Source organism: Populus nigra, chromosome 8, assembly GCF_951802175.1.
Source record: "Populus nigra chromosome 8, ddPopNigr1.1, whole genome shotgun sequence".
Taxonomy (NCBI): domain Eukaryota; kingdom Viridiplantae; phylum Streptophyta; class Magnoliopsida; order Malpighiales; family Salicaceae; genus Populus; species Populus nigra.
The window spans coordinates 15,119,328-15,188,827 of record NC_084859.1 but is presented as its reverse complement, the minus strand read 5'-3'; the positions used below and the strand labels follow the sequence as shown (position 1 = coordinate 15,188,827).

The window sequence follows — 69,500 nt, the reverse complement described above, 5'->3', positions numbered from 1 at the left end:
TGTATGCTTGTTGTCTTTTAGTTGATGGCATCGGCAAATGGGAGAGGGAATGGGGGCTGTTTTTTCTCGTGGGTCTCTGATCAATAAGATGTCGAATTAAAAAAATAAAAAAGGGGAGAAGGAAACGAGACAGAAACAGCGAGGAGTGAGAATGAATGATAAAAGCAGCATTTAATTTAATGGGAACAAGAAAGGAACTTGTTCTCTTTGTAATATTATAGGTGAAATGACACCCTCACGTTCACCCACAGATGAGACTGTGATTTTTATTTTTATTTTTTAAAATATGTTAGAGATTATTTTTTTTTAAGTGTTTTGATTCAGAAATATTTTAAAATAATATTTTTTATTTTTTTAATATTAACACATCAAAAAAAATATAAAAAAATAATTTAAAACTAAAAAAAATAAAAAATACAGTTATACTGCAACAAAAACGACAGCTAAATCCCTTCTGTTTATGTTTTGCTTGAACACTCCAAGTTGGATATAAATTTCCCTCATTTTCACCCTTTTTTTTTTGTAAACTCTTTTTTAGCCCCTTTATTAAGAAATCTTTCATTTTGACACCACGGTTTTTAAAATATTCCAATCTAAATCCCACAGCATCCTCCTCCTTCTTTTTTGCAAGGAATAAAAATGTTTGAATTAACGAAGAAAGCCAGACCATGAAATGATACCATACAAATAAATGCTCATAAAAAATCTACTTTGTTTCTTGGTTGTTAAATAGCCTTAAAGAAACTTGTCGATGATTTCATTTTCTTTCATTTTTCTCGTCTTTCTTTCTTCTTCTCCCTCCATGTTCTTTGTTTCTCGTCTTTCTAAAGGTGGGCTAGCCCCTGGCTCTTGCTAGCTATTCATCAGCCGAAGGTCCTGGATTGCAGCTTTTTGAGAAACCACTGAGTTTGCCCTCGGAACTTATAAACTACACAGATCAAAGTGAAACATCTCCAAATCTACAACGACTCATAAGATTTACCCTGCGGGGCGGGGAATGGAACGGGTCTCTTGTGATTTTTATACGGTGAGTCCGCCAGGTGAGTGGAACTTTGGAATTGCTGATTCAGGCAGTGTTTGTCCTGCTGTCAGAAAATATTTTTATTTTTATTTTAAATTAATATGTTTTTAGATTATTGTAATGTAATAATTTTTAAAAAATAAAAAAATTATTTTAAAAAACAATTACTATTACATAACCCCACAGTATATAAGATATTCTATAATAAGATGAGAGAGGGCCACACGGTCGCTGACAGTGTCTGTTCTTGTTTCATTCTTTATTGCTGATACCCACTGCTGCTTAAGTGCTTGCAGTGTTGTCTCTAGTGGGTTCATTGCTTGAAATTATGGGATTATGCCTGCTATGATTATTTTTATTTTGATTATTGGATTTGGGATTTCATTTTGGACCGGTTAATCATAGAGGATTGGTATTTATTATTTAAATATTTGTATTGTGTGACCATGACTTAATTGTGTGTTTGTAAACGTGTTCATGTAAAAGTGTTTTTCAATTAAAAACATTTTTAATTTATTTTTAATATCAATGTATAAATTATCAAAAAATAAAAAACATAAATTTATTTATTTTGTAATAAGAAAAACAATTTGAAAAGCTTTTTAGAAAACTAGTAGCATGCTGAGAAGGAAACAGGGGTCCATGTAAGTTACTCTTCTTTACTGGTATCTCATCTCATGCGCCGATGGATGATTCTTTGAAGGTCCGCGAATGGAGATGATAAGCTGGGGCCATTTTAAAGATTTACGGGTGTTTGGCCATTGTCATTTAACAAAATATTAAAAAAATTAATTTAATTTTTTAAAAAAATTTAACAAAAATTAGGTTGAAGTTCACACCTAGACACCTCCTAATAATTGACTCGAGGAATAAAAAAACATAAATCATTAAAGTAGTAGTATTTGATTATTATTTTGTGATAAAAAAACAAAAATAACAAAGATAAAAGACATAAATAAAATTGTAGTTGGTAGATATATACAAGATAAAATGATTGTTTCTGTAGTTTATCTTTAATATATATTATTGTTAAATTTATATATTTTTAAAGATAATTAGATATTATTATATTTAGAAAAATTTAATGATGTTTTGATGATTTTAACCCAAATATATTAGAAAAATATAAGAATGATATACAAGAGCATTGTGGCGGGACTTCTTTAAAATCTATTTTTATTTAATTGTATGATAGAAAAAAAACCTGCATGAAGGTCTACCTTTTGATTGGTAAGTAACTTCTTGGACAATTTTTTTTTAATTTTTGATAATTTTTAACTTAAAAGCACATAATAATTTAGAACATTAATCAAACCTTTAATGGAAAGGCATGCTCGTGACTCTAAATAAAGTTGTTTGTCATAGGACTCGCAGAACGATGAGCAAGTCCATATTCTTGTGTTTCTCTATTTGATGCAAGCCAATATACTACCGCATATCTCTATTACTCTATTAGAAAATCTGGTAAAGCTGTAAAGGTGTTGCGACAATACAGATCATGGACGGTACAAGCCACCCATTGGACTGGCTTGGTCATTACCCTTTGTTGAAAAAATAAAATGACAACTTAGACTTGGCGATTGAGGTTGGAATAGATGAAGAAAATAACAGAAACAGACAATTTAAATACAGAAATGAGGGAAGGCAAAAGGGTCTTTTGCTTCTCGTTCTCTTCGTTTTCTATACCCAGCCTATGGATGTCATGACTCGTGGCCTAGGTGCCCCGTGAATTTCTTCTCATGGATTCGCCCGAAATCTGAAGGACGCGTGGCTTTGAAAGGTTCATCCAAAGTATCTTATGGTGGAAACAGAGGACACATTGTCTTAAGTGGGCCAATTACAGTTATGGTCCGTGGCCCACTTTCGAAATTTCGGTCGAGTCCGACAACGGAAAGTAACGTTGCATCCTTTTGAAGGAAAATGATGGACAATATTAGACCGCAATCATCAGCCATGATGATCGAATTCGTCATCAAGAATTTCATTCTCTTTCACAAACGGTGGCACAATCAAACTGGTCTCCTTGTTCTTGCAGGTTATGAATATTTGTGTTTTATCAGACTAACACAGTTTTGGTAAAAATTGGTCTGCAGGCACTTATAGTCTTGCTGCGAATGTTTTTGATGGAATACCACTTTCGTTGCTTTTAAATGTGTGAGGAGGAAGAAGAGAAAATGAAGTTCCTCTTTTACCTTCTGGTTTCAACATGAAAACACAATCATCATCATCATTGGATTTTAATATAATAATCTCAAATGCCATGCCAAGCAGTGGTTCCAATATCCCAGGCTCGCATATTAATCTTCATAAACCAAGTAGACAGGAGAACACAGGCCAGTATTCATGTCACGAGCAAGGCCGAACATAAACCTGAATTAAGTAGGTCTTCAGCAGACGATGAGGGCTGCATTTATTCTTGCTGTGGATGTTTCTGATGGAATACTTCTTCCATTGCTTTATCCCCGTCGCTATAATGAGCAACAGCGTGGCAAGCATGTTGCCTCTCCTTGAGTTTTCTTAATTTTTGTTTGCTTTTGGCTGGTAGGTTTCGGTTCTGCCCTCCAGCCTGTTTGGACCAATGACTAACGGAAATCTTGGGGCATATATTTTTTATATTTTTAAATCCAAGCCAAAAGTCCAACAATATATATAAAGTTGGAGAACGCCTCTTAAAATTTTTATATTTTTACATGGTTTTTTTTTTAAATTTTAAACCATAAGCTATTAAGCTGGGTTTAGGGGCAAGCAAAGCATATGAAAATAGAAGGAAAAAGAAGATGAAATAGGGAAAAGAAAGGTATTCCTAGGATGCTACTAATCGTGGAAGAATGATGACTGGTTTGAAGAGGACCAAAATAATGCTTGAATTTGCAACGAACTTTACTTCCAAATACCTCAAGAATATCCTATAAACCTAAAAAAAACTCAATAAACACATTCTTAAGAGTAAAAAACCCATATAGCCACTTTAAAAAAATTATCAAACCCAATTAATTTTTTTTAACAAACTCTATCTATATTTTTTATCATGTTGTTGAAAGGGAGAAAATACTTCCATTAAAATCTACTCTTTAATATAAACTTAATGACATCAGAAATAATATTTTTTATGATTAAAATATGACTGATTAAATATTTTCTCTCTCAATTTTTTTTAATTTATCTCTGTTTTCTCTTTACTCATGACCAAAACACAAATAAAATAAAATTTAGAATCTAACTATAAAATTATAAAATAGCAGAGAGGAAATAATATAAATAATTAAAATTTCAAGGAACAAACTAAGTTTTTCGTGCCTCTTGATTAATAAAAATTGAAATCTCTATTTTTTTAAAAAAAATCCGGTTCTTTTTTTTTAAATTTTCCCATTAACAAATTAATTATTTTTTGTATAAAATTGATGTCTAACTTACAAACAAAATACTCATGTATACTTTGCATACATAATAGCATCCAAATAAAAACAAATCTTATCACATAAATTGATAATAACATTGATTGCGAGGATAAAATAGCAAATAAATAAAGTTCAAGAATCAAGATAAAAAAAAAAATCAAAGTGCCACATCCATAGTAAAGTTTTTTTTTTTTTTTGGTATTTGTAATTGTAATAAAAGAAGAACACTTCCCACCTTTCCTCATTTCTGTTTTGATCTCGAAGCTTCGATTTTCAAGATCAACTTAAATTAATTTTTTTTTTTTTAGGATTTAGGAGATTTAAAAAGAACCCTTCATTTTCTTTTCCTTCCCTGCACGAAAGAGTTGCGACGTCAAATTTGCAAGTCCATTCCCTTCCCTTTTTCCTCAAAATCCTCCCAGATAGTGTGCCATCACCAAATCCAAGACAGAATATCGAAGTTCCTGTCTTTTATGTCCCAAGAAAGTTTGTCCATATAATTTAAGCTATATTGTATAGTATAATGTCTGAGTACAAATGCGGGGATAGCTCAGTTGGGAGAGCGTCAGACTGAAGATCTGAAGGTCGCGTGTTCGATCCACGCTCACCGCAGAAAAGTTTTTTCGCCTTTTTGAATGTCAAGATGTATACTTGATGACTGGGCCTTACTTTCCTGGACCTCTGATTTCACATAGATAGAGAGACATGTAGGCGATATTTAGAAGTATAGTAGTTTTTTTAAAGTGTATTTTATTTTAAAATATATTAAAATAATATTTTTTTAATTTTTGGCTCCAGCATATTAAAATAATAAAAAAATTAATTTAAAAAAAATCTGAATTTTTACAAACCTCTACTTGGAGGATACTTCCAGACAGAGGCTTAATTTGTTTCAGGTAGTGTCAAAGAAAAAAGAAAAGAAAAGAAGAAAGCCCAACCACCAGCTACAAAGAAATAAAAGATATAAAAAACAATAAAGCCCAAATCGGTCAACAAAAAAAATAAATGCATAATTAATCAACAGGAGGCAAGAAAACTGGGAGGAGAAAGGCAAAACCGAAGAGGAGAGTCCAATAATAAGAAGAAACTAAGCCCAGCAGAGGAGCAGAGTCCAATAATACTAGCAAGCCCATCGAACCCTTTGCTTTTCGCCTGAAACGGCTACTTCCTTGTTTTTTTTTTTTTTGGTTAACAAACATGACATGCTCAATGATGTTTATACATAAACAACTGTCTAGCTGAATTCTCCGTCTTCTAAGTTATAAATACGACACCACTTGAATTCATTATTTTGCAAGTTATCACAATTTTACAAGATGAATGTCAATATGAAAAATCATCTTACAGTTGAGTGAGTGTTCATAATAAAACAAATATTCTTCATATTTTTTTATTAACATGGTTGTATACGTCAGTCAGTTTATACGTACATCGACTAATCTTACCGGTTGTAAAATTAACGATCATGTAAGCTTTCAACAGCTTTGAGGGGAGTTGAAATCGTGACTATTAAGAAATAAATTCAATGGTTAACATTCTCCATGATTATTTTTATTAGAAGGTGTGCTCGTCTTACTCTTCATGGTAGAAATTCATGAGACTCGAGGATATATACATATTCATGGACGATAACTGAACAGCAAATCACAGCACACTACTAAATAGAAATTTCTTCTGTGTTTTTCTATAGATTACATTTCTTTCCATGCTTTGCTTATTTAAACATTAAAAGACCCTGCGTTACGCAAAAAAGTATTCATTTTGCTGGATCAAGTGAATCAATACTCAAGTCCAACTTCTTTTTTTCTCCCTCAAAGCCCATCAAATAATCTTTAAAAAACCCATAAATATTGTTTGAAGTGTTTCCGAGTTTTACCTGCATCAATAAATAGGGTTAATTTGTAATGGGCTCGCTCTAGAAAATACGATCCATGAACTTGAGGGAAGATAGCTGGCCGTTGATGAAAAAAATGTTGGAGATGGTAGAAATGTGGTTATTATTATTTTTTAAAGTGTTTTTTATTTAGAAATATATTAAAATAATATTTTTTATTTTTTAAAAATTATTTTTGACATTATCATATAAAAAAATATAAAAACATAAAAAAATTAAATTTAAATATTTTTTTTTTAAAAAATTCCATGAAATATAATTTGCACTACATTTTCAAATAAACATGAAATAAAGCTTCCACATACTTACACCATATGGGTTCTCATATATAACCATATTTACCAGTTTTTTGTTTAAAAGTAGCACAATAATTGTTTTTAAATAATAGAATGAAAAAATTATTTGGAAAAATAATACTGATTTAAAATTTACTTGAAGAAGTTATTTAGTTGTGATAAGTATAATATTTTAATAAAATTACCTCTACCATATGTTTTTTAAAGCTGCAAAGGAGATGTGTGATTTTAGAATCACACATGACTCATAGGTTATTTTTAAAAATAAGGTTACAACTATACTTATTTTTTTAAAAAAATCTACTGTAATAATATTTTTTAAAAAAACTTCCAGATTTACATGCACTTTTTGGGTAGAGGGGGAGGGTTAGGTACAAAACCAACAACAGACATCCCACATGACAAGGTGGCCCACAATTCTGACTTATGTCCAGGCCGATGTCGTTTTAGTCTTGAAATCTGCCATCGATTACTTCGGCCTTTTCTCTTCAGGGGTCCCAGCCCAAAACATTGCTCTTGCAATAGATTTAATTTGGGAGACCGTACCTGGAGCAAGAGATTAGCGGCAAGGTTACGGCAACAAAATAGCTCGATGGTCTGCAGTCTAACCAACAAAAACAAGGCATCGGTCCGATCGAGGGTAATATTCTCGAGAATTGGATGGTGGCCTTGGGACTTAACCACCAAAAAAAAGCATGAACTCTTGGACTTAGGGTAATATTCCTGATCATACGATAAAGTATAAACATTTCGAAATTGTGTAATTCCTTCTTTGACATCTAAATCCCACAAGAGAAGAACATCTGAGCAAGCTGGGCAATGGCAACCGAGGTAGGGAATTGTAGCCAAAATAATGGCCGAAATTAATAAGAGTACAAACGGCCACTATGGTACGGATGGTGTCTCAGCATAAGTAGAGAGAGAGGGAACTAAAGAAAGAACACCGGGGGGGAAAGATAGAGAGATTAACAAAATGATTGTCACTTTATTAATCATTGCTGTTTAATTTTATCGCAAAAAGAGGTCCTTTCTCCAAAATATTCCACAATTCCTGCCACAAACAAAACGTGGGTGTACAGTAAGTGCAGCCAATTATAGCTAAGTTAACTCTGCAAAGCCAAGAGCATGTCTAGAAGTCACGTTGTTTTTCGAGACACTAAGGGAGACATCACAGACAGTAGATACTTGTATCGGTTGTTTCCTGTCATCAATTAGCTGTAAAACCCTTTTTAATTAATTATTCTCCTGTGTGCAGCTATATCTGCCAAGTACAGTAATTAATGACCATATACTTCGGCAAGTTGTTTAAAAAAGAGGATTACGCTAGCTCATCTCTGAGTAATTCTGCAACGCCAAGCTGTCCAATTCTGCATGCCTCGGTGCTTTATGTTTCTCTAGCCATGTTACTTTGGGAGCCCTAACCCCAACCCCTATGGTGGCCAAGTAAAACTATGCAAATCAAGGACGGTGGAGAGTCAGCTTGAAGAATAACCCATGGCCATTTCATTAGGAGAAATAAACTTTTTTCTTTCTTTCTTTTAGCCATTCCATAGATCAAGTTGTTCCGTAGACCATTCTATATGTAGGGATTCTTCTTCGTGTATGCAAGGCACGTATGAAGACAGCATATTCTACGAAAAACTTTGTGGCTTCCCTCTTTCTTTCTTTCCCTCTTTTTTTTTTTTTTTTGGTCTAGACAACTTTTTCATTATTTGATTTAAGGTTAAATGGTGTTTTGTCCGGGAAAAAAAGAGGAATTCCTTTAAAATCCTTGTTTTTTTCCCCATAAAAAGTAGAAGGTAAAGAAAAAATTCATGTATCTATTCCCTGCATCGTGTTGCAGATTGAAGATGTGGATGCTATATCCCATCTTCTATTCTATCTCCATTGCTATCATGTCCACAAGCAAAAGAAGATTAGCAATACTATAGACTAGATTGGTGATTCGGGCGGACCAAGCTTTTTTTACTTAAACAAAATAATACTCATATGATGATAATATTTAAAAAAAAAACAAGGAAAATCTAATACTCGGACCATTGACTAGACTAGATCCAATAAGTACAGTTCATTTAATAATATAATAAAAAAGCAACGACAATACTTAAATCAAATAAAAAATTATCCTAACCCGAAAGCAAATCCAAAAAAATCATGAAGTTAAATTGTTGATCAACAAAATCCCGATCAAAAAAATACCGAGAGATAAAATTAAAAAAGAAAATCTCAATAAAAAAGGATTCTACACAAAAAAATTACAACAAAAAAAAACAAGGATGAAATTTGACATAAAAATAAGATGAAATAAAATGCTAAGAGATGAAATCGAAAAGCAAATTCATTTAAGAAAAAAAAATTCAAAACATAACAAATAGCAATTAAAAAAACAAGAATCAAATTTGATATATCAATTTCATTGATTATTGAGGATATTCTTGATTTAGTGTTAGGGTTAATAAAAAAAAATGACCATATCAACATACTAAAGGTATTCCTAAACCAACATATCAAAACTTTCTTGTAAAGTCAAATATTTTATGAGTCATTATGTGTATAATTATTATTTATTAAAATCAAATATGTAATTATTTGTAAATCAATTATCTAATATATTTATTCCAAATAGTGTGCAAAAAAGCCTTAGCTAACTCAAGGTGAAAAGAAGCTATGAAGAAAGAGATCAAATCCTTGTAGAAAATAGAACGTGGGAACTCCCTAGTCCCTTATTAGGAAATAAACCAATTGAAAGCCAATGGATTTACTTGATAAGTTACAAGGTTGGTTGTATAATTAAATGTTTTAAAGCAAGACTAGTGGCAAGATATTACACTTAAACATATAAGATCATACATAGAGGCATTTGAATCTATAGCAAATTGATTCGGTTATATTATGATGATAAGATAACATGTGATATTATCTATAATCTAATTCAATATGATTGTATGAAACATGTAAAAGAAAATAAGTTCTTCACTAAAAAAAAGTTGGATAAAAAAAATATTATAGAGTTGTCTGATATCAAAATTTGGGGATCAATTCGTTGATATTTTTACTAAAATAATTTATAGTTAAGTGTTCTTAAAGTTTTTAAACAAGTTAGACACATAATATTTAAATTCTTCACTTATGATTTTATTTTTATTTTTTATATAGGGATTTAGAATTAATTTTATGATTATTAGATTCTTGGTTTTCTATATAATTAGTTTTCTAAATTAGCTTGTCCTATATCAAGAAACTAATGCACTTTATTGTGTGTGTGTATATATATATATATAATGTCAATTCAAAATTAATTTAGGGCAATATTTTTTCTTACGAACGAGAAGTTAGTTTAGGAAGACATTGTAGGACAGGCATGATTTGAACAGTGAGATATGCGCACCGTATTTAAACAACGGTTATTTATTCAATTTCCTAAAACGAAGGAAAAAGACAGAGAGGACAAAGAGCATGTGCTCGTCAGTCAATATCAACGAATGATCAGTTTATGCTCTCGCGGGTCAATTTAAGCATGGCCCATATGACCATCCAACATCAGCTTTACAATACAATTAAGTTGTTAATTAACATTCTGATTCTGTATATGTTACTTAATTAGAACTCTCGACGCCATTGTTTTTTAGCTGGCAATGACAGTTTCTAACAGGCTAAGCTGCATGGAATTTGATCTTTAGCTATGCTTGAGGACTGCAGCTAGCCGTGATTCTTACGCCTTAATGCAGGGCGCAATCTCTGATTAAGACTTGGAAATAATTGCGTACAAATCATGCTTTCTATTAATAAAGGTAGAGTATTACCCTAGAGAGTTAAGAACATGAACTTGCTGTTCGCTTTCTGCAAAGTGGGTGATCGATGCTTGATGGCATCTAATAGACAGCCATTTCTATAGCACCAGTCAACTTCAACCCATTTTCCTCTCCTATTTGAAAAAAAGAGAAAGAATACCATCATGCTGGACGACTAGCGGTCATTTTTTCTCATTAAATATGTGTAGGATTATTTTCTGATAATCATATGGTATCTGATTAATTAATGGGTACTGAGTAATTAGTAAACTGAACAGAAACGTTAATAAAAGATTTTAGTTATACAGTGTGCATGATGTGGGCTAGACAGCATGTCTATGATCGCACATAAACAAACAAGAGAAAAACAAGTGTGATTCAGACTGGGACTCCACGGCGTGAATATAAAACAAGAGATGAGACAAAGGTGGTGGTGACAAGTTATAGCTCCCTTTCCAAATGGTCTGGGAGGTGGGTGAGGTGGTGTAAATGGGATGGTTTTATTGGGTGGGTCCACAAGTGTCGTGGCTGTATTGGACATGTGTCAGAGCCAACTTAATTTGGCTAGAGTGCATGGTGGGCAGGAGCGCCTAGCTAGCTACCCACAAATGGCCATCCCTTAATTAACCCATCTTGCTTGGCTAGCTGGCCGGATCTCTCTTCCACAGTCCAACGCTCTCCGCCACCTCCCTCGCTCCGATCACCTCCTCTCGAGTCTCAATCCCTTCCTTGCTTTGCAGTTGAAAATCACTCATGTGAAAATGGGTATGGCAGTACTGATCTGTTGAGTAGTGGCTGTTCATTGTACGTTGCATTAATTTATGTACAGATAGAGCGGTCCATTAATTCATCTTAGCTAAAATTTATATATAAAAAACGGGGGCTGTGGTTTGGAAAGAGATTCAAGACTGAAATCTCAGGGCATGGAATCCGTCGCTGCCAATTATAAAAAATAAAAAAAAGGGGGGGCAAAGCCATGGAGATTCATTACCACATGGAGTGCCTAGAGTTCTTACCATCATTTATTAAGAGACAACTCATACGGTTCTCGGGTGGTTTTATTTTCCTGATTGTGAGCCCACAACTATCTAATTATATTAATTACTGGTGCAACTTAAGGTAATCATATATACTAACTTCCTTGTAATCATTGATGCGATGTTTTAATTAATTAATTAGTCCATCTTTACTTTTGGTTCACCAATTGATGTAGAAGATTTTGAATTACATAATATATATATATATATATCAGAGAGAGAGTGTTTTGAAATCCATCTTTTTTTTTTTTCTGAAATTCAAACTTGAATATTTCAAATAAAAATATCAAATCCGGCTGAGGGACAGGTGCCCTTTGAAAAGTTTTCCCTATAAATGCAAGCCATTAATTACGGCGAAATCTCATTAAATAAGGGGTTCTGCTGAAAAAGAAGGAGGTTATCTATACGCTTAAAAGTCGATCCACAATGCATTGAAATTATGGTTTTATTTTTTTATTTTTTTTAGTTTAACGCAGGTGTCCGGGCCAGCTTGCGCGCACCTCGACTAATTCCACGGGCCCTGAAGTTAATGACCATGTAAGCTTCCAGTGGTTATCATATAAACAACCATAGAACTCGAACCTGAGACCACAGAGAAAGCAAATCTCTTGATCTCAAACTCTTATCATTGGACCATCATCTAGATGGTTGTTTTACTTTTAGTGATGACAATAAAAGCTCTAGCTAGCTAGCTAGGATTCAACTTTTCTATCCAAGATGAAATTATTCTCCACTCATTAATATGTGGTTAACATGGAGGCCGTTAATATCTTATTTGAATGTCAAATATACTACTTTCAAGATGTTTTATTTGTTTCGTGTTAAAAGATATTTTTATTAAAAATTATTATTTTTTATTTGAAATTAATGTTTTTAAAATCTTTTAGATTGTTTTGATTTTCTAATATCAAAAATATATTTTAAAAATAAAAAATATTATTTTGATGCATTTCCAAGCAAAAAACACTTTGAAAAACAACCATTACCACAAAGTTAAACATACTCTAGTAAGTGGTTAAATGGAGTAATGTTTTGAAAGAGATTTAGAGCATGTTTACAGTGTGGTAAAAGTTGATTTTTAAATTAAATGATTTTTGCTTGGAAATGTATTAGAATAATATTTTTTTATTTTTTAAAATTTATTTTTAACATTAACACATCAAAACGATTGAAAAATACACAAAATTAATTTGAAAATAAAAAAAATTTAATTTTTTAAAATAAATACAGTTGAACAGTAATATCAACCCTACTCTTAATCTAAATAACAGTGGAGAAGAGGGATGAATATATCAAAAATTTGTGTCAAATCAGTCCAAACAAGGCCATCTAGTGTTAATAGTGGTGAACCCATCATCCATGAAGGGGACAATGACACCATGATGCGTTTAGGGCACCAAATATGACCCCCACAAGGCGCCATGACTACTTGATATTTCCATTTGATTTGGTGTTCCTTTAATGCATATCTAGTTTGTTTTGTGGGCGATTGGTGGAGCCATTGCCCACTTCATGTCTAGGACATTTCATCAATGTGTGCCTCACTCCTCCCGTTTTGGCCCATTACTTGATTATTGAAGATTCCTGATGAATTTTCGTCCCCCCTAATCTATCCAAGAGTTGAATTAGTTAATCTTATCAAGGTGAAATGTAATTGTCAACGAAGGTTCATGTTTAGACATTGGATAGAGCCATTAATTAGCCATTACTTCCCAACAATTTCAAATGTGGGTCCTAAATTTGTTGGTGAAATGCTTATTTATTCAAATTACAAGTTTCTTAGTGCGTTTTTGGATTATGATGACAATCATCGTGGGAGTATATATATATATATAAATGATCCTAATCACCACGTCATGCATATCCTTGTATATAACTAGATTAATTACCCTAAATTCCATACGGTCATTAATTAACTTAATACTCCCAAATCAAAACCATTCCATGTGACATAATAATATATAGTGTACCAAACTAGAATAACTAGGTTTCATATACTTGACTGTTTAAAATAACTAGCTATATACGTATATATAGCAAATTAATACGTCAATTGATAAATTGTAAACTTAATGTCACGTATATTGGAGTTTTCTTTCATCAAGGTTTATGGAGGAAATCTTCTGAGTTTAATATTTGCTCTTATTTTTTTCAAAAAAAAAAAACTGTGGTGGAAGATCTTGAATGCTACATTAAAACTCAAGCAATATCGTGGATTATAGTTGATATTTTCCCTCTCGTTGACAGAAAAGTGTCTGTAGCTAATGCCCCTTCTAATTATGCAATGTTCATGGCTTGCACATATGGATAAATCCCAAAAGAGAGGCGTGCGAGGTTAACAACGAAAGAGCATTGGCGACAAACACGGGTAGCTATCCTGACATTTCCCTTTTACATTGCACCAAACACTCTAACCTTACCTCCCTTTAAAAAGACCCGAGGATAAGACACAAGTGAAATAATTTCTTATTTGGTAAAATCTAAAGTCACACAAGAACTCCTATAAAACCCAGCAAACTCCTCTCCCTCCACATCTCTCTTTATCTAACACAAACTCTCTCTCTCTCTCTCTCTCTCTCTCTCTCTCTGTGACATAAGAAGAAGCACAAGTAGAGCAGCATGGGTTTTCCTGTAGGCTATTCAGAAATAGTTCTCCCAAAACTCCTCCTCCACACACTTTCTTTCCTGGGTTTCATTAGAAAACTGATAAACACTCTCTTTCACTGCATAGGTCTCCCTGACTTTCTTGAACCGGGCATTTCTTCCTCTTCTTCAACTGAAAATACCCCCCCATTTCGTGTCCCTGACTTTCACAGTCACTCTGTTTCTGCCCTTCTGATACGCGAGATCCTTCCTGTTGTCAAGTTTTCGGAGCTTGTTGATCCTTCTGCTGATAGCTGTGCTGTTTGTCTGTACGAGTTTGAAGAGTCCGACGAGATCAGACGGCTTGCAAACTGTCGCCATATATTCCACAAATGCTGTTTGGACCGTTGGATGGGGTATGATCAGATAACTTGTCCACTTTGTAGGACACACGTTATTCCCGATGATATGCAAGAGAGTTTCAATGAAAGGCTATGGGCTGCTTCTGCTATTACTGATTTTTATGGGGAGTATTCACAAATCCCTGGCTTGTAGTAGATTTTATTTTAAGAAGAAAAGATAAGGAACAGAGATTTATTTTTTCCCTTTCTGTTTTGCCTCTGTTTTTTTGGGGGGTTGAGGTGAGTCTGGTTTGTAAATATACAAAAGTGGTTGGGTATAAAAAAAACAAAAAACAGAGAGAAAATCCAGGTGTTAGGATTAGGTTTTCTGTACATATAGATTTTGTTAATTTCCCTATCTATGGGTTGACGAGCTTCAATAATGGCAGTCCCATGCTTTCCTCCATATGTTTTCATTTACTTCCTTCTTATAATATGTATGGTCTCTAATTAACAACTGCTTTTAATTTGTATTCCGATTGAGATGTGTATCCTGACCACACATTTCAAGTGCAGACTTCCACCACTAGCTAGGTTAACTGGCCGTAGAGGTTGGCGTTCTCTTTTAATTTTTTTTCTTGTGGAGTTGTGGTAATGTGATGTCTTCTTTCTATCAATCTTGGTTTATTGGGCAGGTAATTCATGACATTCTGTACATATCAAGGGTATTATTATGCGTGGATGTGGAAATGTTTGTTCTCATGTTTTGGTTTCTTTTTTGCGTATCAGCTAGGTTTTTCAACCATAAAAAACAAGTCTTGGATGCTGCATTATTGATTTCTGCTACAAGTAGACAAAATAGAGGGTAGAACTAGACGTTAATATTATTTTTGTTGTTCACTGCAATTTGCATTGGATTTGGACTCTTTAAGTTTCAAAGATCGAGCCACTGTAATTAGGACTAGCTGATATGGGCATCAATTATCACTGTATCTTACTGTCTTTCGCTTTACATTTCTTGAAAGGAAAGTTTAGAGTCACCTTCACAGACCAACCAAGTAAGTGTGCGTTTAAGCACACCATATATATATATATATATATATATATATATATATATATATATATATATATATATATCTTGATCTTATCCAATCCCTAATAGAACATATAGAAGCATGAAAATGATTATGTGTGCCTTAAGGAACCTTTTCAAACCATGTTTTAAGGATCCTTTTCAGCATTTTTCTTTTCCTAGGATATTTCTGGTGAGCAGTTGCTTTCTTCTTTTCTTTCCTTTTGTCTCTCTTTACCTTTGTTTCTTTCTTTCTTGTCCTCTTTAATTTTAAAGAGGCCATTTGAGAAACCCTCTCAAAAGCTCCAAGGAGCCTTCCAAGCTAAAAGTCTTGGAAGAATTGTGTGCATTGGTTAATTTCTAACGATTGTTTTTGGGACTTTTACTGTCCAAGTGTTGAGATAAATAACTGCAGATTTATGACATAACTTGTAATGTTCAAGAGCAGCAGGAGGGAGTTCTTATTCCTTGTGCAATTCATAGTGGATCTCCTCATAAAGATAAGAGAGAGAATTTTTAAAGCACTTGTATATATTTTCTTGCCGATCGATACAACATCAAATACCAATACTATTATGAATTTTTTAATTATAAAAGAAAGTTTTAACCTCAGATAGTGGCAAATTATTACATATTTAGCTCGCTAGTTTCTCCAGGTTCCAATAGATTTTTAAATAACCAGACATCCAATCGAAGTTTCTAAGAATTAGTTAATGATTGTTGAATAATTAGTTTTAAATTAATCAGTGATGGAGTATATATTGTTGATTAATTAGTTGAATCAGAAGTTACTAAGAATTAATTAAAAACTGTTGGGAAATTAGTTTTATATTAATTAATGATGGAATATTATTGATTAGTTGAATCCTAAGTTACTAAAATTTTGTTTCAAGTGACTAAAGAGACGTGTGACAACCATTCATGACGTTTACAAATCCATGTGAATAGTTTTTTTTATATTGGGATTGTTGTTATTTTTTAAAGTATTTTTTATTTAAAAATATATTAAAATAATAATTTTTTAATTTATTTTTAACATTAATATATTAAAATAATTTAAAAACATAAAAAATATTTTAAAATAAATAAAATATAAGAATTTTTTAATTTTTTTTAAATACTTTAAAAACACAAAAAGAAACAAACTTGAATTACGAGCCTACAACCACCTTCGTTTATATGATTTAAAAATGAAGTTTAAATGGAAATGAGATGTTAAGATTACAGAGGAGACAACTCAAAACATATTTATAAACCTAAAATACCTCTTTTCTTTTTTGAAAATTAATAAAAAAAAAAGTTCTTTTGATTTTTCATTTTAAAAATATTTTTGAAAATTCAATTTTTTTATATATATTCAAATTGTTTTAATAAGAGCATATTTAGGAGGAGGGTATATTTAGTAGGAGGGTGAAGGGGGTGAACATTTGCCCTTGAAACTATTTACCTCATTTATTAATACCTGGTGTGAGCTTAGAGGAAGAGAAAAATCTCAAAAGAACGTGTTCGGTAGTATTACTTTATTTGAACAAGAAAAATAGAAAAAAAGTAATATGAATTTTGTGTTTAAATACAATATATTTACAAATTGAGAAGAGAAGATCAAATATCAACCAATTTCTCCACTTTCTCTCAAAATGTCATATATACAAATTGATAACTCACTTTTTTTCTCTCAAATTAATCGAACAAGATCAAATGAAACCGCAGGCTCTCCTCAAACTCAATAAAAAGTCTTATAGATGGTGTTTTCCATTCACACAAATTAACCTTAAAGTTTGGTATAGATTAAAAGATTTTTTATTCCCATATGAACAAAAAGTTTTGGACAATTACTTTAACATTTAATTAATCATGGTGGAAAATGTATATATTGAAATTAATAAGATATATATCTTATATATCTTATTAATTTTCTGCTACGAATCAAAATATTGAAATTTTCTCACACGTCTTGGAAGGCTTTGGTACGTACGTACTTAAATTTTCTCATATTCCATATCTCATTTCCTTTTTTGGTGCGGGAACATGATAAACAAAGATTGGAATTTTCCAACTAGGATGGTGCAAACATGGTGCACGAAGAGCAATAACAAATATGAGTTTGGTTATATAGAGAATGATTATAACATGGTGCACGAATAACAATCATTCTCATATTCATTAAAAGTTATATTATATATTAATCAATATATAATAAAAGATATTTGTTTCCCAGACACAACTCAGAGGTTCCAACTTTTCATCACCTCCAAACCAATACTAGCCACAATAAAATGTTTGTCTGAGATTGCACGACAACATTTATCACAGTGAAAAGATCACTTTGGATAGCCAGATGGTGGATAAGCAGGGGGTGGGTAATTAGATGGAGGATAACCTGCTACGGGGTAGCCTTGGTGGGGCTGTGGTGGATAACCATAGGGTTGTCCGTATGTTTGAGGTGCGTATCCAACTGAGGGAGGAATTGGCTGATCAATGCGTGACATCTGCTGAACAGGGGGCACTGCCATCACCGGTTGTGGCCCAAACATGCCGTCTCTTTTGTCCATTTCAATCTTGTGTTGTGTCTGAAAAACTTACCCAGTTAGCATAGTTGATTTGACGTCATTCAAAAAACCAGTATTTTATGAGGTGTTTTGTGGATCAACAACATACCTGCATACAAGCACAAACCCTGGCCAGAGGGAAAAATAATGAAACAGCAGAATCAGTGAGAAAGTTGGAAGCCAATTGGGTTGAACGCATTCAATATTAAGATATGGGTGTAAATACTTACGTGCAGTACACCATATCAGCCAAACAAGATAGCAACTGGGAAGCCTCTTGAATTTCTTCACTTCCAACAATCATTGCAACTATAGAAAATATGCATGCAATTTGTTGGAGGCAGAACATAAAACCCTGAATAGGAACAGGCAACATGTTTAAACAATTGCAGATAAGCAAAGATATTATGTATGCTTATTTGAGAGAGAGATTGGGAGGAGCACGAGCATACAATAATGCAATTATCACATCTTGTAGTTTGAATGTTGAATTCATCTTGCAACATAAAGCGAGTAGAGGCCACTGAATTTCCAAAGCAAAGGAATACCTGGGAATTCAAAACAAACTGGGGTTAGTAATAAAATAACTACAGGAATGTGTTTTAATGGCAGGCATAACGTATGTTACTATTTAAAACCATAAAACCAACTAAAACTGATGGTCCACTTTCTTTGTAGATAATTTCAATACAATATCTGGCAGTTTTAAGATAAAATATGTCCCACTGTTGTGAGTATAAAAGCATGTCAGGAACCATCTAGAGTTCCTATCCATGAGGAAGCATCTTCTACAGTAATTTGACCAAACTAAATGGAGGAAGATAAACATTTTTCTGTTTATCAGGAATCAACAAAAGAACTTTAGATGAAAGATACCCATAAATTGGGGTATACCTATACAATTGATGTACATCTTAATCTGAAATCACCCCAAATGTCATGAGGAAATGAATCTAGCATGCCACCATATGCTAGCTAAGTTCAGAAAAAAAAAAAAAAAAATAGCCTGTAACATTCAGTACTGCATTCTGCTATAAAACTTCTAGAGACGAGTCAAAGTCTTATTTTGATATAAACAGAATATAACAATCTCTCTTAAAAACAAACTACTCCCTACCTCTGTGGCAAGACAAAGTTCAGGGCACCGACTTTCACCACACCTGCCACTACAAGGCATGTAACCAGCACAACAAACGTACCTGTGACCAACAAGATGGCAGATCATTCAAAAAAGAATATAACAATCTCTCTTAAACATTGTATGAGAATCAAAAGCATCGATTACCTTGACATGTCATTGTAAAGTGCTCGTTTGCGGAGCAAGTATGATACACATGGCCCACTACAAAAGAATGGAGGAGAATTAGCTGCATTGTGATTTAAGAAAATCCAGAAATTATTTAAAGGTGAAAATGTGTGCATAATATGACAACATTACAATTCATAAATATATCATGAATGAAAAAGGTGCTATCAAGAACCGCAATTTTAAAAGAGTACGAAAACAAGTAAAAAAATTACATCAGAATTGAATGTGCAATTTGAGGGGTGGCAATGGATTGATGAGTCTGATTTTGCCTCACCCATCTCTGAATCAGAACATCTATCACCCAACTCTGACTCTAACCAGATCAGATAAGGTCGAGAGGAAAATTTTCCACCTAGCAGATACTCCACCCAAGTCAATCCATTTTTTTTAAAAAATCAATTTTTTACAAATAAAATCCATGAATCATAAAACCATCAAATATAGTTTAAACTTCAAATCCATAAATACAATCATTAAAATCCTCCATAAAAATAATATTCCATGCATTACATTAAAAATTTAAAATAATTTTTAAAAAAACTATATGTTTTTTATAAAAAAACAGTAAACAAACTAGGTAAGGTCGGGTCTAGGCCCCGGTTGGGTGAAGCCCTCACCAGCCCCCAACTTCGAATCTGATCAAATTAGGTTGGATTTTATCTGACTTGGATCAAACCAGATAAAATCCAACCGGACTGATCAGGTGACACCGAATATCCACTGGATTAGGTGAAATTGTCATCCAAAATAATAATAAACCAAAGTTTCAACAGTACTCAATCACCTCACAGACCTATATGTTACAAGAAACATAAGCAGCAATCTGGAATAGAATACCTTTTCAAGCTTCATATCTAAATAAAATATTTTGAAACAATCAATTTGCTTTTCTTCAATCAGGGGAGGAAGTGAATTTCATGCAACAATTTTGAGGGGACACAATAGAACAGACCAAAAAATGTTATTGTTGACATTTCAATCTTGAAAATCTATTTTGATGCTAATTATTGAATTTCAAGAAATTTTTCTATGGTAAAATAACATCTCACATAGCTACAGCCAAAGACCATAATATTTTTAGGCAAACAATCCAATGAACTGATAAAGTATAGAGCCAAAACATGTTAAGAAAGAACTCTATAAAAAGACCTGCAATTCTGCCCACCTCATGAACTTGTGCTATCTAACAACGCGACAACAAATCCCTCTCACCTAACCCAGCTAACATTTTTGCTCCCCTCTTCCTTCCCATGTCCTGATGAGAATTCTCCCACTAAGAATCGTTGTAAAGCATATGGCAAGCATAGGCCACAAAAGACATGTAATATAGATGCGTGAGAAGAAAAGGAAAAGGAGCATAAGATATCAGAGCATTCATAGCATGGATAGATCAATGCATATGTCCATGAAAAAAGAATCTCTGGGACATGAAATAAACCAAGACGACAATAAAAGGACAACAGAATGTGGGTATGAATCAAAGTGAAAGGCATAGCAACTTTTGGATTGATTGAAATAAAGCCTCGCAGAGCTAAATTGTTTGAAACTACAATTCCTGGACATGGGTGGAAGGCACCATCTAACGAGAGCATGCAAAAGCACCATTCAATCAAAAGCAGTTAAAATGATACGATGTGGACAATCAAATTCCAAGCAATCCATGTCGATTTATTAAAATCTGAAAATATCTCGGAAATGGGAATAATAACTTGAGTTAACAAAGGAGAATGAGTATAAGAGTAAATTTAATACTTCAATACAGTGAAAAAACTCTAAAGAGTGAAAAAGAAGATATAAATTGCAGACTTAAAGAAGATCACAACTAGGAAAAAAACAGTAGAACTAAAGCATATAAAGCTATCCTGCCAAAGGATCAAAATCACCCAGTTTTGAACAAAAGCAATGGCACTGAATCAGAATCAATGCCATATTATTCCAAGTCAAGAAACCACAAAAACCCTACGAAACTTAAAGGAGTGTAAATGAAAAAACAAGCAGATCTATATTTCAAAGCAAATAAATAATTAGATCAAGGAGCACTCACCACCAAAAAGCCAAGCAGCAATCTGAGCATTAGAAAAATACAAAAAATCAGCATCAGACCCCCAAATACTTAACACAAAGCTCACAACTTTTTACAAAATAAGATTGCAAAAATACTAATTTCTTACATGGGGCATCAGCTTTAATGGTGCCCATTAAATCAGTGTGCCAGAGATTTCTATAGTTCTGTCGTAACTGCATCTTGTCCAAGTGCTCCTGAGAAGCCATGGTGTTCTAAGATCTCTCTCAAAGACACCAATTTAATTCTTGTTGTAGACACAGGAATTCAACCAAGACACTAACTTTACTAATGAAAGCCCCTTCTTCTTCTTCTTCTTTAATGGAAGAGGATGTTTCTTAAGGAAGCTTCTTTCTTGTTGCCCTTTCAATTTAAAATTTAAAGAAGAGAGAAGAAACGATGACTTCCAAGCGGAGACCCACGCCCACGTGTCCACTTGGTGAAAATTTAAAAAATTTAAATAAGAGTAAATAATAAAATATGGTATAATTTGATTGGTTTCCTGGGTAGATTTGGAAGGATATTTGGTGATTGTGATAGTTATGGTTTAAATTGTTTTATATTTAGAAATATATTAAAGTAATGTATTTTTATTTTTTTAAAATTTACATATTAAAACAATTTAAAAATATAAAAAAAATAAAAAATTAGACCGACTGTATTTCCAAACATTTCCTTAACCCCACGTGTTCTATAAATGTACTTGCTTGATTATTTTTTTTAAAGAAAGAAAAACAATTAACTGCAACCCGACTCCATTAAAAACTGGATTTGTTTTATATTTAGGACATAAACAGAAAGCGTACATTACAAGTTACGACAACGATTACAATATAAACCAAGACAACAGGCACTTTATTCATGGAATATTGTTCCCTTACCTCTGTCGATGTCACTGTTTTCCTTTTATTTTAACCATCAAATTTTATTTGTTTTTTTGTTATGTTGAAAGTGTTTTATTTATTGAGATTTTTTTTTCATATGCTCTTCCATATGCAAAATGTTTGAGAATATTCTAACATTCAATTATAAATTAATTAAGAAAATTAAAAGAAAAGGAATCAAACAAGAAAGGGAAAGAAAGTATATTGTTCAAGAGACAAAAAAAAAAAAAAACATTGGTTCATGCATCTCAATTTACACATATTTTATCCTTAGTTTTAAGATTTTATGTTTTGATTCTTTTTTTTTTCATGTTTTAGTGCTGAAGTGTTGAGAGATGAGAAAAAAAAAACAATAGAAAAATAAAAGAAGAGAAAAAAAAGTTCACCAACATATTTTAACCATAAAAAAATTGATTTTAATATTTATGAGTTCGTTTTTATGAAGAGAAGTTCCATTGAAATGATTTAAATTCTTTTACCTTGTCAAAAAAGTAGATTGATAGTCGGGGAAGTTATTTTTACTTAATTTAATTTTATATTTTTAAATCGACTAGAAAGAGTTTTTGAATTAGAATATATTTAATGGGTTTTTATATTGTTTTTTAAGAATTTACAAGTAAAAATAAGTTAAAAATATAGGTTTTTAAAGTTTAAAAACTTGAACCATAGCTTTCTAACCACCACATATGAATAAAATCTAATCCAATAAATAACATGATATCTATCTTATTTTAAAAATTATAATAAATGACATGTTACTCATCCTTTGAAAAACAAATTTCAGGCATGCATGACCTAGCCTTGTTAGCCTTGCATGCAGAGGCTTTTTGTATTTTTACAGGCATGCTGGCCCATCCTTTTAGGCCGAGGCATTTGTCTTCTTTTTATGTTTCTCATTTATGTTTTTAGTTTATATTTTTTATTTTAAAATAAAATTCAATGTAAAAAATTATTTAAAATATTATCTAAATTCACCGTAGTTTCAAGATAAAGTTATAGCTTGTAATGGTAGTTTCAACAATTACTTTGTAAATTATTATATATAAACCTAATATAAAATTTTTTAAAAACAAATATGCTCATGAATATTAAATAATAACAAAATATCTTTTTTTGTTGTTTTTATTATAATATTTTTACATAATTGCTTAGATTAATTAATCTTTTATTTGTTTTCCTTCTGTTGCAAAGAATTGTCGAGTCTTGATTTTTTTTGCTTTTCAGATTATAATATGCTTTTTTATAAATAAAAAAAACATGTTTTTTCAAAAATAAAAAAGTAATGTGCAAGTAAGGAAATGGTGTTTTTATTGAAGAGATATATTTTTTTTCTCCTTAATTAAAATGATTGAATTTTTTACGATAATTTATTTTAAGTATCTTTAATTTTATTAAGAAAAAATATTTTTGTCAAAAAAAAATAATCAAATAAGAAAAGGAAAGTTCACATGATAAAATATATTTTTTCTTCCTAATTTAAGTCGTTTTATTTCTTACTAATATCTATTTTAATTTCCACACAACTAAATAAAAATAAAAATTTAAAATATCATGTGACATCATGTAGAAAAAAACTAGTTCTAGCAAAATATATTGATGTTGCATAACTTAACTGCCTTTAACAAAATATATGTTTTGTAATGTGAAAAGGAAATTTCACCTAATAAAATTTATTTTTTCTCTATAATTTAAGTTGTTCTCTTTCTTACAAATATATATTTTAATTGCAACGTAAATAAATAAAAATAGATTTTTAAAACTATTCCGTGACATCGCACACAAAAAAACTAGTTTTAGCAAAAGCAACACGCACAAAATCACCCTCTAGAATTGCTTTCAGGCCTCCATAAGAAGAATGCCCAAACTGATCACTTCTCCTAATTCTAAGCTCTTAAATTGGTCAAACTGTTTTTGTTCAGAAGAAATTGAGAAAAAACTTGGGACAAAAATTGAGTTTTCTATGGGTTGCGATCTTAAGCCGAATGGTGGGGGCTCGAATATAGACTTCGTATGTGAGAGTGATTGTTCCTGGAAAAATAAGTTCATAGTGAAACAGGCCAGAAATCCTCTAATACTTCAATTAATAAGTGTAAAAGAATAAATAATGAAAAAGAGAGATGACAGAAAATTTATGTGTTCTTGAAGTGTTGAAGAATTATTTAGTGTAGAATGAAATTGTTTAATATTTATATTTACCTGATAATTTAAATTTAAAATATTTATAAACCTTGAATATATCAACTTATTTTATACAACATAGAGACTGATGTTATAGTTAGTGTAATGCCTTTGAGTGCATTGCCTTCTATCTTACTCTGCATGAGACATGCAGAAGTCCTATACATTTTGCCAACATTCATGGTCATTTCTAGCCCGTTTGGGCTAGGCCCAAATATATATATATATATATATATATATATATATATATATATATATATATATATATATATCACTGTATCATTACTTTCATTTAAAATATGAGAAACTCGACGCTCCCATTCTTGTTTAAGAAGCATATAATGCCCTTAGTGATAGCATAGACATTAGAAACATCCAAAATTTGCCCTAATGGCCTCCTAGAAACCGGTCTCAACCATAGCCTTTCTATAATCCGAGGACCAAAGCAATTTTAAGTGATGTAGAAGTTTTGAATTGTCTGATAAGGATATAATAGAATTGAATTATGTGGAAAGTTTATAGATATATTTATGGATCTATGTGAGATAAATCTAAACCTAAAAAAATATTGATTGTGTCAAATGATTTATATGATCAAAAAACTTATAATTTTTTCTTCAATCATTAAATTACATTTAAATTAGATCGATATATTCTACAAGCTTTATTCTATTGGGAAGCCAACGTTCCCCATAGATTCATTTTAGAAAGATATTTAAATATTCTATTGGGAAGCCAACGTTCCCCATAGATTCATTTTAGAAAGATATTTAAATTAGACTTAAAAGATTTTGTTTTATGATTTTTCTATTTAATTTTAAATTTTTAGTTTTAATTTTTTAAAATTATTTTTCTTATAAAAATCTTGATTTTTTTTCTTTTAAGTTCGGTTTCTGAATTTAAAGGATTTTAATTTTCTTTAAAGAGTTAGACAACTAGAGAATAATTATTAGACAATAAAATGAATAGTTAAGGTTTTATTCGTGTTCAGGTAGAGGTTGAGTTTTAGGCGTGGAATCATTAAAAAACTAAAAAGAATAAAAAAAAATTAGTTTTTAAGTTGAATTTTGTACTAATTAATTGTACCCAATCACAACTTCAGTCATAAAAACTAAAACAAACACCCTAACCAATAAACAATCCACCTTTGATTATAATTTTCCTTCTTTTTACTCTGTGATTTAAAAAAATAAAAATCATGTCATAAGCCACGATGAGATCTATGAAAGCATTGTCCAAGGGATGCTGTACTTTTGCCATCCATTACTTCGCTGTCATGCGCTCGCCAGATAATCCAGCAAGTGCGCACATGAACAGACACGTATTCTTTTCACAAGGGTGATGAAGACATTACTCCCAAGCCACACACTCCTAGCCGACTGACAATCACGCAGCAAAAGCAACATATCTTCACGTCCATGTCCACATCTAGCACTGCCAAGCTATTTACCAGAGAAAAAATGTATGCTTCTGGTGTAAATTTAGCTTCCAAAATGCATCTCCAATTCAAATTTTTATTGCATGGACAAGGAACCTTAGTCAAGTAAGTATCCCCTGACTTGATAGTATATTTACCAGATGAAGACTCCTCCCACTTCAAACAATCCTTAGTGTTGGCCCATCTAGCTAGGAAGAGGAACTGCTGTAATTATGTCTTCAAAATACTCTGGGTACTGAGTTTGAAGAACTGAAAAATCTCAAGTTTGCTGAGGTGAAAAAAGGTCAGCCACCTTCATGGATTAATCTTGTGGATGAATATCATGCACCAGACGGCTAAGAGGAAAACCCCCAGCCCAATGATCAGACCAAGGGAAAACACTACTGCCATCACCAATCCGCCAAGAAAAACTCTCTCAAGAAATGAAAAGCTTTCAAGATGGCCCGCCAGGTTGTGGAGATATTAACCTTGGGAGTATACGTTAAAAGATTAGAGACTCTTTTAGTATCTGGCCTCCATCATCTTAACCCAAGGCTTACTATCAGAAACAATATTCAACCAGAAAAGCTTGCCGCCCTCAATCCCGATCCACAACTTCTCAGTTCAACAAGTGAATTCTATAGGTTTACGATTTTTTCATGTAAAACTATTTATCATTTCTCTCTTCTTCTTTTTTTTTTTCAAGTCGGGGATATCCTTTTCTTCCTAGCGCTTTGTTATGCAGTACTAGTATCAACTCAACATTGCTCAAGATTATTCATCAGGTTGATTTCTAAGATAGCCACATACAAACTCATCTCCGACACTTTATTTTAGAGGTTATCAACCTCAATGATATTGACTTTAACATTTCTTCGTTTCTTAAGGTTGTCTTTTGTTTGCAATCTTTGACTTGATGTCTAGTATTATTGTAAATGAAATACTTGTCATTGAGTTTCTTAGCAATGCTTTTTTCATGCTTTTTTTTCTTTATAGCAAGCTTCTTATTTTAGTTTTTATCGTGGTTCCAGCAAGATAATTGCTCTAATTCAACTCAAATCAAGTCCAGCAAGATAATTGCTCTTATCCTTCAACCAGTCTGCAATTTATGTAATCCTGTTTTAGAACTACCCTCATCAACCTGGAGAGGATATTGAATTAAAAACAATCCTACATGGAACACATTGAAACACCATCGTTCAGACATAGATTTTGATTTGTGATGTTAAACCCAACTAATAGAAGGAGCTACAGTTGAAGGAGAGGCTTGTGAGAAAATCAGTGATACGCAGATTTCCCCGAGCAAGATGGTCTGAATCCTGACAAAGGCGAGATAAGGGATAAGCATAAATGATCCCAATAACTTGTTGAGGAAGGGATCTCCGAAGAGCATTAAGATTCCACTTATGAGAATACAAATCTGCCAAGCATCGCCAATTCGCCATCCTAAAGCTCAGAAAAACACTAATGGATAGACTTCCAGATGAAGAAAGCTGAAGAATTAAGACCTGAATACTGGAAATCATTACCTCCCAAGTATTTAGCCTTTAAATTGGATGCCCATAGCTTAGGAGAATGTCTAATCAAGCCCCAACTAAAATTTCCAATTACCGCAATGCTCTGTTGCTGAGCCTGACGAATACCAAGCCCTCCTTCATGCCGAGAACAGGTAATTCAATCCCAGCTTCATAAATGAACACCTCGCTTATCCTGATTAGAGGAGCAAATAAAAGTCCTGACAACTTTATCAATACCATCACAAATTAACTGAGGTAACCATGCAGTTTGCATAGCATAGACGGGAATTGCTGACAGGGTAGTCCACGCTAAAGTAGTTTTACCCGCCAGATTAAGAAGCTTCGCTTTCTAAGAAGACAACTTAGCTGAGATTTTCTCTAACAAATAGTACCCCTACTGACCTGAGAGTGAATAGGAGGGACACCTGGATACTTCCCCAGATCATGAGTGCAAGATAAATGGCGAACCTGATCCCCTTTTTTTTTTTTTTTTAGACCATGAAAACTCAAGAAATAAGCATGAAATAAATCATCAAACCCAATCAACAATCAACATAATGTAAAATGATAAAATTAAAATAAAATTTAAGGATAAAAAAATAAAATAAATATAAAAATTCAAAGCGTTTTTATTCAGATGCCACATAGAATTATTGAGAACTCTGTTCTTCTTTTTTCTAAACGATTAGGTTATAATTAACTCTTAATAATATATGAGTCGTACACATTATTTTGTAAAATATATAAAAAAATCGGATCTAAAATAATAATAATAAAACCTCTATTAATATTATAAAAAGGAATATCATTTACATAATTATAAAAATATCATCAACATAAATAGACAAAAAAAAAATCACCAATAAAAATGATTTAAAAGATGTTAAGAAGAAGCTTGTCTTCGAGAAGATATATGCGATTTCGCTTTAGTATTAGCATATACACATTTTACATAAAAATAAACATTAATACTTCCAATGAAAAAATCTGCACCATTGAATCACGAGTCTAACTTTGTTTACAAACATTTAATATTTCCACTTTTAATCCATGTGAAATGTATCTTTCACATGTGTATCCACGCAAAAAATCTACATAAGGTGTTTGTAATTGTACGGTGAGGAATTATTACAAATTTACAATAAGTTATCTTCTATTGTCTTATTATTTGGGGTGTTGTTTTAGTTATGATAAAGTACAGGTGTATTTTAGCAAAGTGGACTGCTTTATAAATCACATAGGTGAACTGGACTGGTCTTTGCGCTTGTTTGAACCTTGAGTTGAGAGAGAGCAGAAACTTGGTGTTATAGCAATGTCATGCCTTGATTAAACTAATCAGAGCCCAAGTGTCATCTGCGCTGCCGTGTGGCAGTTCTATTACCAAAAAGAAGCAGCTCGTCACGAAAATAATAAGCAATTGCGGCGGCGGCGACAGCGGCAGCGACAACGACAACACCAACGGCAACGACAACGACAACACCAACGGCAACGACAACAACTTATCTCAAGTTTCTTGTCCTAGTTTTCTAATATTTTGAGTTCAATTCTAAAAGAATTGGACTCAAAAATATGTCTTCTGATCTTTATGTTCTTGATGCCTCTTTCTACCACCATTCAACTGCAGAAATAGTCTCTCCAGATGGTGGTGATCTTTTCTTCTCTGACCCTTTTTCTCCTTTTTGTGACTCTTCCATTGATATTCTTCAAGAATCCTCAAACAACCAAAACAATCAATGCCCACTTGAAAACTCTAACTCTGTAGACAGTTTTAGCCCAAGTATTCTCTCCTCTTCACCTCCAAGTCACCAACTAGAGAATTTGTCACTTTACCAGACAAACCATTTGCAGGCTTTAGCAAATGGTGAAAATCTGGCCAGTGGGTATACTAATTTCCCTGGCTTGGATGCTTTGGAGGTGAAAACCGAGGAATGTCAACTGAGTTTTAAGTCCACTTACAATCAACACTCTTTTATGCCTCATAGTTATAGTAGCGTAGAGAATGTGGCAACGATGATGCAAAGAAGCTACAGTAGCAATTCTTTTGAAGGCAAGCCTGGCTTTCTCTTTCAACCTCGCTTTGATACTCTCTTGGAGTCTCCAAATTATCAAAGTCAAGCTTTAAGCTCACCTGAAAACAACTTTCTTGCTGGTCAATTGAGGAGGGTTTACAGCACTGGTGATTTACAAGTAAAACCGCTCACTAATCTATTCCAGTCCCCTGTTTTTGCTCTTTTTTGTCCTGTTTTCTCTATCATCAATTGCTAATGGAATACTGTTTTGTCTTTGTTTTAGAATATTAATAGAACAACGCATGCAACAGAGATGTCCCTTTCAAGTCCTTTAGCTACAGAGAGCTCGTTTATAGAAGAATCAAACTTCAAAGTAGGACGTTATAGTGCTGAAGAAAGGAAGGAGAGAATCTCAAAGTATAGAGCCAAACGTACCCAAAGAAACTTCACCAAGACAATTAAGGTAAGACAGAGTTTGTTTAGTTAGTATTAAACAACCATTTAATTTAATCCAACTGCTATACGCATAAAAGTAGCAAAGGTAAAACATTATTACTTCTCGAAATGATAATTCGGGTTCGGATTCAGTTTGAGAAAATAGACTGATTCGAGTATGGATCGCCAGTCTAAGCTCGTGCTAGAGACTAGAGTGTAGAGATGAATCAAGTCATGGTCAGAGACACAAAACATAAACTTTTGTCCAATGGAGTATTTAATAATGTATAAACTAAGAATGTTTTGCAGTTTTTTTACATGATTTTTCTGTTTTTATAGTTTGCTCTATTATCAATTAATATTGGTTAATTAATTTTATTTTATTTTCCCTTCATGCTACAAGTACGCCTGCCGCAAAACACTAGCGGACAACAGGCCACGTATACGTGGCAGATTCGCACGAAACGACGAAACTGGCGAGATTCCCAAGGTTGCATGCTCTACCAGAGATGAAGACGAAGAGGAGCTATGGGTATTGTTTTTATTTTGTACTTTATGAGTGTAAAAGGCCATTAAGGAAACGCAGAAAATGTATTAAAACTGTGCAATGTTGTTTTGTTTTGAGATTTGTAGTTTGATGGGTTACACGAAGAGGAAGATGAAGGGGCAATTAGAGGATCATCAGGAGGCTTCGTTAACAGTTTTCTTCAGCCTCAGTTTCAGTACTATGGTACTTACTGATTGACAACAATGAAGCTTTTTGCTTCTGGAGAAACTCTTTTCAGTGCTAGGATGTTTAATTATTAGGACCACACAGCTGTGAGGGAAAAGGTCTTTTTGAACAAAGGAAAGGAAATTCAAAGTGGCTTTTGAAAATAAAATCATTGTTCGATTAATATATACACAGGGTGGCTTAATTTGTCAGTAAATTTGTGTTTTCTTTTGCCTTTTGTATATGATGGTCAATAATCAATGACTCTATTTTGACTTTTGCATGTTCTGATTGTCATTTAAATACATTAAATAATCTTCTTGTTCCTCTGGAGGGGGAGTTTATTAGGTTTTCTGATGCGCAATTAGTCTCCCGTGGTGATTATTTTTGTCGGCCAGAATACAGGATTAAACAAGCGAGGAAATTGACCAGTTCAAAGCACTCAGGTTGATGGGATTAGTTTGATGTTAAGTGGAAATGCTAATACCTTTGCCATTAATGTTCAAATCTGAACAATTCTAATGATTTTTTGGTATAAAATTTGTCTTTTGAAATTACCAAGAAAATTAACTTCCAACCATGCTTAGCAGTTAGTTCATGAATAGAGTTATACTGGGAGAATGATGGCGCACTGGCTCTCTCTTGTTGTTGTATTTACCCCTTCACCTCTGTCGTTTTCATTTGATCTCCCATTACCCTAGTATTCTAAAAAACCTAGGAAACTTGATGTAGCTTTATGAACAGTCAAGCTTGGCTTTCTTTTTTTCTTTTTTCCTTTTCAATTCAGGACCTCCTTTCTTTTTCATTCCTTTAATTTCATTTGTTTTTCAATTTTGTTCTTATATTTCTTTTAATAATTGTTTAAATTGTTTTCGAACTAATAAAACTGACTAGATGAAACAAAAACAATTTTTACACGGTTAAATTCTAAATCTAAACTAGATAAAAAATTAAATTAAAAATTTTATAATTAACCCACTAGATAGAATTTAGTAATAATATCAAATAGAATTTACATGTGATATACTCTAAATTTCGTTCAGTATGTAACCAAACCATTTCGGACACCTCCCATCGTTATCGATCTCTGTATTTCGCATGTTGTAGTAACAATGAACTAATACATCTCGAGTAGTAACTTTTCCATATTAATTTATAGCCTAAAGCATCTTTTCTTTCTTTCTTCTTCTTCTTCTTCTTATTAACATCAAAACTAAATTCTTTCACGGCAGATCTTAGATGGATCTTCACACTCGTAATGATAAACTCGCAACGAATTACTTTTTGATTACCTTCTCTCAAATTCAAATTTAAATTAATAAAATAGATAAGTAAAATTAAATCTATTCAAACTTCAATATTATTGAATTGAACTTTTCAATTACAAGTTTTTGGAGTTGTGCTTGACTATACATATATATTATTTTGTTAATTGTGGGTGTCCGGGTCAGCTTACGCGTATCTCGACTAATCCCTTGAGATCCTGAAGTTAATAACCATGTAAGCTCCTAGTTGTCATGAGATTTGTAACACTTGAATTGGTAACTTCTAAAAAACAAATTTAGAATTTAAACTATTAAATTACATCTCTCAAATTTAATTATTCTTTGACTATTGAACTCATGGGTTGATGGGTACCTTTCATGAACTTTCCTACAAGATAAATTTTTCATGACCATTCTATTCTTAATTCTATAAATGTAGGAGCAATAACACGTAAGAGAGAGAAAGAAAATGAAAGAAAAACTATAAAGTGTATATGCTTCTTGAACTAGCGTGAAGGTTTGAATGACTTAAATATTTATATAATAATTCAAGATATTTATAGATTTTGATTATTTCTGTTTATGTTTATCTTATGGGACGTGTAAAATGATATTTCAGTATCACATGATAAATGGAGTTTCAAGTACCTTATTATGAGTTATTGATTGTTGCATTATTAATGAAGAAATTGATGTGTTCATTAGTTTTGGTGCTTTGTTGTGTCATTAGTGGAGGGATTGTTAATTGATAATGCTATTTGAAATGGCATGTGGGTAGAAAATAATTATTAACAAAAGAAAAGTGTTTTTACTATGTGCACTGAAAATTCGGTGTATGTTAATAGATAGTACTCGATAGTGTTTTAACATTTTGGTATATCGTAAAACAGGATAATGTTAAATATAAAATTTTTAAAAATATTATTTTAATATATTTATAAAAACAAAAAAAACAAATTATATTAAAATGTATACTCGAACGGGTGTACTAAGTATGTTTGACAATATGATAACGATTGCTTTTCAAATAACTTTTCATGCTGAAATGCATGCCAATGATTTTTTTTTATTTTTTAAAAATTATTTTTAAAATTAATACATTTAAATAATTCAAAATATATAAATCATATTAAATTTTAATAAAAAAAATTTAAAATTTTTAAAAATATAATCTACATCACATTCCAAATTTTTTTTAAATCGGAAGTCAATAAAACCATGGCGAGCAGCCCGTTTAACGAGGGTGAGGGACTGAGGGTAAGGTCGTTTGAATTTTGCTTGAACGGGCAAGATGGCTGACGGGTGTACAGACAATTATAATTGAAAAACACACGCGTCGTTCCTTCTCTTCTTCTTTCACAGTCACTGCGTACGAATTATTGGCGAGATCCTATGAACTTTTTTCTTCTCCCTCCCTCCCCCGCTCCCAATACAGACCCATGTTTATGTAGCTATAAGCAAGAAATAGAGCTGGCAATTGAATCGGATTGGGTTGTCCCATGTTCAATTTACGAGGGTGGATGTTTTTTTTTTAAATAATAATAATAAAAAATCATCTATTTTTATAAGATAATATTTTTAAAAGGCATCTAATTAAATCATAAACACCTCATAAATTTATATAATAGATAACTAAATTTAATAAAATTAAAACATCAATTACAAGATATTAAATAATCGAAGAAAACATCCAAGTTTAACATCATAAAATAATAATAAATTAGTTCATTGTATAGAGAACAGTAAATCTGTCTTAATAAAAAATTAAATGAAATCAATCATATGAAAGTGAAATAAAACAATAAGTGATGCCTAATCCTTTGACCTCCCAACAATAATCTTTTAGCAATATTTTGTTGAGGAAGGTTTAAAAAACTTAAATTTATGAAAGAAAAACTTTATTAATATACTTACGGGTTATGTAAAGTTAAAATTCTATATAATGACTGATCCAAGAGTTACTCAGGGATTAATCCATCAAAAAAAAACTTTTAATTTATTCAGCGTACATATTTTTATTGTGTAATCGTTTATTAATGAGATAAATAAAAATTAAGAGTTATTCTTATATTTTCAATGTGCTTTGTTTGTGCTTGTTTCTTGTTTACGACAAGGTAATTATGAGAATCTTTTTGAATAAGTGAAACACATAAACATAGAAAACATGAGTGTAAAGGTGAGGGAAAATTTTGTCTAATTGGGACTAAACGGTTGCATTAAATTGAATTTCAGTGTGAAAAATTTAACCCTAATTATTTGAACATCAAGTTATGTACAAATTAAAGGTATAGTTCGGGTGATCTTGCTTCCCTTGAAAGTTGTCATAAACTACATTATTAATGACCCTCCCCTAATAATAAATAAATAAATAAATTGCTAGCATTTTTTCTACTTTTTAGCCAGTCAAGTGCTATTTGATGCGCTAATAAAAAGTATGGATACTGCACCAAATGATTCTTAAAACATTGTGCTTGGATCCAACACTAGGGAAATAACACTTGTTCTTCTCTTTGCCTTGGAGCAAATCAATTAAAGCCACGAGAAGTTACTGCACACTTGTTAGCCGACAACGGTTTGACTATGAAAACATTTGTTTTAATGCTGCACTCAGAATTTGTGATCTAAATGGTTAATTTGACCATGGTCTTGGGGAGTTTTTTTACCTTTTTTGATCTGAAAGATATTCATCTTGAAATTTGATTAGAAAAGAATATCACAAATAAAAGGCAAATATATTGTCCTTTTATAGAAAAAGGAAAGAGGCCTCTAGGTTCCAATCAAAGAGCAGTCAAGGAATTCCCAAGCAGGAGTATGGTTTAATTATTTATGATGAACATGTCAACCCTCTTTAGTGCTGTCAAATCCATGGTCTTGATGATGACTTATCGAAAATAATTTTCATTTGTCGATGCTCCATAGAGTGTTTAAGGCACAAGCCACTCTCTCCCAGGGAAGCAATCATTTTTTGTCCAAGTTATCATGTGCATGCTTGAAAGTTTTTTTGTCCCGTAATTGCAGCAAAATTTGCATTTTGCACCTAAAACGATCGATAGCAAAAACAATCTGTAATTCTTCTTGCAAAGATCTGTACAGTAATTAATAAGATCTGGACTTGGATTTAGAACTAGAAAAATCTTCTAAATGAATAATAGAGAAGAGAAGAAATTAAGAAAGGTAAGCTTTACAACTGGAAAAAACATTATCAGCACTGTCGTTGTAGACTGTCGACTGCCTATGATAAATATGAAATGTTTAAGTTAAGTTGATGCTGGAGGGAACCTATATCTACAGGATGCTATCACTTCAAATAGAAAAATTGGAATGATTATCATTTAGCATATATAGCTAGCGAGCATCTCTAACATAGTAGATTTCATGTTTATTGAAACATATTTCTTTCTTGAATCGTGGCAAAGGGAGGCATCATCTAATTAATTAGTGTATTTTATATGGCAACAGATCAGAGATAGATGCTTTCATACACATCTTACTATGAAATATATATATTTTAAGTCATAACTCTCATCGATCAACATATCGGCATCTTCAGTACAACCATTATATCAATAATTAAGCACCCTTCTTCGTGGAAAGACATGAACATTTAATTTCTTCTCAATTCGTATAAAGAAACCCAGACCCTAGCTAGTTTCCTTTTTTGTATTGGTAGCCAATAAGAGATCGATCAATAAAAGGACGTCCCGGTGGAAACCCTAAAAGGAACAATTAGCATCTAATCAGAGTTACTGATGGAAATGCAGTGACCGAATCTCTATATATTGAGGCAAGGATTGTTGAGATAGGAAAAGGACTACGAAAAAAATACAGTGGAACACAATACATACGCTTCTTTTTATTTTCCCAACCAGTCATGATGTGATTAATTTAATACTGAACTGGGAATATTTAATGTTGAGGTAAAAGATCTTTGAGTAACTCAAAAATCACTTCCTGTGGACTAACAAGATGGATGATCGTGACATATGTCACTAGTTTAAAACAGTAAAGGTACTCCACTGCTAAAATATTCTATCACTTGACCCGCACTTGACCCACGCGCCGCCGTGCATCATAATTTGTTTTTTCCAAAAAAAAAACTATAAATATGTAGGTTATTTTAAAAAAATTAAAATATAAATTAAAAAGTTTGTACAAGTATCTAATTAAATAAAATTATATAAATAAATAATTAAAAATAATTAAAAAAAAACTGAAAAAACTAAGAAATGAATGTAGTAAAAATATTTAATACGAGTTATTTAACCAATTGTGTTTAATGAATTTATTTATGAAAATTAATATATAATATAAATCAACATACATAAAAGTTACTGAATAAAATCAAAGAAAAAATCATTTTATGCAAGGCTATTCATATTAAAAATATTATGAAAAAATAATTTTTTTATTTTAAAAATAATTTTAATCTATATAAAATATAAATAAATATAAATAAATCACACTAACTCATAACAAAATTAAACACAATCGATATAATAAAAAAAAATAGCTATTTCAAAAAGGCGAAATAAACCGAAAAAATCACAGAGAAGAGGTGTTAATCAAAACGTAAATGAAAAAATTATTTTTAAAAATACATATAAAAAAGTAATATTTTTTTATCAGAAAACAAATTTATTATACAAATAAAAAAATTAACAAAAAGAACAAGGATAGGCATTTTGGGCCTGATAAGCCACGCCTAACACCTGACCTACAAAGAAAGGGTCCACGCTCGAGCCTTTAATTATTATTTTTTTGAAGTTAATGGGGTAGATAACACGTTGTATGCCCTATTCTTTGAAAAAAAAAAAGACAATGTATCGTCTATAGATGCCCAGAACCTGGCTGCTGTGGTGGCTAGAAAAACGAGATTTCTGTTTTTTTCAATCTAAAAACCTATTTTCAACCCACTTTTGATCCAAAACACTTAGAAAAACACCCTTGAAATCTTATCTAACCAATTCATAGGCTCCAAAACACATAAAAAAAACCACCCAAAACCTATAATCAACCCGAAATAAAAAATATTTTAAAACTTATATCTATTTTTAAGTGTTTTTAAGGTAAGAAAATACTTAATTTTAACTCTCCTCGTCATATGGAATCATTTGACATAAAAATTGATTGTTTTAGTAGCCAGAATCATTGTCAATAACAATTTTTTTTTCTAAGCTGAATCCGGCGACCCTCTTTCTTTCCCAATTAAAAAAACTAAAAAAAAATAAAAATAAAGTGTTAATATTTAAAAACTATAAGGATTAATTAAAGTCGATAGCTTAAAAAGATAAAGAACTAAAATGAATTTTTTAAATAAATTACAAAGCCATCACCCATGTTACTCGTGTTTTCATTTAAACCTTCTTTCTTTCGATTTAACTCTCACCCCTAAACAAACATGCAATGACACTCCAATTTTAGTTTAAAAGAGCTTATTTGTATATAAAAAATTAAGAATTAAATCAAAATTTTTTTAAAAATTCATTAATAAAATATAAAAGGATGAACAGTAAAGTGTCTAAGAGTAAAAAAGCCACAAGCTTTATAGTTTATTATAATTATAATATTTGGGTGGGTGTATGATTACTTGATCACTAGGTAGCAAACCATCTTCCAATGGGAGACACAGTTAATGGAGAGAGCAGTAAGAAAAGAATACTTAATTTATTATTTGATAATATAAGCACCCAAAATGATTCCAAACACTTACTTTTTGACCAAAATAATATAAGAAGAAATGATATTATAAATTACTTCAATATATCCTATCATTGCGTTGCTATAGATCAGGAGATGATTATAATATTTAGGCTTATTTGAAAGATACCCTCGGGAAAATGCAAGTGTAGAGATGAAAAAAGTTATTGTCGAGTCCATGTGTCCCTTTTGCCTAGTCCAACAAACGGATTCTTGCTGGTACATAAAAATTCCAAGCCCTTTAAAATATTTTAATTGATTCCTCTCGTAATGATTAACTATTTTTTACCTGTGTGCACGAATGCTGAATGATTGTTCAGCGGACCGACTGCATCATTTAAAATATAGCAGACAAGAGAAAACTACCTAGCTATATGTCATGGATGATGAAACTTTTGGTGGCTATGGCAAAAAAGGAATCATGAATGCTAAGAAAGAAAGAAAGAGAAAAGGGGGAAAACATTCCGAGCTATTTCCCTTTACTTAGCTGGGCATCCTGTCCAAGATCGAGTACAGTCACATACCAGCTAACATTTTACACAAATATAATGAAACAGCTTGTGGTTAGTGGGAATAATGCGGGCAAGAAAAGTCTGCAGAATGGAGTAGTCATACACTTAAAAAGGGTCTGGCTCTGGGGCTAGGTTGAAGGTTCTAATTCCCGAAACCGTCTGGCTCAAACTGTTCTATACTGGGAATATGCCAGAAGAGGATTACTAGGAATGACTCCTTCCAGGGCATTCAGTAGTCGACCAAGTGAATCTGATTATTTATTCGAGAAAAAAGCTCGATATTCCAAACAGAAAAGGGTTTTGGGTATATATAGGAACGAAATTTATAGAATATATATGCTTTATCATTATTTTCTACCCTAATTAGTTGTGATATATATATATGTACGAGTTTGAGCTAAAATGTTCTTTGATATTTTCCTATTTATCTCCATAAACGAGTTCTGTTAGCAGGCTTGATTGAAGCAGTTGAACCCACAGCTTCTGCTAGCATTCATGTTAATGTGTGCTACAGCTAGCTATGGTTGGCCAAACCCTAAAGAAGGCTACATGATAATATTTAGTAATGTAATCAACTTCTATATATATATATGATCAAAACTTTCCTTTTAGTTTGTTCAAGTATTCAGTCCTTTTCTGCTAATAGTTGTTTATTCTGTTAATTTCGTCCCCATTACCTGAGAAGGATCGATCGATAAGCTGAAAATGTTATATTTTAATCGATCTGTATCTCACTTTGGCAAGCAGTCAGGGTCTACCAGTCGTGGCTTGGTGAGGCCAGTGAATCTATGGCTTGAGGAGGAAGTGGGTTTTTCCTCTCCTTTCTCCTTTCTCCTTTGTCTAAGCAATGGCCAATAGATGTAATGGAGTCTCTTTGTATAGAGAAAGCACATTCATAATCAAAGTGCAATTTGTACAAGGCAGGAGGAATGCACAAGGAATGTCTCAAGAGCAGTCAAATGCTAAAGTCCCTAGGTCTTCGCTAGGTAAAGCGAAATTCTCCATCGTGTGAACAATCCATAAAGGCATCTATCTATCAACTCTCTCTCTCTCAAAAGTGTGTTTTTGTGGGGGTTCCTACCAACTTCAAGATAGTGACAGCTAAACAAGTCCGCTCCTTCTTTCCTTCATGCATCAAGAAGGTGCCTGTGGACAACTTGAATTCAATTCCAAACACAACTTGAGTGAACTGATTAGAGATCAATATTAATTATTTATAACTTTTGTGGACCGCATATTAGCATAGCTGCAAATGTACCGAAAGCCGTTTATTAATCTTTTTACAGTAATTTTTTAAAATATATATTAAAATAATATTTATTTATTAATATTTAATAATTTTGATATTAACCCATCAAAATAATTTAAAAATATAAATAATAATAATAATTTGAAGCAAATACAAAAATAAAAAAAATAATTTTCTTTTTAAAAACTTTTGAAATATAAACAAATATTAGTAATAGAGGTGTATATATTATCAAAAATTTAAATCTCACCTCGCAATTTAACCTTAAAAGTATAGGTTAAAAAATAATATAAAATTATCATCAGAACAAAACTTTTCTTTGACACTTGTCGGGGACACCTTAGAGGACCATGATGTCTCAGTTACAATTCACATCGCCACTTGTGAAGAATACCGCCACTTTAGTGTCTAGATTCATCTGTATCATCAACCTTTTCTCTTTCGAGTTTCAGCATGGTTGTTCTTAGGCCTAACATAAAAACATCTCAAATGATGACTGGTCGGGGAAAAAAAGTTATGCTTGTTGGGTTAATCGGGCCGGCGAAACTCCGTTGGAGCTATCAGTTACTTTGATTGGCATCTACTGAATTAAATATTATAGGGTCCAGTTCATTTTTTGCTGTTAAATTATAACATGTGCAGGCGATGAATTTTCAATAATCGTCAAGAAAAAAACAAAAATATTCATCGGGAAATCAGCCTCCGTCTATTTTGTGAAAAAAACTTCATCAAGAAATTAAATCTTGGATTTTATTTTCCTATGATACTTTTCATTGGTTTTTTGGTAATTCATTACAAAACCATGTAGCCTCAATCTGTTATTTAATGGGAAAATGGATGGAGTTCGACAGGATGGTCTTGAATTTTGATCGAAGCATCTTATAATTCAGGGAGTTTAATAATAATAATAATAATAAAAGGAATATAAATCGAAACAAGCTACATATGTATAGTTGAAGAGTGTTGTTGTGTACGGCGTCCTTCCCTGCTGAGGTCTTGGCATCAGATGAACATGAATTTATGACCGCAAAATGCAAAGCGTCTGTGTCCATCGAGATTAAAGCAACATGATCATGAATCAAGCATCTTTCATAGAATATTGTCCACATAAAGCAGATTTGTATCAAGTACTGGATTTAAACAACCAATTAAAGTAAGTATCATACATTCTAGACAAATATTATACCAAAGAAGTCAAATACAGGCACTAGATGCTGCTTCCATGGTTAACAAAACATGAAAAAAAGGTTGAAGAAGATAGAAAGGTAAATTCGTGATTTAACACCACACGAGTTAATTAAAAGCCTGTTTGATATTGTGATAGCGATTGTTTTTTAAAGTGTTTTTTGTTTGGAAATACATCAAAATAAATTTTTTATTTTATTTTTTAAAATTTAATTTTGATATCAGTACATTAAAATAATTTAAAAATAAAAAAAATTTAATTTAAAACAAAAAAAAATTTAAAGATGTTTTTTTTTTTAAAAAAAAAAACAAAGATTGTCTAAATCGTGGGGTTTCACTCGTTTTGACTAAGAATCTTTCCTGCATTACTTTAATTTTTAAGCGCAAGTTTCACTGATTATTAAGATGTAGCTTTGGCAAAAGCTTATAAACCTATTTAAAAATTACAAAATAAACTAAAACATCTAGGTTTTTTACTATGCACATGTTCCTCCTTACGTCATTGTTGGTGGAGTTTTTTCTTTTTTATTCTTAGTTTTTTTTTATATATATAATTTGGTCATTAATTGTTTTTTTTGGTCTTTACATGTTTTGTTGGAATGTTTATATATATTGAATTTGTTCCACTTTGCAAGGTCTTTGAGCATGTGCAATGGCAAAAACTATTTCTATGTTGCAAAAAGATTACTATCATAGAATACAATTATAGCATTCAATTAAAAAATCTAAACATTATTTTTTATTTCTTTGTTAAAACTTTCTTTACAAATCATGGTGAGATTTTATCTCTTATTTTTTTGTCAATACAAAAAAGAAATCAATGAATAAAAAAGAGTGTTTTAGTTAAAGAAATTCTAATTATTTTAATTTTTTTATTTAAATAACTATAATGTTAATAAAAAAATCATTTTTTCATCAAAATAAAAAATGCAAATTAGAAAAGGAATTTTTACTGAGAAACTATATTTTTTTCTGAATAATTAAAATTATTATAATTCACGAGTATTTATTTTAATGGCCATAAAATTAAATTAAAATAGGTTTTAAGAATGGTATGGCACGAAGACCAAAAAATAAAATAAAAGGTAGTTTTTAAGTAATTCATTTGCTGGTATGTAATGCATTTCTTACAGATAGGTCACCCAACAAAATCGCATTTCAATTTCAATGAAGCACTTCTTGGTACCCTAATGATGGTGGCTGATCAGCCTTTCCGTCATTAGATTAACTAGATTAATTGCGAAATTTGGCATTTAAAATCATTTGAAATTTCTTATTTGGCATTTGTTTTTTCATTACCGTTCCGTGTCCCATGTTTAATGTTTGTAAGCGTTAAGGGAGATTTGTTTCTACTTTCTAGATCCTGACAGTAAACTGCACCGTGCACCATTTATGTAAGGAGGAGACCACCGCCTCAATGCGGTGGAGGCCGAGTTGCTGTTTGATTCTGCTGGCGGGTCAACAGATGTGACCCATGGACTTCGGAATGGTTCAAGTCATGGGCTTGGGCTACTTGTATATATAGAAAAACAGCAAAAGAAATTTCATTTGCTCTATTGTTACTGGATAAAGAATGCCCCTTGCATCAATCAATAAAGATTGGGGACGATATGTCAAATCGAGGTGGAGTTGAGTTCCCCCATTAGCTGAAAGAACTCCTACTGCCAAAACTGGCCGGTGAAAACCCTGTACTGATCAGAAACTATCCTGGCTGGCCGTGAGGCATCCCGTGCAACCTGTAAAGTACCTGATGCAAAATTAACTTTGTGAGTTGCACTGCCGTGAAAGGATGAGATAGGGCTATCTACAAACGCCGGTATCACTTCTTTCTTTTCGGATTCTGATAATCCTTCTACAAAATCCACGGGAATATCAGTTTAGGATTAAGAAGGAATGGCTACAACAACACCGGTACCGGCAACCATATTTTCACACTTTGTTCCTCGCACAAACATCACAAGAAACAACCGTATCTTCAACTTGTTGTTTGAGATCTGACCAACAGAAAAGAGGTTTGGCCCTTCTATATATATACGTTCTTTAGCAGAACTACCATGAACTTTTGCAACAATGTTGCTCTAACTGATTTCGACCTCCCAAATATTTAAATTTTGCCATCACATCGAAGAACACCATCCTTGCACCTTCTCATCTTTTCATAATATGTTAGCACTTGTTGAGTTTGTTCAGGCACTGCTATGCTTACAGCCAAGCATCATAAATCCTCTCTTTCTTGATGAAGTATCAGCTACTGCATTCTCTGTCATTTCTACAAAGAATCTCATAATGTAGCACAAGCACTTTAGTCAAGCTTTTTTTAAAAAAAAATTATTGAATGAATTCCCCGCCCCAGTATATATTTCAGGATTCATGATTCTTTTAACGATAAATTTAACATGTTCCAAATAATTTCTCCGCATATAAAAAGCTAACAAGATGGCCAAAAACTCTTTCTTGAGCACAAGTTAGCATCAATTTCTATCACAATAGGTTTTGACAAATTATGATTTACAATATAAATTTTATATGCGTAAACATTTAATATCCTAAAAAAAAATGGTTTATTATTTACATGACTACCATTATAATCTATTTAATAATTAAAGAGCCCTTACAATATTAATATTTTAACTTTGATATCAAACAAATAATCATTACTTTGCCATCAAACTAATATTAACTCCTTCTCTAAAGCTAAAACTTTTATCGTAGCATTTCATCAAATACCTTGTTGCCATACAAAATCAACCCAATTTCATAATACCCATTAAATCAAAGCCAGTAAACTTCATATCCACCCACAATTAGCACCAAATAATGTTAAAATACCTACAAAGTCGAAGAGAGGTGGTAAATGGCGACCATTTGGTAAATTGCAACCTCATTTCTAAGGGAACATGAGGGCTTCCATTACTATCAAATCCAACACCCTTCAAACTGGGGGGAAAGCCATTAAAGTAGAGCCTTGTTGCCACATTATGTCATCATCCTATAGAGTATAGAGGCCACTCTAATCTCTGGATTTTCCCAAGTTTTTAATCTAATGTCCATGAAGAATAATATGCTATTCTCTCCGCTAAATGATAAAGGCTGGACTCTCCATGTAAAAGATTGATGTGGGGTTCAATTACCACTTCATGAATCTCCAACCTTGATCAAATGCAGCAAAATCTTTTTTATTTTACCATTCCGATAATCAAGAGCAACTCAAAGGTCCTTTCAAGTGCACAGCCTGTTTCTGCTGTTCCAAATAGACACAATACCACCAAGACTTGATAAAAACACAAGACCATGTTTACTCCATAATCTGATATATGCTCGAGCTTGACCATATGGAAAATTCAAAATGACGAGGTTATTCAAGGGGAATCTAATTCCTTCTACCAGGAAATACTACAAAGGATGAACATTGATGGGAGTTCTATCAGTAATTCAGGAGGGAAGGGCTGGATTTGGTGTGCTCATTCATAACAATATGGGAGCGTGGCTAGGTATTTCTCTTGTTATGTTGGGTTTACTTCGGGTATTTATTGTTAATATTAACAGGTTTGAATTTGGTGTCGGGACACTAGTTATTAAGACTTTGGTTTTGATTTGGCTGAAATCTCAAAGATAAATTTCTGAAGAGAGAGAAAATAATGTTTAAAAAAGGAGAAATTGTGCTTTGAAAGAGAATTTTTTATTTTGTTTGATTTTTTATTTATTTAATATACATGAGAGAATTATGATTGATTTGTCAAATTTGATTGTTGACATTATAATTTTTTTAAACTATAATTATATAATTAAATGAATCCCTCTTAGAGAACCAAGATCAGGGAATTTGAAGACAAAATAAAGAGGACCAAAGTAAAATAAATCTGATAATAAGGGGACGAAAATAAGGAGGACCAGTAACTCATTTCTTAAACGGAGTATTGATTTTGATTCAGCTCACCTTGTTCTACCCCTATCTCTCTCTCAAAAAAAAAAAAAAAAAAGGTTTCGGTCTCTGTTCTCCCTCTCGCTCGCCCGTCTGTCTTTCACCATTTGCAAATTTGCAGAGACAAACAAGTAGGCAGGCATGAGCGGTCACGATTCAAAGTATTTCTCGACGACCAAGAAGGGTGAAATCCCTGAGCTCAAAGAAGAGCTCAATTCTCAGTACAAGGTCCGTTCGTCGTCCTTCTCCTTTCCATTTTGATCGCGTTGTTAGATCTGTCTGATTTTGACTGATTGATTTCGTTGAACTTTCTTCTGCAACTAGAATTTCATTGGAGGATTGACTTTTTTATTAATTATGTTCGTGTTGCTGAGAAATCGTATAAAATTACGCTAGGATTTCCTTAGGTTTGGTTTTTTGTTTATTATTATATAGTGAGAATTGAAATGGAGCTATTAGGGATCATGTGATGCAAAATATCCTTTCGTGAAGGAAATCTATTGTATAGTTTTCATGTTTGGCATTATGGATTTTAGGAATTCAGGTGCGGTTTGGAAGAACTGCTCTCCAGCAAGAAAAAATGCATTTAAAAACGTCATGTCATGCAATGTGAAGATCTCGCGACTGATAAAGTGCTTTATCGAGCTAGGTTCTTACCTAAGCACAGGAATATACTGAATGATTTTGAATATCTCACTAGGATGTTTGGGTTTTTAGCTTAATGGATCTTGAACATATTCTACAGGGTTTTGTAATGATAATGAATGTTATAACAGTATTCCATGCAATACTAGCTAGGAGTTTTTTGTTGTTGTTGCTGTTGCTGTTGCTAGTACTCATTTCATGTAGTTCTTGGACTTGAAATTAGTTGCAATATGGGAGTATTGTGATGTTCCTTTGGTTTATTGGATATTGGGTTCATTTCATCCTCTTATTTTAATAACTATAGCCTAGCAGTTTTTCACTAGAATCAGTGTGAAGCTTCTCCTCATTGCTATCTTATCAAGCAGGATAAGAGGAAAGATGCTGTTAAGAAGGTGATTGCTGCAATGACTGTTGGAAAAGATGTATCATCATTGTTCACAGATGTAGTGAACTGCATGCAGACAGAAAATTTGGAGCTCAAGAAGCTAGTTTATTTATATCTTATAAATTATGCTAAAAGCCAACCAGATTTGGCGATACTTGCAGTAAATACATTTGTTAAGGTAAGAACTAGAAGAGGAACTTGCTGTCTTCAATGTATTTAACATTACAACATTGCTTCTTTGTATCTCCATGGTACTTGTATTCATGGTCATTTATCCAGGATTCTCAAGATCCAAATCCCTTAATTCGAGCTCTGGCTGTACGGACAATGGGGTGCATTCGTGTTGACAAAATAACAGAGTATCTATGTGATCCACTTCAGAGGTGTCTTAAGGTTGGTTTTAAGGATTGCTATAATTTTCATGCATGCTGCTAGATGGAATTCAGTGGTCTGGTTTACTAGGTTGTATGCAGTCATTATATTCTTAAGAAACATGCAATTTCTTTTTTTTTGGTTTCTAGTTCTCTGTCATCTTCTTAATCCATATTTTTTGTAATTATAGGATGATGATCCTTATGTTCGCAAGACAGCAGCCATTTGTGTAGCCAAACTTTATGACATAAATGCTGAGCTTGTCGAGGATAGGGGCTTTTTGGAATCTCTCAAGGATTTGATTTCTGACAACAATCCCATGGTTGTAGCTAATGCTGTGGCAGCGCTTGCAGAAATTCAAGACAATAGTGTCAGGCCCATCTTTGAGATTACTAGTCACACGCTCTCAAAGCTGCTTACTGCCCTTAATGAGTGCACAGAGTAAGCCAACAATATTTTTCTAACTCTGTATTTTTGTTCTAGCTTTCAATCTTAAAGAAAGTGTTGGACTTTGTAGGCTTTCTGAGCCATTAATGTGTACCTATACTTGTAGATTTTAGCATTCATAGGTTTTAGCCATTTGATCTTGATGTGCTCTGAATGAATGCTACTCATGAGTATGTATCCGGCAAGATCCATCATTTATGTGAAACTGATTTTTTGCCCTCAACAGTTTTCATCTTGATGTAATTTGATCAGAATGTACTGTTTTTTCTTTCTGGTACTTTTTAACATCTTGTGATAGCTATTGTCTGAATATGATTGAAAGTCAAGGAAGTCCAAGCTGGATTTTAAAATATGGTCTGTATATTATACCAACTCATAGTTGTCTGAAAGTGTGACCACCTCCCCCTTATTCTCTGTCATCACATACTTTTCCTAAAATAACCCAGTACTTTTATGGCCAATGGATTCTGGCCTCCCTGGTCCTTGTGTTGCAAGTTTTATGTATTTCCTGGAATGTCTGCCACTTGGGTATGCTAAGAGCTACATATGAGGTGAAGTACTTGATAGGATTTAACTGGAAATCGAATGCCTCCATGCTCTAGGATTACCGTGCTTTTGTTACTTTGATTGTTGTGTATTCTTTTGGAAGTTCTTTGCTTGGACTACCTCGTCTGATGCATGCCTTTCCAGGTGGGGCCAAGTTTTTATATTGGATGCACTATCTAGATACAAAGCAGCTGATGCTCGTGAGGCTGAAAATATAGTGGAACGAGTTACTCCACGGCTTCAACATGCTAATTGTGCAGTTGTACTTTCAGCTGTTAAGGTAACAAGCTGCCATTGTTGGTGTTCGCTTCATGTATTTTTATTGTGAATGCCTTTGTTAGCTATCTACTGGTCATAATTCAATCATTTCTCACATTTCTGTTTCCTCTTTCTCCTGATAGATGATTCTCCAACAAATGGAAATTATAACCAGCACCGATGTGGTTCGAAATCTTTGCAAGAAGATGGCTCCTCCTCTCGTGACATTACTCTCTGCAGAACCGGAGATACAGTATGTTGCTTTGCGTAACATCAACCTAATTGTACAAAGACGTCCTACGATCCTTGCCCATGAGATTAAGGTAAATGGAAATATCCTGCCTGCTTGATATAAATTTGCAGACTCGCGTGCTTATGGGAAATTCCTAGGCATGCTTCACATTTGTTATTTTGTGATTGAGGAGAGATGCTTATCAAACACTTGTTCTATTATGTCAGGTTTTTTTCTGCAAGTACAATGACCCAATTTATGTGAAGATGGAAAAGCTAGAAATCATGATAAAGCTTGCTTCAGACCGCAATATAGACCAGGTACTATATATATGTATGTATGTATGGGGTGGGGAAGACTAAGCGCACACGCATCTTTTTCATTTATGAGTTGATGAGAAATCATGTAGGTTGTGTTGTCCTTGTGCTGAGCAATTTCCAGGTTCTATTGGAGTTCAAAGAGTATGCCACAGAAGTAGATGTAGATTTTGTTAGAAAGGCTGTTCGTGCCATTGGCCGTTGTGCAATTAAGTTAGAGAGAGCTGCTGAGCGCTGTATCAGTGTTCTCCTAGAGCTGATCAAGATTAAAGTAAATTATGTGGTTCAAGAGGCTATCATAGTGATCAAAGACATCTTTAGAAGATACCCTAACACGTAAGATACAGCTTCTGTTTCCTTGATGCCTTATAAAGGCGAAGTTCTGTTTTTCTTTCCCCCGTCCATACTTAAATATGAATTTCCTTTGCAGTTATGAGTCAATCATTGCAACCCTCTGTGAGAGCTTGGACACTCTTGATGAACCTGAAGCTAAGGTACATGTGTTTCTACTTCAGGCTTATCATTCATGTTTTATTGTCTGAACTCATACTTTATCTGCCTTCTATTCTACCCCTTTTTTTTCTCTCCCCTTTAAGGCTTCAATGATCTGGATTATTGGTGAATATGCTGAAAGAATTGACAATGCTGATGAGCTCCTGGAGAGCTTCTTGGAGAGTTTTCCTGAAGAGCCTGCGCAAGTCCAGTTGCAATTACTGACTGCAACTGTCAAACTCTTCCTTAAGAAGCCAACTGAAGGACCCCAACAGATGATTCAGGTTTTAGTCTTGTGTCTACTCACGTGTTCTTTATATCTGATACAAAGTGGATCTTTATTTCATATTCATTTGACTTTTCATTGTCCTCTAGAATTTTCAGTCCTCTGTTTGGCACCTTTGACATGACTCGAACATGATCTGTCCTTTGGTTGTTCATAACTAATGTAATGCAGCTACACTTGCAGAAATGTCTTTGAGTCAATTCTCACCCCAGGAATTCTCTTACAGGTGGTTTTGAATAATGCCACCATGGAAACTGACAATCCTGATCTAAGGGATCGTGCATACATATATTGGCGTCTGCTATCAACTGATCCTGAGGTGTGATTTTGCTATTGACGTACATATTTTCTGTTTTGTAAGATCAAATGTATGATTGCATGTCTATTTTTGATGTACTGCTTGTAAGTTTTATGTCATGTGCGATGGGTGTACTTTGACCTTTCAGGCAGCTAAAGATGTTGTGTTAGCTGAGAAGCCTGTGATCAGTGATGATTCAAACCAGCTCGATCCATCTCTTCTTGATGAGCTTCTTGCCAACATTGCGACTTTGTCGTCTGTGTATCACAAGCCCCCAGAAGCATTTGTAACCCGTGTAAAGACTGCAGCACAGAAAACTGAAGATGATGAATATGCTGAAGGTAGTGAAGCAGGGTATTCTGAATCATCTGCCCATACTGCTGATGGTGCTGCATCGCCACCTACTAGTGCAAGTAATGTTCCATATGCTGGAGCAAGGCAATCAGCTCCTGCACCATCTACAAGTCCACCTGCTGCTCCTCTGCCAGATTTGATGGGTGATCTGTTGGACATGGATAATAGTGCTATGGTCCCTATTGACCAGCCTTCTACTCCTGCTAGGTAAGCTTCTTGACTGTACAAACTGTCTTATTGACCATTTTTCAATTTGTTGACACTGGTATGGGGTCATTGGGCTGCAATGCTGATTTGCATAGCTTTGTTGAGAACTTGAAGCATATTTATCTAATAATGAGTTTCTCATGATTCGCAAGATCCCTACTGTTAGGCTATAATGTTACTTACTGAATCTTGTGACCATGTTGCAGCCCTCCTTTGCCTGTTTTACTGCCAGCAGCCACTGGTCAGGGTTTACAAATCAGTGCACAGCTTATTAGCCGAGATGGTCAGATCTTTTACAGTTTATTGTTTGAGAACAACTCACAGATTCCCCTGGATGGATTCATGATCCAGTTTAACAAGAACTCATTCGGTCTTGCAGCTGCTGGACCTTTGCAGGTAATGCTCAACCTTGATTTGTTTCAAGATGGAATTTTTCCTCATTTAGTGTGTAATTGACAAACTGTTATTGATTAGGTTCCCCAATTGCAACCTGGGACATCAGCAGCAACTCTGCTGCCTGTGGCTTTGTTTCAGAATATGTCTGCTGGTCCTCCAAGCTCGCTTTTGCAAGTTGCCGTGAAAAATAATCAACAACCTGTATGGTATTTCAATGACAAAATCTCATTGCATGTATTCTTCACAGAAGATGGGAGGATGGAACGTGGAAGCTTTCTTGAGGTAAAAAGAGAATTGACCAATTTTTCTTGGACCAGCTTTTATTTTTGTGGTAAAATGTTGATGAAATACTTAAATTTGTGACATTTGATCATCGGAGACTTAGTTTAAAGTCATTCTCTTTATAGCCTGCCTGCTAGTATAGGAAATGTTAATGAAGTATCGAGCGACTAGTCATTCCACTGAAATCTATTTTATTTTCAGTGTTGTGAGATTGCGATTTAGTTGTGGTGTGTCTTCCCTATTTAAATTCAGAAAAGGAAAGACTGGAAAGAAATTTGTGGTAGGGAAATGCTATCTTAGGACTTGGGATTAGTTGGGTATTCACGTGTCTGATTCTAATAAAGCTCTTGTGGGATATGGGGTAGATTGGGTTGATGAGCAAATTAGTAATTTATCTATAGCCTGAAACTTTTCAGGGAAGCAATTCAGAGACCTCACAAGCAGATATCATTTGATTAGCTATTTTCGCTGTAGCTATTGGAACGTGATATCATATGTTTTTGTTCCCATTTCAGACATGGAGGTCCCTTCCTGATTCAAATGAGGTCTCAAAGGACTTCCCAGGCATTACCGTGAATGGTGTAGAAGCTACTTTAGACCGGCTTGCTGCATCAAACATGTTTTTTATTGCAAAGCGAAAGCATGCAAACCAGGATGTATTCTACTTCTCAGCTAAAATGCCTAGAGGAATTCCTTTCTTAACCGAACTCACAACAGTTGTTGGAATCCCCGGGATCAAGTGTGCCATCAAGACTCCAAACCCTGAGATGGCAGGTCTTTTCTTTGAAGCCATTGAGACCCTCCTTAAGGGTTGATTCAAGTTTCTGCGTCTTCATCTTTTTTTCATTTCTTTTCTTAAATATTTACAATTTTTGGTTTATATTTGTAAAATCTGTATTGTTTAGTGAGGTTTTGATTGATCATTCTGGCCAACTTAGTTTTTTTCGTCACTCCACCTTGTATTATTTCGCACTCTATTCTTTGGTTGTATTGAATCTGTTATATCGCCAGGGGGACTCAAACTTGTGTATTTTTTTAATCATCCCTGGAAACTTGAGTGTAATTGCCACAGCGGGAAAAGCTTTTTGAGGGGTTTTCCTCTGGTCAGAGTTGCCAGGTTGGGAGAAATGCTTTTAATTACCCTTTGATATTTTAACTTTTACCTAGGCTTGTGTTTCGCAATCTACGAAGAAGGCATAAAATTAGTGAGAGCATTGTATTGGATGGAAGACTGATATAATTCATACTTTTCTCATTACCATTTTGCAAAAGACTCCCACATGCTCTCATATTATGAATTATGTGTACCAGATTACTTTTCAGGTTTTATCTGATCATTTATAGCAAGCACCCTTCAAGGATTCAAGGAGGAAGACCTGTCCTCCAACGTTTTGTCGTCGTAATTACAGGTTATAATTTTCCTGAAACGAAGGGTAATTCAGGCCTACTGGGAAGGAGAGATAATATGGAAAAGGGTAAAGAAAATCCATTACTCTCAGAAAACTACGTTTACTGTCCCAATTTCTAAAGACAATAATTAAACTCGAGACAGATTAAGGAAAGAGTGCGAAAGGTGTTTGTTTTATTAATGATTGTTAGAAACTTTTGCGGGCACACTTTTAGTTTTAAGAAAGAAGAAAAAAACGCAATGATCACACGGCATCTCATCGCACTTGTAATATTGAGTGCGAAACCGAATTAATGATAAGTCATGTCATTCATAAACCACAGCGGGATTCGAGTACCAATCCGAGGCGCTTAAAAAAAGAGAGAATCTGTACCCAAATCCAAAGAGAAGGGAGTCACTTCTTAAAAAGAAAGGGCTTCTTGCACGTGTAAATCACGTTCTACCTTTCGCAGTTCAGTGACTGTTTGGGAGTGTAAAATTTATATCAAAATAATATATTTTATTTTTTAATATTAATATATTATTTAAAAATATAAAAAATATTGATTTAAAAAAAATAATTTTTTTTTAAATATTATTATAGCTTAATCACCGTAATAGTGGTTGAGTTGAGAGCGCATAGAGAAGCTTTTGCTCCTCGTGTTTTAGCACGGAGAGAGAGAGAGAGAGAGAGAGAGGAGGACCCATAAAACCTGTGTGTAAGTTCATCCGAGTTGACTCAGCCAATAACTCAGGTAATCAAACTCGAGATCTAGGGTTTCCCTTTCGAATTTCAAGTTTATTTCTTCCTGTATGTAACGTTGATGGATCTCTGTTTCTATTCTTATGTTGAACTTAACAAATATGGTTTTTTACTTCCTCGCACTAGCTAACTCTGTATCATACAATTAACATGCCTTTTTGTGTGTGTAAATTAATGAACGGTTTCTTATATTTGTGCTTTCCTTTTCTGTTTGGTAATATTTGTAGATGGCTTACTCAAGAGAAGGAAGGTGAGTCTCTCTCTCTCTCTCTCTCAATAATTTACTACTACTACTACTACTACTATTATTGTTATTGTTGTGAGTATTAGTTTTATGTTAGAATTGAGTTGTTTACCTTAGGTCTGTTTCACCACGCAATTCGGGTTCACCTGGTAGAGGCAGGCGGTCAAGATCCTTGTCACGGTCCCGCAGAAGTCGCTCCAGGTAATTGGTCGACTTCTCTTTTTCTTCCTCTTCTTCTTCCTTGTTGTGTGTGTGTGTGTGTATGCATGTGAGTGTGTTTTTGTGAGATTTTGAGTTATGGTTGATTTTGGTACTTCAGGAGCAATGATTCTGGTGATGCATCTAACCCTGGAAACAACTTATATGTAACTGGATTATCAACCAGGGTCACGAGCAGTGATCTTGAGAAGTATTTTAGCAGTGAAGGGAAGGTATACTTGTGGCAAAATCTTTTATCGTGTGTGTCCTGATTGAGTCATCGTGACATGCTATAATCAAGTAATCTTGTTTGCGGAATTCTGAAACATGATTGCAGTTGTACAGGCTGGCATTGATGCATGTGTTGCATAGTCGAAAACTCTTTAGGGAGGAGTTACATTTCTGGATTTGGAAAGGAAATTTTAAATTCTGTGGTTATGGATTTTGAAGATGCTGATGTGATATTGTATCATGATGTGGTGGTCATGCATGCCATTCATTATCTGATATTCCACCGTTTGCTTCATCCTGTTCAATTTCTAGAGTTTATTTATTTTGGCTCCTCTTTCCATGTAGCAAGTTTCCAGTTTGAAGGAGAAACAGCTTAGGACCTACCACTAGTTCTCATTTACAATAAGAAACCATATTATGTTGAAGTGCGTTATCCAAGATTTTTTATACCAAAAAAAAAACATTATTTTAAGTTATGGTTTCAGGTTTTGGAGTGCCATCTGGTGACAGATCCTCGAACTAGAGAATCTCGTGGATTTGCTTTTGTTACGATGGAAACCGTTGAGGATGCTAACCGTTGCGTCAAGTATTTGAATCGTTCGGTGCTTGAAGGACGAGTGATTACTGTGGAAAAGGTACTGTTCCCATCAATGGATTTTGAAGGGAAAGATGTAGGGCGACTGAATTGTTTACCTGTCATTTTTTTTTTTTAAGTTATTTCTTCCGAAAATGTTACCTGATAAGTTTTGCCAGCAGGTCTGGTATATGTAACTTCATCGACTTCACAGTCTAAGGTCTTAACAGTTGAACCTATTCCTTCACGAACCACGACATGAGTTCTGCATCAACATTTCAATCTCATCGATTCAAATCCGACTATTTTGCGGAGGGTTGTATGCCCTATATTCCTATACATCACTAATAAAAATACCTGACCTGGTTGGTTGCTTATTTTTGATTTTCCTATGTTGAAATAGCCTGTGCTGGGCAAGTATACTACTCCCAGTGTATTAGTTTCCTCTTGTCATGTATATTCTAGTGAAAGCTGCTGTCATGTTTACTAAACAAATAATGATGAATAATGACTCCATGTCCTAAGTGCTAGTCAACATGAGCCATGATGGCGAGAGTAGCAAGGCAACACTCTAAAAAATAAAATACTTGCAGTGGTCCAGACATTGTTTTCAAGGATTATTATGGCTGTTCCAGATGAAAATTCCTAGTCACCTTTAATACAAATGAGTTTCGAAGGGCAGTACGTGGGAGGCATTGTAGCTCATTTCTGTTAATCAACTTCTTCTCTTCATTCACCAGTCTTCCTTGATACAATTCTGTTTGGTTCTGCTTTTAATGCAGGCAAAAAGAAAGCGTGGTAGGACACCAACGCCTGGCAGGTATCAGGGACTGAGAGATAAGCGAGGTATGTATCAGTGTTATGCATGTGTGGCAATTCTTTTATCAACTGAACATGGAATATCATATGCGAATATCTGGTCAATTTGATGTTTACTAGAGAATACTTGGGTCAGAATTGAATAGCTTTCTTTGAATCTTGGGTTCTTGTTGATACCTTGACTTCTGTTTTTCTTACCTGCTAATCTAGCATGACATTTGTATAAGGGTTATGCAGCTTATTTTTCTTACCATTCCAGTCCTAGATATGCATTTCACTGTATGATTGTGCCTGACCTGGAAAGCTGAGGCTATTTGGTCTCCTTTAATTTATACTCATGGGTGTTGCATTTCACTCAGCATTTTCTTTGGCAGGTTCAAAACAGATTGAACATGTGCCAAACTTGGAATTGCTTCTTATCTTTCAGTCCCTATGATCATCATTCCAGCAGATTGACAATCTTAGATTTAAGAAAGCTATGTCATTTTCTTTCAGAAATTCGCATGGTGAATCCAAGTCCCACTCCTATTTTTAGAGGCATGCAAGCTCACTAGTTCAAATATCAAGAAAATGAACTTTTTTATTTATTTGAGTGCTTTTGTTTTTTACCCTTGTCAAGATCTTGTAATTTTTCATCAAAGACCAAAGACATTGCAATTGTTTCTACTTTATTGTGATCAACTGTTTCTTCCTATTACTATTCTCGTATAACTATTGGGTTCAAAAACATGCAGGTCATGGTCATGGCCACAGACGGTCCCGCAGCTACTCACCTCGCCGATGGGATGACAGAGATAGAGACCCTTATTCAAGGGATCGAAGGGGAAGATCACGTTCTCCATATAGCAGGCGGGGAGATGGTTATTATGATTCATATAAGAGGCGCAGGGATCGCTCTTTGTCAGCTGACCGCGGCCACCACAGATAGGGCAAGTTGTTTGGTAGCCAGTATTAACCCCTTTTGCCCATGGTTATTGAAGCTTGATTTTGATTCTCTTGGTAGCATCAACACATTGTGTCAGTCACCCATCCCTGCTCCATCTTTCCTGGTTTGCTTGCAACTTCATGTGCTGTTTACATTGAATGGTAACTTGTTTTCCATAAGTGACGCATGAACATACTGAAATGTTGTTAAAAAAACGGTTGTAGGATATGAACCATTTATCATTTTCTTTTGATTTCTTGTAATAATGACTGTTGGACGTGGATAATCCCCATACGGTAGACCCAACAAATTCCATACAGCTAGACCCAACAAATGCCTTTCATGCTCTATAAACTTGATGGAAGTTTGGATAGGGAATGACCCCCCATAGATGATATGCATTAATGTCAATGAATCTGGTATCAATCTTGGCCCATTTCCAATTAAATGCAGCCTAGCTGTATGGAAACCTGCCCCATCAATGGACGAGACACTGATTGGTAGTATTGGAATTCTCAGTTTAATGATGAGTAGGGTAACTGTACTTCTCTATGGTCATAAACACTTCAGACCAGAAGCAAAAGCTTTTTATGCTCTCACAGAATTTCTTCTCTGCTTTACGTGCGTATGTTCGAGTTTGGTGTAACATGCCTGTGCTTTGATTTCTTGACTCTTTCATGAATTTTAGGAGAGGAGCAAAGAGAACTTTTTAGCCCGGAACACAGTTCTGCCACCATATGCCTACTTTCCTTAGCACAGAGTGCCATCGTTTTTTATCCTCCACTTTTCTGAACCAAACCTATAGCATTGCGTGACACAAACATTCTGTCCCAGGAGAGAGAACTCTGCAGCAGGTTGAAATTTTAGATACACCATCTGCAATCCAACATTGCATGTATTTCTTTTTTTTTTTTTTCCTTTGTTGATTAATAAGGTTTGTTGACTCTTCTTTATTGTAAAACACCAGGAGTCTAGGCGAGTCATTATAATTGACCAGCTAACCACTACAGCAACTTGCTATATATATTGTTGTGATAATGACTAACAATAATTACAGAAAACTCTAAATCATGGGGGGAAACCGTGTCCACTGTATATCAAGATACAACCACGAGGGTGGAGGATGACATTATCATTATGCCCTTCTGATTGAAAAAAACTAGAGACCTTTAATGTTGGGATATTTTAGTCTTTTATATGCTCATTGATAATTAAAAGATTGAATTAGTCTTTTTAATTATAATTGTACAATAAAAAAATAATTATAGCCCTAAGGTCAATAAAAATCAGAGTGGTAAACCAAGGGGTTTTTTTTACCCTGGAGATCAGAAAATAATTGAGTTGTTGACCGAGAGCAAATCGTGGTTTTCATTTCCTGAGCTTCATGAAAAATATGCATGTACCATTAAAAAAGATTAAAGGTCAGTTATGCATTGAGGGGTGTTTTGATACTTTTATATTAGTTTATTTGTTATTTTTAAGTTAATGAGGGATGTTTTAGTAATTTTACAATGATTTTTTTATTTGAAAAGGTTATGGCATATGTGATTATGTGCCAACGTGTTGGTGGTGTTTATGCTCTTTCAACAATGTATGATGTCACCGATTGTCCAAATCTAGTCATTCACTATGTCCTTAGAAACGCAACCACGTCCCCTATTTGCTGGTGTAGCTCGTGACGATAGTTGATGGATTATATTATCTGTGGTTGGTGTTTATTTTTTTCTTTTTTCTTTTCTCTCTCTCTCTCCAAGAGTAAGTACATGTATGTTCTTTTTTTTTTTCAATTTCAGTCCTTATGTTTTAGATGGTTTAATTTCATCTTTGATCTTTTTGCAAAAGTTTTTATTATATCAATTCAGTCTTTAAATTATAATTTATCATATATTATTTTTTTGAAGTCAATTCTTATTATTTTGATTTCTTATTTTGACCCATAGTTTTTTTGTTAGAGTTTTATTGGTTTTCAATTTTGTCTTTCGATCAAAGTTTATGTTTTTTTTTTATTGAACCCTCGAATTTAATTTTTTTAGATGCCCTCAAATTTTTTTTAAAATTTTTTATTTTCACCAGCATTCTTTTAACACTAATTCATGATATTCTACTATTTTTTTATAAAAAAATTTATAACTAAAAAATGTTATTTTCCAGCGTTTTTTTTTTCTAGGATGCACCCAAACATAAAAAAAAAAATATAGTTTTTATCTAAATGATACAACAAAATTGATGCCGACATGGGCTAAGAATATAGGGTTTGTTTCAAGTAAAAACTCTAAAAAGCTAAAAATATCATAAATATAAGAAGATAACTAAAATATTTAATTTTTATTCATTTATATCCTCACTTGCTGAAAAGTTATTGCAAAATTTTATATAGAAAAAAAATAGAAAACTCTAATAATATTGAATAGAAAAAATAAATTAAGAAAAATATCTCTTCAAATAGAAAAAAAAGCATCATAATTTTTTTAAAAAAAAGTTCATGCAGCAAAAAATATTAGAAAGTAATCCATTTTTTTATATAAAAAAATAACTTGTCATAAAATTCACTTTAAAAGGAAACGGAGTCTAAATTCTAAATTTGGAAATGCATTGTTTATTTTCAACAAAAATGTATCCGAAATTATATTTGATGAACAGACTAATAAAATTACATGGCGAATACTATATATCAAGAAATGACCTTTGATTTCTATTTCAAGAGTAGTATTCAAAACAGCCATGACAAAACCAAGAAAAATCACGTGTGTTATGGGCGTGAAAGATACTATATAAATAAATAGGAGCAGAAAAAAATGAGTGGACGAAAAAAAGTAGGATATAAAAAATAAGAGAGCGTGTGGAGGGGAGGGGGCCCACACTTTGAATAGGAAGGAGAGTGCGCTCCAGCTGCAAGGGCGGACTTCAAATCAAATTTCAAATTTACTCTTTTTTTTTTTTCTCAATTTTCTTATATATATTAAAAAATTTATTGCAGTGTTAATTCATCTATTTTTTTTAAAAAAATTATATGCCAATTACTCCATTTATCTCTCTATTTGTGTTTGTCTTTGATATATTTTAAGAGCCCGAAGCCGGCCCCCTTAACTGACATGTCTGAAAAGGACATAGTGTCTATCAGAGCTGGTTCTCTGATTTTCTTACTTGCATGGACAAGATCCGTTGGTCTTTGACACCTGTACTTTCTCATTTTCTTCTCATTTTAATTTTTTTAAAAGGATGTTTAAGACTTAAGAGTAGATGGGTGTTGTTTTTTAAATTGTTTTTTTTTATATATATATATATATATATTAAAATAATTTATTTTTTATTTTTTAAAATTTATTTTTAACATCAATACTTTAAAATAATTCAGAAAAAAATTTAAAACAAAAAAATTTAAATTTCCATGAAATACAAGTTGAATCACGATCAGTAACTTAGCTTGGCTTTTGATTGCGTAAGATTTTGTGAAGACAAGAATGCCTCTGTTCTGATTTTGTTGTAGAAGGTATGATCAGATTAATCCTAGCCGTTGAAATATTGCTGTCGGAAATAAAATCTAACATTTAATGCTAGTTTGCGATTTAATTCCCACTTTGATTTGTAGTTACAATAAAGAAAAAAAATATTGTCTGATCTTATAGCTTAACTTAATGTAAAAAATCATAAAAGCCGAATTAAACATTAGCAAAGATGTAGGCAGCTAAATGTAAATTACCCATAAAAAAAAAAAAAAAAAGTACAGGACAGGATATAGCAGGTAAAACAAGTAAAGCCGGTGACAGTACGGCACATGACAGGTCGTTTCCATGGCAGTTGGGAAGCATTAAGTTTGCCTTCTCTTTCTTACTGATCACACTCTCTCTCTAACAACCCCTGGATTTTAAAATTCTCTTTGTCTCTCCAAATTCTTTTATTGATCCTCAAAGAAAAAAAAAAACTGAAAACACTCAGTTTGGATAGCATTTTAATTGAGTAAGGTAATGAAATGCTTGTATTTGCATTTAAACTCGTGCTGTCTGGTTTCTTCGCTCAACCCATGAAGCTTCTCTCTTCCTTTCCCTAATGCTCTCTCTTTTGTGCTCTCAGTTTCTTCTATCCAAATTTAGCTATGTTCATTTCGATTAAAAAATTGCTTTTTAACGGTACTAGTATTGTGACACACACACACTCTTTTTAGAGCCAAATTATGTAGAGCTACAGAGTTTTTAAGCAACGAGGAGTTCCGTCTTCTTTTTTATTTTGGCCTGTTTGAAAAGAAGGAAACATAAATAACATAAAAGGAAGTTTTTTTATTTTTTATTTTTTATCGTTAACTTAAGGTGATTTCCAAGTTTGATTTTTTTTTTTGCTTTCTTTTATTTTCTCAGGTACAATTCAAATTCTTCAAAGGGCCACTCTGCTTCACTATTAGTTGAATTATGTTCTCTTTGTTTTGTGTCTGTATACTGCGCTTAAATCTGGTTGCGTAAGATTGTTTACATTTAATTCAACTTTGATTCTTCTAAATTAGTTAAATATTGATTCAAGCTGGTTTAATAGGTACTTTATAAGGCTGTTTGGAATCAATTCTTTGAGAATTGAATTGATTTCCAAGTAATAGATTTGATTAAAGAATTCTTGTGTTCGGAATGAAATCTTTTGGGTGATAGAATTCTTTTAAATTATGAAATTTAAAATTTATACCACATTAACCTTCTGATAAAGAAAACGATAGATTGCTTTTAGGAGGGAGAGATCAGATTGGTTTACAGCTAGTTTATGCAAAATTTAGGATTTTGGGCTATTTATTGTTAGTTTTGACTTGGTTAAAATTCTGGGTTTTGATCAAGAATATTTGCGAGTGAGAAGATGTTTGGGACTGAGCTGTGTTCTTCTAGGATTCTTTCACCTTTCAGAGAGGAAAGTGGTGATGAAGAGCTGTCTGTGCTTCCTAGGCACACTAAAGTCGTTGTGACTGGAAATAATAGAACAAAGTCTGTGTTGGTTGGTTTACAAGGCGTGGTCAAGAAGGCTCTTGGTCTTGGTGGTTGGCATTGGTTGGTATATTTGCTTCTTCCTTTTCCTTTTTCCCACTCACCTTTTCTATTCCTAATTAGTCTTTCATGTATAAGTATTGTCCGCTAATTCAGTGTTAATTTGATCTGGTTTTATTTTCTTTTCAATCATGGATATTTGAGCTTATTATTCACTAGTGCAGCGATCAATAAGATTTTAATGTTTGGCTGTTGAAAAGGATGTAATATTTTTGGTTTGTCTCTGTTTTATTCTTGTATGCAAATTTATCTGGTTTTGAGTTCTTAAACCAAAGGATCAAATGGAAGAAAGTACAAAAAAGAAGAAGTCTGGATCTTAATTCTTCTGCAGAAAGTACAAAACTTGATCTTATTCCTCGGTGAAACCTCCCATGTCTGATGTTAGTAAACACTTGTTATAAACGCTCTTCAGGCACTAGCATAAGTCGCTGTTATGACACAACTGCTGAATTTTGAATAGTGATATGCTGTCTCTGTCTAGTATTTTAACCTCATTATTTACTTTTTGTGGTTCAAATTTATTAAAGAGTATAGGTTTTGAGTTCACATATTCTGTAGCGCACAAGGCTTGTTCGGAGATTTGATTTGATTTTTTACTTTTGAATTTCTCCAAGAAAGTTCTCTTTAGCTATAAAATTGTTTTTCTTTGTAAGTGAGTAAATTTGTATGATTTGGTTCTGGAAGTTATAACTTTAAACACACTTTTTGAACTGGTTACAAAAACCACACTCAGATTTATTATATTATCTCGTGGCTGTGTTTTCTAAACCACATTGAGTTTTCTTAATTACATGAGATTTTAAATATTGTCTAGGAAGGTAAAATGATGATTGATGGTTTTGTAATTTTTGGGATGCCCTATTCTTCTGACGTATTTCTAGTGAGGCCATTGCAATCTTTCCTTTTAGTTGCTATTGTCTGGGGATTATCCTTCTATTTCTATATTGAGCTCTGCTGTATTTTCTGTATTCTGTATCCATTGTGGTTTATGTGATGCGTACTTACAAGTCTCAAATGCTTGGATGGTCAAGGTTTTGAAAAATGGATCTGAAGTTAAGCTTCAAAGGAATGCATTGAGTGTACTGGAACATCCGACGGGAAATGAAGTAGATGATGATAACGATTATGATACCAGCAGCGGCTCTGATATTGGTGAACATGATTTCTGTATGCCTCTGATAAACCAAGTCTAGTTTGATGTCACTTTTGTTGGTGGTTATTTGAAACTTGTATCTTCTCTGATATTGTTTTCCCTTGGGCAGATAGAGGCAGCGGGTTCCAAAAAATTAGCAAGCCAAGGGTTAGACCAACCAGGCCATGGGTTCCATCTGCACCTGCAAAGGCAACAAGTGAGAGCAGTAACAGAGATGTTCAATCCATTATTCACATGCCTGTGCTGGTAAGAGATATTTGAACCACTTCATTGAATTGCTTGCCATGTTTGATTTTGTGTCCTCGTTCATCAAACATTATGCACAAAGATTTGTAGCTTTGCAAAAACTGCTATTAACTTTTGTTGATGCTTTAGACGGTGAACTTGGCAAGACTGGGAACTGAATCATTGCGGAGATATTGCAAGGAATTCAAACTTGTGAGTCTTATTATCCTGCTTGATTCTTTCTATCAACCACTATAATTCCTAGAAATTCTTTTAACTCAGGGTTCTGCAATTTTAAATTAGCCGGGTGTCAACTCTCAGTCATCAAGGGAACAGATGCTTAATGCTGCACAAATTCATTTTCTTTCACAGGTTTGCCTCTCAACTCGCCCTGTCCTTGCATCTCCTCCTCTTGCCCATAAATTTAACATGTTTTTATTGATGCAGCGACCATTGGATGAGATGCAAGAGGTTGCAGAATTCACCCGTGTGGCAAAGAGACTGAAAGAGAAGGACAAACCGTCTGAGTGAGAAATCTGGATGTACAAGGCCTTGTATAATATAATAACCCTAACCTTTAGTTCAGATCCTAATTATATATTGGCATGGAAAACCATATTCTTCCTCCCCTGAATTCTAACCATGTAATGCCGGCAGATCCCCTAGTTAGATGTTTCGAAGTCTATTAGTTAGAATCACTTGCCTTGGTTAATTATATATATAATGTGGATTTGTGGAGCAGAAATTGGAAACCATGATCACTGGTACTTGGAATGGATTATGATTTTGCAATGTCTCTGATCGTTGATCCTCAAAGTAGTTGTTGAATCAAGTGTCAAGTTGCAAGAAATTGTGAATTTCAGGTTTGAAATTAAATCATGAATGCTTATTGTGAGCAATTGGATTTTATTTGAACAATTGTTTTGTAAAATCTTAGCTGTGGAAGGGTGATTATAGAAGAATAGACAAGTTTTGTTTCACACATTTTACTATTAACCCCTACAATGTTATTATCGTTTTGTCATTCCCAAAAAAACATAAATGTCTTGGTGTTTGGGTGGGGGTATTTGAGGTTTTTTTTTATGGCCATTAGTAATTAAAAAATTAATTGAGGATATAAGTGTTTTTTTTAAATAATATTTATTTTTTATTTTTTAAAATTTATTTTTGATATTAAAATAATATAAAAACACAAAAAAACACTATTTTAAAACAAAAAATAGAAAATTATATTTATTTCGTTCAATTCTTTTTTTCTCGTCTCTTTTTATGTTTATTTTTTTTCTTATAAAGTAATTATTGGTGATTATATATCTGTAGCACTTTAAATTTTTTGGAAGATTTTTAAAAGGGTGAGTTAATGAAATAAGTATACATATATATATAGATAAAACCAATTTTTTTTTATCTGTCCCTGTTACTATCTTGGCTTCGAATTCCCCCATAAAAGAAACTTCATATTAAATAGATCATTGGCTGTCCTCATCTTTTTATTTTTAAGGTGAGGATATTCTCGTTTCTATATTTATATTTGATGTTTTTGAACTAGCTAGAGAAAATGCGTCATTATCCATGAAGAAAAGTTATATCTGATCATACAATAACAGTTCCACAAGGCTTGGAGCACCAACCATTTACGGTTTCATAAATGTCCAAGTTAGTAATAACATATTTATAAATAGATCCTAAGAACAGAAACTACTTCTGCAGTCCCATCATTCATCTCTTCTACGTTTTTTCTGAATTTAGTAGAGGGTATATTCTTCTGAGGGCGGTTTCCAATTCACCGGAAACCGCTCTTCATATCGAATTTTGTTTCACTCTATGTAAATCTAACATTGTTTCTTTCTGAATGACAAACCGCTCTTCATAAAAGGTTGAATACTTTTTTATCAGCAGGAACCTTGTCGTTCCTATTTTATTCATAATCAAAAGCTGCAAAAGAGATGGCTGCAACTAACCAGTTTTCATCTCTTCAACAGCCTTGTAAATGGGTGAAGGGTAAAGTTATTGGATCTGGGTCACATGGAACTGTTCATTTAGCCATCAATAAGGTCACTGGTGGACTTTTTGTGGCAAAAAGTGCACTTTCTGGGGTTGATAGTAAATATTTAGAGCATGAGGCTAACATTCTTGAGAGCTTGGATTCGCCTTATATGATTCGGTGTATGGGGAAGGGCTGGCAAAAAGGATCAGATGGTGATGCTAAACTTAATGTTTTCATAGAGTATATGGCTGGAGGGAGCCTGTCAGATATGGCTGAGAAATTTGGTGGGGCACTAGAAGAGGAAGTAATTCGTTTATATACCAAACAGATACTTAATGGTCTGAAGTATCTTCATGAAAATGGGATCGTTCATTGTGATCTCAAGTGCAAGAATGTGCTACTAGGCTTGTCAGGAAACATTAAGTTAGCAGATTTCGGATGTGCTAAGAGGCTGAAAGACCTGGACAGAAATGGAAAGTTCGCCTATTCCTGGCAATCTGTAGGGGGGACTCCATTGTGGATGGCCCCTGAAGTTTTAAGAAAGGAAGGCTTAGATTTTGCTTCAGATATTTGGTCCTTGGGATGCGCAGTTATTGAAATGGCAACCGGGAGGCCTCCTTGGGGTTATAAGGCGTCGAATCCAATGGCGGTTGTATTGAAGATTGCATGTAGCAATGAGAGGCCTAATTTTCCAGTTCATTTCTCTGAAGAAGGGATGGATTTCCTGGCTAAGTGTCTCGAGAGGAATCCCGAAAGTAGGTGGACAGCAGAAGAATTGCTGGATCACCCTTTTATTACAGGAAATTCGCAGAAGAAATACGTATGCTCCCCTGCAAGTGTTCTGGACAATATTGGAACTTACGAGGAGGATTATGATTCAGATGAATCAGGGAATCCTGATGAACACCTGCTATGGAATCCTTTTTCGATGAGGAATTGCGGAAAACCAAAAATAATAGCACTGAGGCAGCATGCTGACAATGATTTTGTATCCTCGGGAGATTGGATTACTGTTAGATAAGGTTGAAAGAAATGTGATTTAATTTCTGATCCATGTCTTGTAAGATATTCAGAACTCGGAAGATGTACATGTAAGAATAAAATACATTGGCTGTACATTACTTATTTATCTTTCTTTTACAGATCTTGTCTAAAATCAAATCATATGATACTACTACTCTTAGCACTCTATTTTATGCTGTAGCAGATGGAAATTCATCCATCCGTGAAATGAAACATACAGGGTTACGTTTTCGTGCTGATATCTAGATTCTGAAATATTCATTTTGAAGGCTCGCCCCATATTTGAGGTTGAAGATGATAAAAAAAAACGTTATTTCCTGGTTTATTATACAAGGAAAACCCCTCGTTTCGACACGCACAATGCAGTTGACTGCAACCAATGTAATAGTTATGGAAAAGGAAAACCTTGTTTTTTTCTTCTCTTTTTCAAGGACTAAAAATCTGATCGAATGCTAATTTGGCAGGCATGGGAATATTAGCATCTAGATGGCTATTAGCTTGCAGGAAAAACTTGATCTTCTTTGATTTGTTATCATCTGTGTTCAGCTAATCATCAAAGCCCAACAGTTAAGATTTCAACAATCTTCGCTTGCAATTTTAGATTAAGGTTGTGGGAGACTTCCAACGTCATGTAATCTAAAGTCCATTAAATAAACCTTCGATCAAACCAAATAAATAAATAAAAACTTTACGAAATTAATTATCTAAAAATCCCATATGATTAAGTGCGATGCATTTTTAAATCTATAATTTAAACAAAAACACACATTACACGACAAAAGCAAAGCAATATAAAGGTTAAATATTTTATTATTATTTTGTTGCCTATATTGAACTTGAGACTAATTTTAACGTATAAAGGGAGAATCCATGATTATATTACAAGTAAGTCAAAATGGTTTATATATAAACAAAGGATTGTCAGATTCTCACGAAAGAGAAAATTCAAAGAAGCTTGAAGAACGAGAGTTGCACCTAACTATTTGTTTTTCGAAGAAGATGTGAAATGTGAAAGGGAAATACAAAGGGCATTTTACTTGGTGAGGCGTCCAAAAATCAAAGCGAGTAGAGTCCCACACCGTTTACCAAGAGCGTTAGACCAAATCCCACCATCAACATCTATTTTTTTCTTATTCTACGCCATTAATTATCTCATGAATTAAAAAAATAATATTCTCCCGTATAAACAGGGTTAATGATGCTAACTATTTATTTATTTATTTTTAAAAGATAATAATGTGCTTGTTTTTCAGTGAAAGTCGTTCTCGGACACGAAAGTACACCCCCTCTTCCTCCCTGCCAAAAAAGAAAAAAGAAAACCATTTCCGTAATCCCGTTGGCTTGCCTCAAGACAAGCCACCGTAATTCCAATTCATAAACTTCTCTTTTTCAATCCAGTGATTCAGGTAAACTGTTTGAGCTCGAAGAGCTACAGATTGTGTGAATCAAATACTTTCTGATTCGGTGATTTTGATTTTGTTTAGGGTTTTGGAGAATATTATTGTTTAGTTGTTTGTTACTATTATTATTGCGATGTCTGTGTTTGTTGATTGTGGAAAACAGTGTTGGTGATTGGAGGATAAAGAGAGAAGAATCATACGATGATGATGAGGCAGTGGAGGAGATAGAAAATAGTATGGGAGGTTGTTGCTGTGGTTCCGCTAATGGAGCTGCTGATCAATTTAATAACGCCCCGCCTTTTTATTATGTTAGTTCAATATCCATCCCTTGCCTTTCCTTCGTTTTTTTCTAATTGAAAACTGATACTGATGCCATGAGTTAAGTAGGCTACTCGTAGCGAATGACTGGTTAACTGTTGCTGTTAAGGTTCAATTTGCTTAGGATATTAGATAATTAATGAGATATCGTTAGGGATGTCATTTGCTTTTAATCTTCTGGAAATTACGTTATTAATTTATTGGAATTGACTGTTCTTGTTGTGCTTCATGTGAGATCGTTTATAGATAGATAGATAGATATTCATGTTGCTGATGGTCAATTGGATATTACTTGCCAGATTTTGCTTGTATACTAGACTCAGTTCCAGGTTTACTATTTTCTTATATTTATCGCAACTCGTTTTCTCTGCAGTACCCCAGAACATCAGAAGAGCATGTCTCATTGTCATCACACCAAGCACCGGGGTCTGTCCTCCAATCCACCGGGCTCTTGGTTGATACAAACCTGGACACGTCAGTGCCTGATGCCTATAGACCACCTCCTGCACCTATCCCATTTGATGCGGCTGTAGGACGTCCTCAAACCCCGGGAAGGTTGAGAGAGGTTCGTGGTGACAAGAACCATGGAGCTTTGCAGACCACAACTTCCGCTTCTGGACAAGAAAACACTGCCTTGAATACTCGGGAACCTTTGGCTAAGTGTGAAGATGCGAAGGACTTAGACTGCAAAGTGCAAATCAATCCAGAACCTGGTTCGGCGAAGGAGTTAGAAATTGAGCTTTCAAAGCTAGTTGAGCCTCTTGTTTCAGCAACAGAGGAGGAGGAGGAGGAGGAGGAGGAGGAGGATTGTCCTATCTGTCTGGAAGGTATAATGCTCTTACTAAATTCTTTCTTTAATCGTATGCTTGTGGCTTATGGCAGTGAAATTGCTTCTACTATTTGGATGTTTTAGCTGCACTCTTCTTTCTCTTGTGCAGAGTATGATTTAGAGAATCCAAAACTTACCACAAAATGCGAGCATCACTATCATCTTTCGTGCATTCTTGAATGGATGGAAAGAAGTGAAAGTTGTCCTGTTTGCGACAAGGTTTGCCCAACTATATTTTGATCATTTGCTTTTATGGGATTTTCTTAATATGCATGATATCCACATGGTTCTTTTTTTTTTCACATTGCAGGAAATGATATTTGACCCTCCTATTGATTAGTAGCTTTGCAGAAAATTTGTTGAAGGTCAACTTTTCTTAGCTGTTTGATATCAAGTTTGCAAAGCAGAAGTTACAAATGCACAAGAGTTTTGAGTTTTTCTTTTCTGTGCCCACTATTTGGTGGTTGCCATAGATTTGGCTGTAGCTATTTCTTTTTCTTTTCTTTGAAGAGTCGGTCCTTGCTTGAATGCCATGTTGTTGTATCCTCTCTTTGTCAAACCTTAAAAATCTTAAAGGAAATGAGGGGAAAAAAGTTTGGGGTGGTGAGGAAGAAGATGAAAAGAGAGGACAGAGGATGGTCCTACACCACTACTGATGCCCATCACTTGGTGGTTATAATAGAACACAGGTGGGCTCTTTCTTTCCTTCTTCTCCTAGTATAGCTTTACTGCAATTCATGCTCTGAAATACTCTTAGCAGTTGCTTTCCTTTTCCTTCTACCAATTAAATTGGTCTGTAAATCGTATATAGTTGTTTTTGTCTTAAGTTCATCTGTTTGTGAGTTTGATTGATAGTGGGGGAATTGATCGGTGTAAGGAAAGTTGGGGAAGGATCAAAAGAAGGGGCTTTTTGTTTAGATGATTCATGTAAATAACACGCAGTCTAATATACACTTCCAAGGTTTGATTTTGTCTATTTGCTGATCAATCATTTTTTAGTCTTAGGTTTTGTGCTGATTACTATTCTTCTGACTGTTTCAAGAGGGTGTATCTATACAAACTTTACTCGTATTCATTGGCTGATTGAGATTAGCAACAGGATCTGCTAGTTTTTATCGATACTGGAACTTGTGATGATGGTGCAGGTCAATTACGGGTGCAGGTAAAGTTAAGAGCGTGGCTTCTAATAGTGAAGGCATAAGTACTTGCCCTTCAGAAAATTTATGTCAGGGTTTTTTAGTTTAATTTTGTTTAGTCATCAAATGGTTGTGAATCTACCATGATTTTAACTTAATTTTGATTTTTACTCTATTTAAATCCTAACATTGAATTTTCCTTTTTTTGTTTTTTTTTTTTTTTTGTTTTTATCGCTTAGAATCAACTAGGCCGCCTTTCTAACGAACGCATTATGCTTTCTTTCTAATCAAGAAGAAACGGAAAGTTTACTGTATTGTTAGCTGGCGAAATGGTGTAAATATTCTTGTAGATGCGGTGGAAAGCAACCTTCATAACATTGAAACATAAATAACAAATAATAAACATGTATTAATTAGTTTTCAAACGTAGAATATGTACAAAGCAAATCAAGCATATCACAATAAGAATCAAACAAAACAAAATTTAGCCTTAATAACCTCCACTGGAGTTGTCATTATATAACAACGAGAGATATTTTGATGAAATATTACATAAAAGGAGTAAGTATAAAAAAAATAAGTCTTTATTTAGTTTCATAGTTAATAGAAACTCTAACTAGTTTTAAGATATTTTTGAGTAAAAAATTGATTGTACTTGAAAAAAGATGAAAATCACCTTAAAACATTCTACTTAAATTAAACTGCATTATATGCCAATATTTTATCTAAACTAAATAATTGTATTTGTTTGGAGGTAAAAATTCATAAGATAGTGATTTGAGATTTAGGCTTGATAATAAAGTCTAATCCTCACTTTTTAGATTATGGATTTCGAGATGATAGTAAACGGAGACCTGGGTTTTGAATTGTTTCCTTTGATTACCTAATTTACATTAACCCACCATCAATTAACTATTTATCCAAGCATGATCACCATAAATAACATCAAGTATTTTAACCAATGTAATTAATATAAATAAGCATAACCAAATGTGAAAAGAAAAGCATACATTATTAATTTATCCAAAACAACATACACATCAATATATATTTGCAATTAAAAAACTATCAAAATAAATCATAAAATTATTCGAACAACAAATAAATCATATACGAGGATTAAAATTGACCTTTACGAGTCTTCAGAATTGACTAGAGCGGGAAGAAAAATACTACAAAAAAACAACTTTGATGTGTGAACTATATGTCCTGATTAACAAGTTAGCTTATGAAGCTTCGTTGCAAGCATCCAAGGTAGGGAGATGTGTGGACCACTCTACATGGTGCCAAACTTGTTCTTCTTTCTATTAGCGTGGGTGGTGTCAACCACCTCCATCGAAATTTTTTTTAAAAAAAATTGTTTTTAAATAACCACTTTAATTTGATATCTTATTTAATATGTTGATTATTGCTAAAAG

General features: G+C 33.4%; 9 protein-coding genes and 1 non-coding gene across 13 annotated transcripts in view; 8 read left to right on the top strand and 2 right to left on the bottom strand.

Moving 5' to 3' along the window:
• LOC133701069 (BTB/POZ domain-containing protein At1g63850-like) overlaps nucleotides 1-170 on the bottom strand; it is a 2,829-nt gene extending 2,659 nt beyond the window's left edge. Inside the window, exon 1 of the mRNA XM_062124849.1 lies at nucleotides 1-170. This exon is cut by the window's left edge and continues 1,041 nt beyond it. The gene's annotated coding sequence lies outside the window, so the exon portion shown is untranslated.
• Nucleotides 171-4,958: 4,788 nt separating this feature from the next.
• Nucleotides 4,959-5,031, top strand: TRNAF-GAA (transfer RNA phenylalanine (anticodon GAA)). Its single transcript has one exon. It is a non-coding gene; the product is annotated as a tRNA-Phe (tRNA).
• An 8,925-nt stretch (nucleotides 5,032-13,956) lies between these two features.
• On the top strand, nucleotides 13,957-14,827 carry LOC133701142 (brassinosteroid-responsive RING protein 1-like). Its single transcript, XM_062124963.1, has one exon. It carries the CDS (start codon nucleotides 14,057-14,059, stop codon nucleotides 14,573-14,575), a length of 519 nt encoding a protein of 172 aa, XP_061980947.1. The 5' UTR covers nucleotides 13,957-14,056; the 3' UTR covers nucleotides 14,576-14,827.
• Nucleotides 14,828-17,567: 2,740 nt separating this feature from the next.
• Nucleotides 17,568-21,716, bottom strand: LOC133700590 (uncharacterized). The gene is made up of 8 exons (XM_062124159.1): nucleotides 21,463-21,716; nucleotides 21,336-21,357; nucleotides 19,268-19,324; nucleotides 19,100-19,181; nucleotides 18,435-18,530; nucleotides 18,213-18,337; nucleotides 18,092-18,110; nucleotides 17,568-18,003 (listed from the first exon to the last, which is right to left on the bottom strand). The coding sequence occupies exons 1-8, from the start codon at nucleotides 21,560-21,562 to the stop codon at nucleotides 17,755-17,757; spliced, it is 750 nt and encodes a 249-aa protein (XP_061980143.1). The 5' UTR covers nucleotides 21,563-21,716; the 3' UTR covers nucleotides 17,568-17,754.
• A 6,908-nt stretch (nucleotides 21,717-28,624) lies between these two features.
• Nucleotides 28,625-30,788, top strand: LOC133702333 (uncharacterized). The gene is made up of 4 exons (XM_062126656.1): nucleotides 28,625-29,536; nucleotides 29,642-29,821; nucleotides 30,197-30,325; nucleotides 30,427-30,788. The coding sequence occupies exons 1-4, from the start codon at nucleotides 28,919-28,921 to the stop codon at nucleotides 30,532-30,534; spliced, it is 1,035 nt and encodes a 344-aa protein (XP_061982640.1). The 5' UTR covers nucleotides 28,625-28,918; the 3' UTR covers nucleotides 30,535-30,788.
• Nucleotides 30,789-44,339: 13,551 nt separating this feature from the next.
• LOC133702117 (beta-adaptin-like protein B) lies at nucleotides 44,340-51,014 on the top strand. Its single transcript, XM_062126337.1, has 15 exons — nucleotides 44,340-44,563; nucleotides 45,346-45,543; nucleotides 45,645-45,758; nucleotides 45,928-46,178; nucleotides 46,875-47,010; nucleotides 47,132-47,311; nucleotides 47,448-47,540; nucleotides 47,662-47,873; nucleotides 47,968-48,031; nucleotides 48,134-48,313; nucleotides 48,542-48,634; nucleotides 48,762-49,174; nucleotides 49,381-49,570; nucleotides 49,649-49,852; nucleotides 50,368-51,014. The coding sequence occupies exons 1-15, from the start codon at nucleotides 44,477-44,479 to the stop codon at nucleotides 50,665-50,667; spliced, it is 2,715 nt and encodes a 904-aa protein (XP_061982321.1). The 5' UTR covers nucleotides 44,340-44,476; the 3' UTR covers nucleotides 50,668-51,014.
• An 826-nt stretch (nucleotides 51,015-51,840) lies between these two features.
• LOC133702118 (serine/arginine-rich splicing factor SR45a-like) lies at nucleotides 51,841-55,310 on the top strand. Its single transcript, XM_062126338.1, has 7 exons — nucleotides 51,841-51,994; nucleotides 52,230-52,252; nucleotides 52,364-52,447; nucleotides 52,566-52,677; nucleotides 53,161-53,310; nucleotides 54,032-54,095; nucleotides 54,803-55,310. Exons 2-7 carry the CDS (start codon nucleotides 52,230-52,232, stop codon nucleotides 54,994-54,996), a joined length of 627 nt encoding a protein of 208 aa, XP_061982322.1. The 5' UTR covers nucleotides 51,841-51,994; the 3' UTR covers nucleotides 54,997-55,310.
• Nucleotides 55,311-58,801: 3,491 nt separating this feature from the next.
• On the top strand, nucleotides 58,802-62,181 carry LOC133702258 (uncharacterized). 4 transcript variants are annotated; one of them, XM_062126563.1, is made up of 7 exons: nucleotides 58,802-58,955; nucleotides 59,346-60,018; nucleotides 61,043-61,178; nucleotides 61,274-61,410; nucleotides 61,540-61,602; nucleotides 61,693-61,761; nucleotides 61,837-62,181. In XM_062126563.1, the coding sequence occupies exons 2-7, from the start codon at nucleotides 59,827-59,829 to the stop codon at nucleotides 61,918-61,920; spliced, it is 681 nt and encodes a 226-aa protein (XP_061982547.1). In that variant the 5' UTR covers nucleotides 58,802-58,955; nucleotides 59,346-59,826; the 3' UTR covers nucleotides 61,921-62,181. The 4 variants fall into 4 exon arrangements, with proteins under 4 accessions (XP_061982547.1, XP_061982549.1, XP_061982548.1 ...); XM_062126564.1 differs by having other exon boundaries at nucleotides 58,808-58,955; nucleotides 59,808-60,018; XM_062126565.1 differs by lacking the exon at nucleotides 61,837-62,181 and having other exon boundaries at nucleotides 61,672-61,761.
• A 137-nt stretch (nucleotides 62,182-62,318) lies between these two features.
• LOC133702257 (mitogen-activated protein kinase kinase kinase 17-like) lies at nucleotides 62,319-64,567 on the top strand. Its single transcript, XM_062126562.1, has one exon. The coding sequence runs from the start codon at nucleotides 63,336-63,338 to the stop codon at nucleotides 64,395-64,397; it is 1,062 nt and encodes a 353-aa protein (XP_061982546.1). The 5' UTR covers nucleotides 62,319-63,335; the 3' UTR covers nucleotides 64,398-64,567.
• An 891-nt stretch (nucleotides 64,568-65,458) lies between these two features.
• Nucleotides 65,459-67,922, top strand: LOC133700333 (probable E3 ubiquitin-protein ligase RHB1A). Its single transcript, XM_062123832.1, has 5 exons — nucleotides 65,459-65,805; nucleotides 65,963-66,107; nucleotides 66,491-66,944; nucleotides 67,056-67,165; nucleotides 67,257-67,922. The coding sequence occupies exons 2-5, from the start codon at nucleotides 66,036-66,038 to the stop codon at nucleotides 67,284-67,286; spliced, it is 666 nt and encodes a 221-aa protein (XP_061979816.1). The 5' UTR covers nucleotides 65,459-65,805; nucleotides 65,963-66,035; the 3' UTR covers nucleotides 67,287-67,922.
• Nucleotides 67,923-69,500: the final 1,578 nt, after the last annotated feature.

What these genes read in the sequence shown, in the direction of transcription:
- LOC133701142 (XM_062124963.1), top strand. Translation starts at nt 14,057, where the DNA reads ATGGGTTTTCCTGTAGGCTATTCAGAAATAGTTCTCCCAAAACTCCTC.
- LOC133700590 (XM_062124159.1), bottom strand. Translation starts at nt 21,562, where the DNA reads ATGGCTTCTCAGGAGCACTTGGACAAGATGCAGTTACGACAGAACTAT. An exon ending in CTTTACAATGACATGTCAAG is followed by an intron (nt 19,182 to 19,267) that starts GTAATCGATGCT and finishes TGTTGGTCACAG; the next exon opens with GTACGTTTGTTGTGCTGGTT. An exon ending in GATGTGATAATTGCATTATT is followed by an intron (nt 18,338 to 18,434) that starts GTATGCTCGTGC and finishes GTTCCTATTCAG; the next exon opens with GGTTTTATGTTCTGCCTCCA.
- LOC133702333 (XM_062126656.1), top strand. Translation starts at nt 28,919, where the DNA reads ATGTCTTCTGATCTTTATGTTCTTGATGCCTCTTTCTACCACCATTCA. An exon ending in ACTTCACCAAGACAATTAAG is followed by an intron (nt 29,822 to 30,196) that starts GTAAGACAGAGT and finishes TCATGCTACAAG; the next exon opens with TACGCCTGCCGCAAAACACT. An exon ending in AAGACGAAGAGGAGCTATGG is followed by an intron (nt 30,326 to 30,426) that starts GTATTGTTTTTA and finishes TGAGATTTGTAG; the next exon opens with TTTGATGGGTTACACGAAGA.
- LOC133702117 (XM_062126337.1), top strand. Translation starts at nt 44,477, where the DNA reads ATGAGCGGTCACGATTCAAAGTATTTCTCGACGACCAAGAAGGGTGAA. An exon ending in TCCTTGCCCATGAGATTAAG is followed by an intron (nt 47,312 to 47,447) that starts GTAAATGGAAAT and finishes CTATTATGTCAG; the next exon opens with GTTTTTTTCTGCAAGTACAA. An exon ending in TTTAGAAGATACCCTAACAC is followed by an intron (nt 47,874 to 47,967) that starts GTAAGATACAGC and finishes TTTCCTTTGCAG; the next exon opens with TTATGAGTCAATCATTGCAA.
- LOC133702118 (XM_062126338.1), top strand. Translation starts at nt 52,230, where the DNA reads ATGGCTTACTCAAGAGAAGGAAG. An exon ending in TCCCGCAGAAGTCGCTCCAG is followed by an intron (nt 52,448 to 52,565) that starts GTAATTGGTCGA and finishes TTGGTACTTCAG; the next exon opens with GAGCAATGATTCTGGTGATG. An exon ending in GAGTGATTACTGTGGAAAAG is followed by an intron (nt 53,311 to 54,031) that starts GTACTGTTCCCA and finishes CTTTTAATGCAG; the next exon opens with GCAAAAAGAAAGCGTGGTAG.
- LOC133702258 (XM_062126563.1), top strand. Translation starts at nt 59,827, where the DNA reads ATGTTTGGGACTGAGCTGTGTTCTTCTAGGATTCTTTCACCTTTCAGA. An exon ending in TTATTCACATGCCTGTGCTG is followed by an intron (nt 61,411 to 61,539) that starts GTAAGAGATATT and finishes TTGATGCTTTAG; the next exon opens with ACGGTGAACTTGGCAAGACT. An exon ending in ATTGCAAGGAATTCAAACTT is followed by an intron (nt 61,603 to 61,692) that starts GTGAGTCTTATT and finishes ATTTTAAATTAG; the next exon opens with CCGGGTGTCAACTCTCAGTC.
- LOC133702257 (XM_062126562.1), top strand. Translation starts at nt 63,336, where the DNA reads ATGGCTGCAACTAACCAGTTTTCATCTCTTCAACAGCCTTGTAAATGG.
- LOC133700333 (XM_062123832.1), top strand. Translation starts at nt 66,036, where the DNA reads ATGGGAGGTTGTTGCTGTGGTTCCGCTAATGGAGCTGCTGATCAATTT. An exon ending in ACGCCCCGCCTTTTTATTAT is followed by an intron (nt 66,108 to 66,490) that starts GTTAGTTCAATA and finishes TTTTCTCTGCAG; the next exon opens with TACCCCAGAACATCAGAAGA. An exon ending in GTTGTCCTGTTTGCGACAAG is followed by an intron (nt 67,166 to 67,256) that starts GTTTGCCCAACT and finishes TTCACATTGCAG; the next exon opens with GAAATGATATTTGACCCTCC.